This window comes from Elaeis guineensis, chromosome 4 (genome assembly GCF_000442705.2).
Source record: "Elaeis guineensis isolate ETL-2024a chromosome 4, EG11, whole genome shotgun sequence".
NCBI lineage: Eukaryota > Viridiplantae > Streptophyta > Magnoliopsida > Arecales > Arecaceae > Elaeis > Elaeis guineensis.
This window is the reverse complement of record NC_025996.2, coordinates 39230895-39300705: the sequence shown is the minus strand read 5'-3', so window position 1 is coordinate 39300705 and position 69811 is coordinate 39230895. Positions and strand designations below refer to the sequence as shown.

The window sequence follows — 69811 nt, the reverse complement described above, 5'->3', positions numbered from 1 at the left end:
CTTCCGCCAGCTCAACGCCCTCGCCGTCGTCATCGTCCTCTCGGCCTCCGGCATGGTCGCAGCCGCCGACCTCGCCTTCGCCCTCTTCTCCCTCGTCTACCTCCACCTCCTCTCCTCCGCCGCCTTCCCCCCCTCCTCCTCCTCCCCCGTCCCCGACCCCCCGGTCTTCGGCTTCCGCAACCCCCTCCTCGCCGCCTACGTCTCCGTCGGCGCCCTCCTCGGCCTTCTCCTCCCCATCGCCTACATCCTCGATGGTGTCCTCGCCGGCGACAAGGAGGGCATCAAGGCCGCCACCCCCCACGTCTTCCTCCTGGCCGCCCAGGTCTTCCTCGAGCACGTCACCTTCTCCGGCTGCTTCTCCCTCCCCATTCGCGCCTTCGTCCCCATCTGCTACAACACGAAGCGCCTGTTCACCCTCGCCGACTGGGTCCGCCACGAGATCGGCAAGGTCGAGGACGATCACGGCTCGCCGAGAAGGTTGTTCGTCGGCCGGGCGCTCGCTGTCGCCAATCTGGGATTCTGGGCCTTTAACCTGTTTGGATTTTTGCTCCCCGTCTATCTCCCCAGGGTCTTCAAGAGATACTACGGCGGTGGTTATGATAACGAGGCTAATAATAAAAAGGTCGAGGACCTCAAGGCTAAATAGTTATCTGTTATCTACCTCTCTGCCTATTTATCTATCTATTGTTACCGTATGATCTTGGATGTTCCTATTTCTTCATCTTTTTTCTTTCTTCTACGTGTAAACAGTTGGGGTGTATTTTATCTTTTCTGAGTCTTGGTTTTGTGTAATTTGAATCAAAGGCAATTAATAAGAATTATATGTATTGGATTCTTTTTTCTTTTTTTTTTTTCTTTTTTTTTTTTTGTGTGTGTGTGTGTGTCAAGGTGATTTGGAAAAAAGAAATGCAACTTACCTAGTTTAATGTTATATATGCTTCTATTGTATCATAATTGTAGTCGAGTGCAATATCTAGTTGGTGTTAGGAGCAAGAAGGCTGATCTGAGTTAGGATCCCTTGCAAAGTAATTGGTGCAAATGGTTCCATCTCATTGGTCAAAAATTTCTTCTAGTTTTCCCATTTCATCTAAAGAGGGAACTTGGATACATTATCTCTTCTATAATTTCTTTTCTTTCTCCTTTATTACATATCCAATAGCATCTGTAGTAGATTTAGATAATTTTGAGAATTCATCAGTAATGTATCCTACATGCTACCTTTTAATCAGAAACTAAAATTAAAAGTGCCGTTGAACTGAACAAACTAGGAAACTACAAAAACAAAGAGAGAGTTTATATGTTTCACCAAAACTCGAAACTACTCTGGATGCGCATAAATGAATAGTACCTCTTGAAGGAGGAAGACTCATCTTCCTTGTTCTCTTCATCAATTGGGCTTCATCAAGGTTGTCCATTGTCATCTCTTCTGTTTATCCTTCATTGTGGTATATTATCTAGATTCTTACAAGCACTTGTTTGGCACGGGCAATTAAGTGTATATCGGCCTTGATGATTTTGATCTCATGCTTCACACCTTATGTTCATGGGTGATCTTCTGCATATTGCTAAAGCCATAATAAATAATACAGTTAGAGAGTTTTTGGTTCGCAACCAGAATCAAATGGGAATGAAAATCGGAATAGCTTGGAATCGGAATCGAAATGGTCAAATCTTCTAAAGTATTTGATTTGTAATCGGAATCAGAATTGGAATTGGAATGAAAAATTGAATCCATAAAGAAGAGTAGGGATTGAGTTATATATAGATTGAGCCATTCCCATTCTACCTCGGAATTGGAATCGAAATTAGAATCAAATGAAACTCCTCCCAACCAAACGGTTGGAATGAAAATCATCCATTCTAATTTCGATTTCAGACCCCACTCCTCCCAACCAAATACCTCTTTACTGTTAAAAAGATTATTTGGCACAATACAGTATGCAGTCAGGACAGAGTGGGAACTTATCCAAGTCCAATATACTTTGTCCCAAACAAGAACCAACATTAAGCAGCAAATCAAAAGCAAAATATAATTATTTCTCCTATTTGCTGGAGAAGGTGAATAATTGGCCATGGGAGCATCTCTCAGGCTGGCCAAGCGGTAATTACTTGGTCTGTACTTGAGTCCACTTTATGTGACTGCTAATTGTTCTATATCAACTACTATGCTCAACGGCCTTCAAAGACTGTTAAGCTTTCTTTGGGGTCATGAATCCCAAAGAAAGCAAATTAGTGATGGATCAAGGACATCTACCTATATGTCCAAATTGGGAGAGGGTCAATCTAATCTACTTGCAGTCTTGTACATAGACAAGCTTGGGAGATTAGAAGAAATTACGTCCTATACAGCATGCACTATATGATGATACATGCCGTCAATCATAGTTGCTTGCTTCTGCATCAGTGCATCAAGATGAGTGCTTGATGGATGAGACTCATAAAAATGGATGGTTGTGATTGAGGGCGTGCATAGCCATTTGATGTGCACCTTGTAGGATATTATTTCTTGAGGGCCAGGTCTGGCTATAATTGTAGGTGGTCCTTTCTCCCACAAAATAGTAATTTAGCATCAGGGCGAGCTAATGCTCATACATCAAATATTAAACAAAGAAGACAAGCCAGGTTAATACAATCTACATTATAAATTTATATAAATTTAATACAACTCACCTCCAAATCTGGGAAAGAAGTAACATTAACTCATTTGGCAGGTATTTTTTTGGTCCTTTTCGGACTTCAGGTTTGTAAAATAGCTAAAGAGGAACATTAGGACTGGGCTTGATCAAAGAGTCAAATCTAAATGAAAGAGTGCGTAAGTGGGTGGAAGCCATATGAACTCACATGGTTGGCATCTCTTCACACTTAAAGGATAGAGAGTGGACAATTTCTTTGAAGCACTCAAACCGTTGGTGACTTAAAAGCCTTTTGCATCTATATAGATCTGACTCACAAGAACTTCGGCCACGGAAAGTTAGCCCAGAAAAGAGAAAAAATAAGATGAGAACATCTCCACTTATTCTTCTAAAAAGCCGTTATAATCTTTGGTTTTGAGTTGCTGTAGCTTCTGGTGCATTGAGTTTAGTTGATTTTCCTGACTGGGTCTTCAAGTTTACCTCTTCCTTTTTTTTTTCTTAATGCAACTTCTTGTGGTTATTTACCTTTAGAACAGTACCTGAAGTTCACTTGATTTTTTCCTCCCAGTTGGCTCCTCTGTTAGCTTTATTGCATGGTTCTTGCCTTCTTGGTAGTGATGGCTTTGCTGCCTGCATCCCTGTGGAATGACTCCGTGTTTTCATTTGCATTTATTCACCTTTTCCTGTCTGCCTTTTTTCCCTCTGTGGATGATGATGATGTGCATGAAAATTCTAGATCTTGATATTTTTAAGAATTTTATTTAGCTAATTTTTCTTTCCTTTTCTTTTCTCTGTTTTCCTTTTTGTGTTGTGCTATGTCACATATTTTTCATATTTTTTTTCCCTTGATTGCTTTTTGATAGGTAGAACAAAAAGGAGATGATCTGATATAGAATTGACTGCATTTACTCAAAAAGATATAGCATTGACTGCAATAAACAAGACACAAGATAAACAAATATACATAGTAACTCAACAATGCTGTCATGGCTAAGCAAAACAAAACGTAAGCCAACACTCCTCCCTAAGACTGCACAAACGACTCCAACGAACAATTTGTTAGATATCTTTAAAATAATGTAAGTTTTAGTGCTTTATTTTATATCTCAATCAACCAATTGATGTGGTGGCTAGTTAGTTGGCGTCTTTTCCAAAACATCGTGAGTTTAAAAACTTTAGACACTGGTGAAGGCAGTTGGCTTGACCTGTTAGTGCAAAACAGATCAAACATTGGACTTCATTATATCGTAAAGGTTTATCGCATATTCTCCTTGTATACCGATTGGTGAGGGGAATAAAGTCTTAGAGAGGTAATAGTACTACACATCTTGGAGCCATCTTTTTTTTTTTTTTCAAACTTCCCATCTTTCCCCCCCCCCCCAGTTCCAACACAATTCCCTTGGATTCATCCGCTTAGGAATGATCCACCTTCTTCACAAGAGACTCTATAAAGTTCTAAACTATGACAAACATTTAATATAATCCCGAAGATATGAGGTTTACCGGAATGTATGCAGCCATCTTAAAGTTTCTAAGTGTGTATTTCAGCCAGCTAGAGTAATAATTACAATAGGCCTATAATGGACCTTAATAGTTGAGGAATGACCTGCCACCGATGACAGTTTTTAAGTAAGCTCCCTCGAGTTATTGTAGAGGCCATCGATGGTGATGCCACCAAGGTCGACCCTCTCTCTTACTCTCTTCTTTTTCTCCTTCTCCTTTCTATGATTCATGTGGTTGATGCTTTGATGCTATGATGGGGGAGATGTGCCTATTGCAGTTCCATTCTTGTTATTCCTATACTGTCTGCCTCAAAATTCTATTGCAGTTGAATTTTATTTTTATTCAGGTTTTCTCTAGCACAACTCCACAAGCTTGCTTGTTTCAACCTGTGTTTTATTCAAAGTTCTTGAAGCTAACTTTTATTTGACACCATCACACCTAAAAAGAAAAGATTGACAGAAGAACTTAACTGATGTGTATAGAAGTACAAGCATTGCTGATCAATATACTTTGTGTGTACTTCTAATTATGTCTAATTGTAACTTTAGATAAGGATATAATGCTTTCGATACAGAATTTTACTTCTTCTAGTGTTGAGATTGGCAGATGATCCAAAACACATGGCTGGGGATTCTTCTTCCAAGTATATTGACATATTGTAAATCACCTTCTAGATATAGCTTCTCCATATAGAGATTGGAGACTCTACTTCCACCTAATCAACTATCATGCTTGCAATGTATACCTATGCTCTTGCACGCGCAAACATATAAAGTTAAAAATTTCCCTTCCTTATGAGAGGAACGAATCTTTCCGGGAAGAATCTTGGAATGATTGATTGCATATTATTGTATGCTGGAACCAAGAGTCGCTTCCATTGAGATGTTTTATAGGCTGCAAAAGTGAGCAGATACATTGTGATTGTTTGCTTTCAGAGATGTGTGAAACCATGGCCATTTTTACACCATCCTCTATAGAATCCATAAAGATTTTATTGAATTTCCTTACAATGCTATTTTTCTCTACAAAATTTCATATTTATGTTTTCCATATTTATAAGATAAGTCTTTTTATTGCTTCTCATGTTAACTGCTTGTTAGTCATGATTCTGATCAATGTCATGCATGCAAACTTTTTTTTTTTTTTTGGTATAGAAGACATCAAACTACCTCGAGAAAAAAGGACCTAAAAATGAAAGTAAGAAACATGTGCCAAGTCTGCCGTAGCTAGCAGACTGGTGGTGCAGGGGAGAGAATAGGGGGAAGAGAAGGATCCATCAGTAGGTCTCCCGGCCAAGCTATCCGCCGGCTAGTTGGCCTCCCGGAGCACGTGTGACACCTTGAATAGGTCCAAAGATGTCGCACAAAGAGTGATATCAGCGAGCAGAGGATGGAAAGAGGATAGGATGTTGGTATGCTCGAAATCCCAAAGAGGTGCTTTGAGATCCAGTTGACGACTGTTAGAGAGCCACCTTCCAACCAAACTCTTGTGAGATCCAGATGATACATAGCCGTGGTAAGAGCGCACCACGCAGCCATAAGCTCTTCTTCTGGAACAGAGTGCGTCAAAGTTCTGATTGTTTCAGCATAAACAATAATACCGGTGTAATCTCTGATTAGGAATCCCAGATCTCTGCTTTCCATTAGACCAGGAGGCATCGAAATTCACGTTGACACGATCACAGGGAGGGGGCACCCAAACTACAATAGTAGGGAGAGAAGATGCACTCACTGAGCCGCCGACATCCCATCGTTGTAAATCATTGGCCAAAGATGAGATAACTCCTGTTTGGATATATTCCCTTGCGCACCTGAGAGCCAAGAGATGGATTTTACTTACACACTGTTCTTTTTGGTTGAAGATAACATCGTTTCTCGCATTTCAAATCATCCACGCTGTGTAACATATTATTGACCTTTGAAGTTGAGGAATGCTTGGATCGACAGTAAGGTGGACGAGGTCTTCCAGAAAGGTAGTGAGATAGATGATCATTCTGAAGAGCCTCCCAGATCCTAGCAACATAGGGACAGCAACCAAATACTGTTGAATCTCTTTTGCAGCAAACCCCATTATTCCAACAGAGCATTACACGATAGGCGCCCCCAGCATACCTTCCACCAAAACAGCTGAACCCAAGGGGCAACCTGCAGCTTCTAAATCCAAGCTAGATTGGCTCTCGAGAATTGATTTTCATATTGGATAATATGATTATAAATATCAGATACCCTAAGTTTAGGGCCCGTTGCATTTTTCCAAACCAGACAGTCACTACAGGCATGCTTGGGAATAGGAATAGATTGGATCGTTGAGCTCAACTCGATGGTAAATAGTCTGGTGAGTTTGTCAGAGTCCCATTGCCCATCTCTGGACAATAAGTCTGCCACCTTCCAGTCCTCTTGAATCTCCTGGGTATCCATTGGAATGGCGCACAAGTTGAGTGGTTTGTCAAATAACCATGTGTCATACAGCAAATGAATGGATTGGCCATTACCAACCTGCCACCGAAATCTTTCCTGAACCCATTTTGCAGACCTCACCATAGATCGCCACAGTGGGGAAGCACCTCTCACCAGCTTATAATCAATCCAATTGGAGAAGCTGTATTTTGAGGATACCAACTGCGACCAAAGTGAGTTTCTATTAACAACCAGGTTCCCGCCGCCTTTGCAAAGAGGGCTTGTTGTCTGGTCTTGAGGTTGTGAAGTCCTAAACCACCCTCACTTTTAGGAGTGCAGAGCACATCCCATGATATGAGATGAAGCTTTTTAGTGCCGGTTTCATGTCCCCAAAAGAAAGCCCTGAAGATTTTTTCAGATTGGCAACAACATTTTAAGGGACAAGAACATTTGTGAGTAGAAAAACAGGGGCAGCATTTCGAACTGGTTCTAGAAGAATGAGACGCTTGGCCTGAGACAATTGTTTCCATTTCCATCATTCCAGCCGTTTGTTCATCCGATCAAGTAAAGGATTGAAATCTGTCGGAGACAAAGCAATTGTAGATAGAAGAACACCTAAATAATACCACACGTCTTCATTTAAAGGCACTCCAAAGAGATTGAGAATGTATTGCTTGGAGGTTTGTCTGACTTTATTGCTAAATCGGATTTGAGATTTGTTGATGTTGACTTGCTGGTCCGATTAATTACGGTAAGTCTTCACCACTTTCTTCAAAATTCGGGCATCTTTCTTGGTGGCTCTACACATAAGGAGGATGTCATCTGCAAACATTAAGTGGGAAATATTGGGTTCTCCTTGCTGAGGCTAATAATCTTTGATACATCCCAAACGAACTTGATTCTGCAGAGATCTAGAGAGCATATCAGTTTGGCGTAAGCCATCAAAGGACTGGAACCAAGGGGTCGGAATACCATTGGCCAATATTAAGAAGCTTGGTTGGGAAACATAACACGTTATCCAGTTTATGAAAGTGGGATGAAATCCATAGTGGATCAAGACTATCTCCAGATATCTCCAATGTATTCGGTCGTATGCCTTCTCCATATCGGCCTTGATTACCATCAAAGACTAGCGCATCGATCCGGAATTGAGGGAGTGAAAAACTTCTTAAGTCATCATGATATTGTTAGAGATATTTCTATCAGGGACAAAGGCGCCTTGTTCAGGCACAATCAAACCAAACAATAGGGGTTTAAGACGATTTGCGATAATCTTGGCCACCAGCTTATAAACAATGTTACATAAGCTTATGGGACGGTAATCAGTAACATTCCTGGGGTTTGTCTTCTTGGGTATCAAAACCACAAAAGTGTGCTTCCAATCCTTAGGCATCACACTGGACTCAAACAGCTCTTGGACTAGCGCCATCAAATCTGTTCTTAAAATCTGCCAAAACTGTTTAAAGAATAAAGGTTGAAAACCCGAAGGCCCTGGAGCACCCTCTAATTGCAATTGAGATAAAACTTTAGTTATCTCGTTTTCAGATATCTGGGTTATCAACTTACTATTCGAGAAATCAGTAATTTCATTGTGGATCGAAGGGAGCGCTATGTTGTGCCCAGGGTCCTGGCGCTGCCACAAAGACTGAAAATGGTTGATAAAAGCCTTTGTAATCCCATCGTCGTCGTAGATTTCCTGACCCTGATCATTGGTGATAGATGAGATTTTGTTACGTCTACACCGGATAATTGTTGATTGATGAAAAAAGGTAGTATTTTGGTCCCTTTCTTTCAGCCATCTGATCTGAGACTCCTGACGCTAGAAAATTCAAGTTGTTTCATCATCTGAGCATGCTCGCTCAGCCAATTTTCGTGATAGGTGGATCTGAAGCTGGGAGTTTTGACCATCGGAATTCACATCGTCTTCTTGCATAGCTTGGATCTACTCCTCGAGCCTTTTGACCTTCTCATATAGATTACCTACAACATCCTTGTTCCACCAAGACAATGTGATTCTCGTTTTTCTTAATAGCTTGAAGATCTTCTTAGCCTTAGAGCCATCATAATTTCCTCTCCAAGCCTGCTCCACCACCACACTTCAAATATTATCACACGTTAACCAAAATTTAAAAAATCTGAACGAAGATTTTATCTACTGGTTGGCTTTATCTTGGACTCGAAAGAGAAGAGGATAGTGATCCGACCCAATTCTGGGTAAATGAAAGACCTTAGATTCCTAAAATTGGTTAAGCCAACCGCCATTAACCAGGGCTCCATCCGGGCATTCCCACACTCTGGCCATTCCAAGTCTATTATTAAACCATGTATATGATAGACCATTGAACCCCAGGTCAATTAGAGAATTATTGTTGATAAACTTCATGAATTCATGAGACTCGATATTGGACCTGAAAACTTTGCCACCCAATTTCTCATTGCTGGAACATATAGTGTTAAAATCTCCAATGGTGATCACCGGATAACCAGAGGAAATGCAAGAATTGAGGACATCCCATTCCTGCCTCCTCTCTCTGTAGCAAGTGCTGGCATAAATGACCGCAATGATCCAAGGGACCATCCCGACCGCCACTTGACTATCCGTAGATAGAAAATTGATGTTCGATCCAGTCGCACACCACTGGGTGATGATGCCCCTGAATTTTTCCACTGCAGGGATGAAGAAAATCCACCAATGCAGACCAATAGCACGATGGAGCTTCTGAATCGAATCCCCAGAAATCCGCATTTTGAGAATGCAAAACATATCATGACTAAACTTTCGAACCAAAGCATGAAAATTATTGAGAAAGGAGGACTTTAGCGCACCTCGACAATTCCACACTATTACATTTATAGACAAATTAAAATTGTGAGTGGGAGTTCGCAGTCTTGGATGGATCCCCAACCCCCGATCCATCAACAGAATGATCATCTCCTATTTTCATCAAACCAAGCTCCGCCGAATCTTCCAGGACCGATGACGACGCCAACGGAGCTGGAGCAGACACAGTTTCGAAGTGAACAACCGCTGAAGAGAGAGAGAGACCTGGGCCAGATGAACAGCATTCTTAGAATGATGCATGGTTTTCGGATCCTGTTGACTCGCTGTGAAGTCAGTGTCGCCTGCCTTCGTCTTTAACATATTCTGTTACGCCCTCGGTCCAAATTATGAATTAAGGATCATGACAACCATCGCATATTCATAAAAAAAAATTATCATAACATACAAGACATCTTATCATACTATTTAAAATAACAGCAGAATAATTAGATAATAATTTAAATCTAAAATATAACGATCTAAATTTTTCTTTAATATCTCAATAAATTCAACAACGATTCATATGCTATACATCAAATTCAATAAGCTTTCAACCTAAAATAAAAGTATGAAGATTCTACTTCTGATCTCTTTTCCATTCATATCTTGTATCATTTAATTCCTCAACATCTGTAAAAACAGTAAAATAAGAGGTAATGAGCTAGACAGTCCAGTAAGCAATTATCACTTTTCAACAGATTTCATCAGGTATTTAAGTAAATAATCATTTATAGAAAATAAGTATATAGAGTTCATCAATTCGAAATCAATTTCAATTATGCAACATAATTCATGCCAAATTCATTTCTTTTTCAAAATTCAATTTCTTTTCGATTTCAATTTCTTTCGTTCTTAAATTCTTTTCGTCAACCATGAGCTATGACCACATTTTTCTGTGGCAGGTCATAACACTGCATATCTTCTTGCGGTGAGCTGCGAATCATCTGGCAGCAAAATCCTTCGGAACCGCTGGTCTCTTTGGCGGTTTGTCGCTGGTCTCTCTGGCGACGTAAATCCTCAGGACAAATCAATTGCCAACGTATATGCCCCCATTGGCGGGATCCTTTACATAGTCAGATTGTCAATTCATATTGTTCTTATATCAGAATTCTTCATAAATCATATTTCATATTCTAATTTCGATAATAAAATATATAATCATATAGTATCGAAATCAATCAATATAATGCATCATGGAATCAATATGTTCAATCATGCTTCATCATAAATTTCAAATAAGATATTTTCATAACAAAATATTATTCATTCAATTCATGCATCGTTTCACAAATTATGTCAGAAAAATACATTATAATTTATCGATAAATCTAGAAAAAGTGAAATATTACTTACCTCGAACGCATTTCAATAAATCCACATAATTCTATAAATTTTTTTCCAAAAATTCTGTTCGTAGATCATATCGTGATATCCCATGATCAAACATCCACAATCTTATACAAAATCAATTTCAATAATTAGAAAGAATACGAATACCATATTTCAACGGTTTAGATTGGGTCCGATTATCTAATTTTATCTAATCAAAAATCTAATTAGGACCTAAACGATCCAAAATTTGACTATCAGATCAAATCGGATAAGAAGTGATAGGACCGAGGTTTCTTCATCGATTTCATAAAATCAAATAGAGAGAGACAATTAGAGGAGAGAGAATTCATGAGGTATAATTTGAATTGATCAGGTGACAAAATCCAACATTATGATTGGTCCAATATCTCAATTGGTGAAATCAACATGATCAAATCAAGTCATGGCTAGATCGAAATCATGGATGATCAAATCTAAAGATTCATGGTCTGATTAAGATGGGTGCCAGTACGCTGTCTGACAACCATGGATCAGGGTTCTTCATTAGAATCAGATCAGAATTATTAAAAAAAATTTCTTCATTCATTAATTTTTTAGAGAGAGAATCAATCAAGAGAGAGAATATTTTAGAGAGAGAAAATTTTAGAGAGAGAAAATTCTAGAGAGAGAAAACTCATCTTGAATTCTTCAGTCAATATGATTCAACAAATCTGATCGATCGGATCAAATCATGCTGAAATTATTATGTGGATAATTCAATAAAATCATGAGAAATAAAATCTAAAAATACTGATCTGATCAAAGTGGATGTCAGTGTACCGTCCGATGATCACAGATCAAAAATCCATCACGAGGATCATTTAAATTCATCATCATTCTTCTCAAAATTCTAAAAATCTTAGGAGAGAGAAATAACTTAGAGAGAGAAAGGAGAGAGAAAGTCCAATTCTAGAGAGAGAAAATACTAGTTCAGGCTAAAAAAGAGAGGAAAAGAGAGAAACTCTCTTTCTCATATTTTATTATTTATATCATTATTTATTAATTAATTTATTTTATTTTTTTCTTCTTTTTTTCTTTTTTTTCTTTTTCTTCACGAAAAAGAGAGAGAGAAAATCTTATTTATTATATTATATTATTATTATTATATTTTTCTTCTTTTTTTTTTTTTTCTTTTCTTTCTTTTTTTTTCTTTTTCTTTTCTTTTTTCCTTCTTTTCTTTTTTTTCTTTTCTTTCTTCTTCTTTTTTTTTCTTTTCTTTTTTTTTCTTTTTCTTTTCTTTTCTTTTCCTCCTTCTTTTCTTCTTCTCAGTTTTAACTTGGGCCGAAACAGGGGACGAGGTGGTCCCCTCCTTTGCTCGACCGACCAAGGGCCGTAGCCGGCATGGCGGTGGCCGGTGATAAGGGCCGACGATCCCATGGCCCGGAGGGACCAAACGATGGTCGCGGTGACCACCGGCGTCGGAAAATTGAAGAAAAATGGCAAAAATAAAGGTTTCTTCCGCAATAAAATCGACGACTCCGGTCACCGACGAACGTGCCACAGGCATGGGAAGGAAAGGGGAGAAGAGAGGAAGGGGAGGAGGCTTACCTCCGACACCGGCGAGGCTTTTCCGACGAGCAATTGGACGGGCACAAGGACGGATCTCCGCGGTGTTTTCCGGCGATTGCTGCCGACTGGGCTTAGATCTTCGGTGAGAGGGAGAGAGGAGGGTTCTCCTCCTTAAATAGAGCCGGAGGGGGGCTCTTTCCGACTCCGATTGGGAGCCGGCGAGAGGAGGAAGAAGACTCCCTTCGGGAGTCTTCTCCTCTATTTTTTTTTTTTTGGACTTTGGTAGGCTGGGATTCTTTACTCGGGTCGGGCCATCACATTCTTCCCCTCTAAAAAAATTTCGTCCTCGAAATTTTTCTTGCTTGAGTCTTCATAGTTTCTTACTTGAATCTCATTCACAAATATTTCAATATTCTAATTCTTAATATAAATTCATTCTTAAATCATTTTATAAGAAAAAAGTTAATACATCAAATATTGAACTGAAACGGAACCATTCATTTTCTTATTTATCAAGATCAACATCTCAAAGATTTTCAATATTTAAAAATTTTGAAATTATGATTTATTTTCTGTAAAAATTAATATTCAATATCTCATGACTCAAATTAAAATCAAATCTATCTCTTGTGAATAGAAGAAGATCAATATCTCTATTCTTGTATAAGAACTTCATTCATCATCATTCATTTATTTATTTATTTATTTTTTAAATATTAACCACTCTTAATTTCAACCCATTATAAGATAGAAAAAATACTTCTATGAATCATTTGATGATATCCTAATCAATCAAAATTCAAAAATATTTTTCTTATTCGTACTTTCAAAGGTTGAAGATTTATCATTTCAATCTCATTCTCGAATTTTTGATATTTTAATTCTCGATACAACTTCATCATTAAGTCATTTCATAAAGATCAATATCACCATTGTTGATTGAATCAATATCACTATTTCTAATCATCGAAATTTTCTTACTCAAACCCTCAAACTCTTAAATATCCTAATTCTTGAAGCAAATTTTATCATTAAATCATTCTATAATAAAATCCATAACTCAAAAATTGATCTAAATAAAAACTATATTTTTCTTATAATCAAAATCAATGTTTCTATTCTAAGTAAGTATATCAATTTGCTTTATCTAAATATTAACTACTCTTAATTAATTGATTCATTATCAAATTAAATTATAAATAATTCAATCCATTTTTGTAGAACAATCGTCAATATCAATAGATAACCTCAATCTTTTTCATTTAGTCAGAGAAATAATAATAATCAAAAGAGTTCAAACTTCAAATTTTATTATATCTGAAGCTAAATATTTGAGTATAATAATTTAAGATCAAAATCATCATTCGATAAACGATCTCAAATTCTTTCTAATAAATAGAGAATTATAAAATTCAATTTTAGGATAGAGAAAACTTATCTCTAAATATTCTAAATCTAGAATCAAAAATCAAAGGTCCACTCATCCTAGAATTAGAATGCTAATTATTTTTGTAGCATAATAGGTGGAAGCACTACTTTTAAAAATCACATTAGGATATCTAAAATAATTAAAAATTTTAAAATATTATTTTTTCTAATATCAATATTTTTCTTGTATCAAACTATATTATCTATCATAATTCTTTGACTCAAAGAATCAACATTCCTGACTTACTCAAAGTAATCCAGATTACCATGCTTGCGCTGCACACTCTGATCAACAATCAAAATTTCTTAGGTTCACCAAAAAAAATTTGATCAAATTATTTCTTTATCTTATCAATAGAAAAGATCTAAAATTTTAAATTTCAATTGAAGTCAAAGATTAACTTTCGATTCTCATTCATACTTTTACTAGTGTACAGTAATCTTGATTAACCCTTGAGTCCAATATCATATTTAAACCATCATATAGATTTACTATAATCAATATGAATCAAATCTTAATTCTCATATCAATTCAATTCGATTATTTTCAAATCAAATCTTTATAAGTTAAATCAATGAGAAAATCCTTCGATGCTCCACCAAATTTGGACATAATCAGAATATATAAGAATTTTAAATCATCATTATTATTATTATTTTTCTAAAATTTCTATTATCAGAATCTTCAATATCTATCAAATATCCTTTCATAACAATCATACAAGTTTAAAAAAATCAAATCTTCATTTAATAGTAGATTCAATTAGGACCTCGTTAACAAAAGCAAAGAACTCTATATCAATTTCTAAATTCAAAATTTTTAAATTATAAATTCACATGGATCCCTTAGTCTGAAATAAATATAAATCAGATCTTTTATCTTAATCTGAAGATATCAATTTTTCATTAACAACCTCAACAATAATATCAGAAAATCTCTTGATCAACTTAGATACGAAATCTTTAAATTGAAATTTCATACACATCATGTAGTCTCCAAGAGACATAATAAGATCTATTATCTAGATCTAAGGATGATGATTAAAGATTCCAGTACGATGAATATTCTACAACCTCATAATCGATTTCATCATAAGAAATAGTTTCTTTGTAATATCCTCAAATATGCATTCATCCTAATATGTCACTTTATATATGATCCGCATACCAAGTTCAATTTCGAAAATATTCCAATCAAGCATCATAAAAGATTTTTCTTAATCTATCCTGGAATAATATTTTATCATCAAATCTTTATCTTGCCAATAATAGTCAACTTCTCAACTAGAAGTAATATCATAGTATTATTCTCACATCGAATTTGAACTTACGATTCACTTGAATAACCAATGATCAAATTAATAACCATAATGCACAATAAAATTTTATGTCAATCCTTTTGTGATTATTTCGATCAAGATCTAACTAATCATATCATGATCTATAGATTATCCATCATATTTCAAACTCCATATGTCATAATCTCTTGCGATCCTTTTATACATAATCTCAATGTTAAATCAAAAATTATAAAGATTTCTCCCACCATAATGTCCTTAGTGTCTATCCACTAACACTCCTTCTATACACATCTTAGTTCATCTACTAACGCTCTGATACCATATTAATTGTCACGCCCCCGACCGAGATTGTGAATCGAGGTCATGGCAACCGCCGCATACTCATAGAAAACTCTTCCCATAAGCATGCAAGGCATCTTATCATGCTATCCTAAAACAACAGCGGAATAATTAGATAATAATTTAAATCTAAAATATAACGATCTAAATTTTTCTTTAATATCTCAATAAATTCAACAACGATTCATAGCTTTACATCAAATTCAATAAGCCTTTCAACCTAAAATAAAAGTATGAAGATTCTGCTTCTGATCTCTCTTCCATTCATATCTTGTATCATCTTAATTCCTCAACATCTGTAAAAACAGTAAAATAGGAGGTAATGAGCTAGACAGCCCAGTAAACAATGATCACTTTTCAACAAATTTCATCAGGTATTTAAGTAAATAATCATTTATAAAAATAAGCATATAGAGTTCATCAATTCAAAATCAATTTCAATTATGCAACATAATTCATGCCAAATTCATTTTTTTTCAAAAATTCAAGTTTCTTTCTAGATTTCAATTTCTTTCGTTCTTAAATTCTTTTCGTCAACCATGAGCTATGACCAATTTTTTCTGTGGCAGGATCATAATACACGTATCTTCTTGCGGTGATCTGCGAATCATCTGGCAGCAAAGTCCTTCGGAACCGCTGGTCTCTCTGGCGGTTTGTCACTGGTCTCTCTGGCGACGTAAACCCTCAGGACAAATCAATTGCCAATGTATATGCCCCATTGGCGGGGTCTTTACATAGTCAGGTTGTCGATTCATATTGTTCTTATATCAAATTCTTTATAAATCATATTTCATATTCTAATTTCGATAATAAAATATATAATTATGTAGTATCGAAATCAATCAATATAATGCATCATGGAATCAATATGTTCAATCATGCTTCATCATAACATTTCAAATAAGATATTTTCATAACAAAATATCATTCATCCAATTCATGCATCGTTTCACAAATCATGTCAAAAAATATATTATAATTTATCGATAAATTTAGAAAAAATGAAACATTACTTACCTCGAAGCATTCAATAAATCCACATAATTCTATAAATTTTCTTCCAAAAATTCTATTCGTAGATCATATCGTGATATCCCATGATCAAACATCCACAATCTATACAGAATCAATTTCAATAATTAGAAAGAATACGAATACCATATTTCAACGGTTTAGATTGGGTCCGATCATCTAATTTTATCTAATCAAAAATCTAATTAGATCTAAATGATCCAAAGTTTGACTATCAGATCAAATCGGATAAGAAGTGATAGGACCGAGGTTTCTTCATCGATTTATAAAATCAAGTAGAGAGAGACATTAGAGGAGAGAGAATTCATAGGTACAATTCGAATTGATCAGGTGACAAAATCCAACATTACGATTGGTCCAATATCTCGATTGGTGAAATCAACATGATCAAATCAAGTCATGCTAGATCGTAATCATGGATGATCAAATCTAAAGATTCATGGTCTGATTAAGGTGGTGCCAGTACGCTGTCTAACAACCATGGATCAGGTTCTTCATTAGAATCAGATCAGGACTATTAAAAAAATTTTTCATTCATAGTCTTTTTAGAGAGAGAATCAATCAAGAGAGAGAATATTTTAGAGAGAAAAAATTTTAGAGAGAGAAAATTCATTTTGAATTCTTCAGTCAATATGATTCAAAAATCCGATCGATCGGATCAAATCATGCTGAAATTATCATGTGGACAATTCAATAAAATTATGAGAAATAAAATCTAAAAATACCTGATCTGATCAAATAGATGTCGATGTACCGTCCGACGATCACAGATAAAAATCCATCACGAGGATCATTTAAATTCATCATCATTCTTCTCAAAATTTTAAAAATTTAGGAGAGAAAAATAACTTAGAGAGAGAAAGTAGAGAGAGAAAGTCCAATTCTAGAGAGAGAAAATACTAGTTCAGCTGAAGAAAGAGAGGGAAGAGAGAAAACTCTCTTTCTCATATTTTATTATTTATATATTATTTATTAATTAATTTATTTTTTTTTCTTCTTTTCTTTTTTTTCTTTTTCTTCACGAAAGAGAGAAGAGAAAATCCTATTTATTATTATTATATTATTATTATTTTATTTTCTTCTTCTTTTTTTTTTTTCTTTTTTTCTTTTTCTTTTCTTTTTTCCTCTTTTCTTTTTTTTTCTTTCTTCTTCTTTTCTTTTCTTTTCTTTTTCTTTTCTTTTCTTTTTCTTTCCTTTTCCTTTCCTTCTTCTTCTTTTCTTCTTCTCGATTTTAACTTGGACCGAAACAGGGGACGAGGTGGTCCCCTCCTTTGCTCGACCGACCAAAGACCGCAGCCGGCATGGAGTGGCCAATGATAAGGCCGATGATCCCATGACCGGAGGACCAAACGGTGGTCGGCGGTGACCACCGGCGTCAGAAAATCGAAAAAAAATGACAAAAATAAAGGTTTCTTCCGCAACAAAATCCGGCGACTTCGTCGCCGGCGAGCGTGCACACAGGCATAGGAAGGAAAGGGGAGAAGAGAGAAAGGGGAGGAGGCTTCCCTCTGATGCCGACGAGGCTTTTCCGGCGAGCAAATGGACGGGCACAGGGACGGTCTCCGCAGTGGTTTTCCGGCGATTGCCGCCGATTGGACTTAGGATCTTCGATGAGAGGGAGAGAGGAGGATTCTCCTTCTTAAATAGAGCCGAAGGAGGCTCTTTCTAACTCGATTGGGAGCCGGTGAGAGGAGAGAGAAGACTCCCCTCCTCTATTTTTTTTTTTTTTTTTTTTAGCTTTAGTGGGCTGAGATTCTTTACTCGAGCCGGCCATCACACATTCTCCATAGGCTCAATCTACTTATTGTTAGTCGTGTGTGGGTCCATCCGTGGAACAATAGCTGCCTTTGGGTCTTTCTGCTGAGATAAAGCTCGTTCCTGCCTCTGCATTTTAGTTTTGCTGTTAGATGGTGCACCCGGTACTAATTGAACCTTTGGTTCCGGCCTGGGTGGGGATGAACTATCCTCACATGATTGGTCCGTGTAGACCGGCCTCTTTCTTTTATCCCCACAACCTGGCCTACCCCATGCACACGATACTGTCCATAGAGTCCGGTTCCTCTTCATCTTCCTGAATGACGTCCATTTGATCAGCCGCCTGGTTGTCCATTTCCTTCTCAAGGGGTTCCAACAGAGCAAAGCGGGATGAAAAGGCGGAGTGGCGAGCATATTCCCTGATAGATGGGACATTTCTGACACCTGACGTTCGAGAGGTGGAGCCGGAGCGGACCTGCTACCAACCATATTCTGATCCTGATTCGTATTTTCCGAAATGCCCTTGTCTCTTTCACCTCACCCCTGCTCCGGCCGTCGGAGTTCTGCCTGATGTCTCGGATCCTGCTACTTCCCCAAATGAACTGAAGCTTCTGCCACAGGAACCTGTGAAACAACCATCCACGAGCCATACAACCGATTTCCAGACTTTCTTTGCTTGTTGGCTTCCTTCGGATCGACATGTGAGCAATCATCCTCCAGATGTCCCACTCACCTGCACACGAAACAAATAACTGAATATTTTCATATTTAAATTGCTGCCACTGCCGCTTACCGGAGGCAATGATGTTTACACCAGGGTGAAGAGGACGAGACAGGTCGACCTGGATGCAAGCTTTAGTATACCCCCACTGATCACCTCCTCCATGCATTATTGATGAACTTAAGAACTCTTGCCGTTGAGGCTATCCGAAGAAGCATTGAACGCTCCCACATTTCCATAGGTAGATTTAGGAGATGCACCCAGAGAGTAGCAGTATTAACAGAGTCTGTACCTGTGCTGAAATTAGGCCTCCAATGTTCAAGCGCAAGAACTTGCCCAGTGATAACCCAGGGACCGTTCGTCATGACCCAATCCCTGCTGCCTTCTTCGTTGAATCGAAACACCCAGTGGTCGGCAGAGAGGGGAACCACTTTGAAGTCGCCAGCCATTCTCCATCTCACCTTTAGCTCTTTCGAGACGAATTCCAGTTGTATTCCTTTACCCCACAGCTTTCCAATCAGAGAGTAATTCCATTTCTTGCTCGCTCCTGCCACCTCTTCATCTGTAAACACAATGGACTTGGAGAACTTCTACTGTAGTCGAACTATATCTTCTTCCGTCACCGCCTGCGTTTCCCACTTATACCTCCTTTTACCTTGAAGAACATCAGCCCAGGTTCGCCCCTTGGCGACATTCGGGTTTTTTGTTAGCCCCCTGGGTGGGGAGGACCTCCCCTTATCAGCTAACGATCCGTCCCCACAGCCAGCCGACTGGGACTTCCTGTGCTCAGAAACAAGATCTCTGGTGTTTCTGATCGATCGGTTCCTTTGTGGGCAGTGAGATAACCCTATTCTCTGGAGAATCATCCCCCCGGCTCTTCGGTTGGGGCAAGTAATGCTCAGCCACCAGGTCACTGGGATCGCTCATGCTCTCTCCCACCCACAAAGGAAGTGTATCTGTAGGGGAAGTGTAAACTATATGTATGCAAGCTTTTGAAGATTTTTATATATTTGTCCAATGGTCTAGTTTAGATCAACTACAGGATAGTTTCAGCAAGGTTGGTTGATATATTGCGTTTGTGCTGAACCGACACCAGCTATTCTCTATAGCTCAGTCCATAGTTTTTTTCTAATGAAGGTGGCTTGTTTCAAAGAACATAGAGCACTTCTAATGCTTATAACAGAAATTTATGACCAGAAGCTCTCAGAGTTGAATTTGCTTATGCAAAGTTCACAGCTGTAAAAAAATTGAAAACAAAGATAACGCCAGCTGGGAATTATGTCATGATTTTCAAAAGTTAGAATAACTTGCTATTATTGAGCAAGCATCTTTCAAATGTTTCAAGGTCAGAAATTTCGGTAACAATGGGAGTTTGGGAAGCAAGAAGGCATTGACTCTTTTTTTTCTTTTTTTTTTTTTGGTTAAGGCAGAAATATTTATACCATTCTAGTATGAATACAACAAAAAAATATCAGAGTAAAGTCTTCCTAAAGGCCAAAAGAATTTTCCTCACATCAATCCACATCATCTCGCCAGTATGCTCTACCACATAAGAGACCATCCAGTCAACAGTATTGTTGGCCTCGCGATACACGAGACGAATATTGATGGAGAGGCATCCCCTCGTCATGCGCTAAATGTCATGAAAAAGAGGGTGGGACATTGCTCCTAATGGTTGCTATCGAAGCCAAGCAATCACAGTGGCCAAATCTCACTCAATCATCAACCTTCCTGCTCCAAGTCTCAATCTAACAAAGTGATGCCAGCTCAAGCCGCATGCAGCTCGACTGTCAGAATAGTGCTTTTGATAAGATGATACCCACCCACAACCATGAATCTGAAATCGGACCTACAAATCACGAAGCCCGCGCCTCCTCTGCTTCCTGTCATGCTACTGTCGAAATTGACCTTAAAAAATCTGAATGGTAGGGGCTCCCAAGTAATAAACACTAATCGAGATGCTGTCAGAGCAATCAAGGATTTTCAGATGTCCTAAGTCCTCAAGGTCAAATCGATCGATAAGCATCGCATGATCTTCACAGCCTGAATCATTGTCCTCTCCAGTGTAAATCCACCAACTGTCATGTTGCTCAAACACGCCCTTGTTCCTAGTCAACCAAATATTGTAAGCAATATAAATGACCTGAATCCTCAGGGCTTTGAAGGAGACAGACTCCACACTCCTCCGAAAAGCCTTCAAGAAAAGCTGAGCAGGCTCCACGGGGGCCACAGCAGACAAACCAGCCATCCTCCAAACCTATCCAACTCTAAGATAAGCAAAGAGGACATGATTCACATCCTCCTCATTCCTTCCCATAGCTGGGGCATGTCGGCGGTTAATCTATGCCTTTAGCATGTAAGACAACCATGATCAAGAGACGGTGCAACGCCACCTTCCAAAGAAACAAGCTAACTCTTAGATGGATCTATAACCTCCAAAGCCATGCTCCATCAATCCTCCTAGTCGAGGGACCTCTGAATAACTCATACAAATCCCTGGTCACTACTTCAGCTTGCAAGCCGATCCCTACATTCTCACATTCGAACCAGCATACATAGGCACGACAATAGACAACACCCTCACTGCTAGATCCTCGCCAAATAGGTGAGACACTAGGTCAGCATTCCATGCACCTCCTCCAAGCTGAAGCAAGTCACGAACACACATCGGCTCCACATCCTCTATATTCACAAAGGTAGGCCATCTACTCAAAGGAAGCTCGATAATCCATAGATCCCAAAGAAGATCAATAGACTGCCTATCTCCCACCAACCATCTGATCCAGCCCAAAAGCATATAAGTCCTAGAGCAAATCTCCTTCCACATAAAGGAACTCCGCTTAGCGGGCCGAATCTCGGGACAATATTTCATGGGCCATATCTGGCTCTCATATCACACTCCAAAGGCAGCTTGGTTGTAATAAGAATCTGCCTATATGTCTAGCAATCAACACCTTGCATCGTGCCCCTATGGACTGGATTCCAAGACCTCCCTCCATTATCGACCGACAAACCACATTCCAGGTCAAAAGACGGACACCACCTCCTCCTTGATGAGACCCCTAGATAAATCTCCTAAATAGCTACTCGAGCTTAAGCAGAAGGATCTTCGACAAAATAATGTATGACATCATATAGATTGAGATCGAGCTGAACACACTCTACATATCATGGATAGGCATCTAGCCTACCAGCTTTCAATCCGACCCCCAACCACCTCCTCCATCCGGCACACTCCGTCCTTGGAAGTCTGCAACCATTCAAGTTTTGGTGCTGAACCGATCCTTAAGAAACTGAAACAAATATCAGATTTGATGTTAGCTAAATCTGAAAAGAACGATGAGAGTAGGTCTTCAAAATTCTTAAAAAGAAAGCGTTGAAAATATCAACAAAGTCAATATCATGAAATATAAGAAAGAAGCTGAATGTGCATGTAATAGAAAGAATGGTGAGATTAGGTCTTCAAAATTCTTAAAAAGAAAGAGTTGAGAATGTCAACAAAATCAATATCATAAAACATAAGAAAGAAGCTGTATGCGCATGTAATAGAACTTATGAAGACAATTACATAGGTCATGAAGAATCATCATGTAAAGATAATATAAGGAACAAAAAGGGTAGGTCTGAACTAGACAGTAATTTCATACACATGCAGAATATACCGGAAGAACTTAAGAGTTGCTGGAGAAGATATATGGATGAAAGGGGAGATCCAGAGATTGCTGAGTGACACAACTTCAAAGCAAATAGCAGAAGATCACAGTGCTAAGTGGAAAATTCAACATCATACTAGGGAAAGTCCATTTTAAATGTTCAGAACTGCAAGAGAAGGTCTTGGGCTATCTTCTCCAGTCTGTTGTTAGGAAAGAAACAGTCAGTGGAAATTTGGCCGAATTTACTAAAGATGTTATCTTCTCGACAAATCAAAGTCACAATGTACGTAGTTCCAACATCAAGTGCTTACTTATCTTTTACTTGTATGTGACCAAAAAAAAAAAAAGGAAGATTCTGTAAAACATAAATGAATTTACAAGCAAGCACTTCAAAGCTCTTATACAGATCAACTGGAAGAGATTGCAATATTGACAAGATGGCTTCCCATGGTCTAATTTGTAGCGGTTCAAATAACTATACTCAGTTTCATATGTTATCCATGCCTAAAGTGACAAACCGTGCAGGCCAGTGAAAGGATCTAGACTGAGATTGCAATTCTGCTGTCGATTCGTAACAATTTTATAGCTTTAGAAAGTGCAGAGCCAATTGGAAGGGCCAGTTTCTACATACAAGAAGTACCGACTATTTGTACCAAATGATGGGTTCAAGGCAACAAACTATTGTGTATCAAATGCTTGTATTAAGAGAGCCCTAGCGCATAGCTTAGATAAGTCAACCTCCGTAGCTTCTTTATTTACAACTTTTCCTTTCGACTGTGCCTTCTTTGGATCATTTTAATACATATCTGTGAAGTTTGAGGGACTAAAGTCGTTGAATAGGTTGGGAACAGAAAATGGTTGCTTGAGTAAGACTCACATCAGCATGTTATCTAGATTATAGCTTTCACATGCAATTATCTCATTCTTTCTTTCATAACCAATAAATTCGGAACACTTCTTTTAGACCTGTCGGAGTATGAAATTCCAAATCCTATTTTCCGATCCTGCAACAAAAGTAGGTGCGCTAATTCTGAGGGCTTTTATCATAAGTAATATTATTAACGAAAACCATTTGTACACATACTGTAATTCTGGTGACAGGTATACTAAGGGGTACTAATTTCATCAGTACCTTCATTCTACATTTCAAATGCTGTCCCTATGTCAATCATTTTTTTCCATAAAATTTCCAGAGTGGCTTTCATTATTTTTGATGAAGTACCATATATTTAAGGTTTGTTGAGAGAAGTCCTACCCCTCAACATTATTTCAGAGTTCAACGCTTGATGCATGTTGCAGTCCAGTTGTATAAACTTTTCAATCATGGATTATATCCTAACTGATATCGTCACTATTTTAGGGTAAATCTAGCATCCAACCAGTTTATCCGTGCAATGTATTTCCTGCAAGAGGGAAGTTTTTCTCTCTTTTTTTGTGTGAAAAGAAAACGGTGGGAGGACAATGAAATCCGAGGATTGGAGGAATCTGTAGATTTTAATATCTCAAATTCTTTGGGATAGTGAAAAATCATCTTATCGTATGGATTTTAGTGTCCTAAGAACTTGAAACTGAGTGCAATGGCCTTTGTATATACCTCACATTTTCTCTTCTTTCCCTTTCCCTATTCATCAACTCACACTCATGTGGGTGATATTTGAAGAGCGCAGTGTCTGACATCCAAAGAGGCCTTTCAGAAGAGTAAGAAAGGGAAAAATTAGTGCTCCAAACAGAACATGACGTCTCATTATTAAACAACTTCCCAAAGATGGTTACCGTTGAATGATGCACTTGGTAACTGGAGTGCAGGCCATTTCAAATGTATAAACACATGACATTTAAATCTAGAACCTTGTTCGCATATTGGTACCCTTTAGAGTGGCTAGATAGAAGTGTAGCAGATGGAAAGTCTCTCCCTAGTTCACAAAACTAGCTTCTAGTTCCATTTTAGGGAGTGCTCTTTTCAGTCATACTGATGTTGTTGGACAAGTTTTAGCTATTTTTCTTGTAATGGTGCTCAGGGATCAAAGGTCAGACAACAAACTTGAGATGTGGATAAACATTCTGGATTTTGAAGAGGCTGTAGTACTTGTTGTCTGGACTTAATTGATCTTCCATATTAGGGTTATTTTAAGAATTATTCTGGTGAGTTTACATACAAGAGTAGTCATACCAACCAACTTACAATTATTCTTTTTGAGCACTATGAATAACAATAGTTACATCATGAGAACTAGTAGTAAATTTTTGTTTACTCATGGTAAATTCATGGTTTCTGGAGAGGGCTCATAACATCATTCCCTTCTTCTCCATAATCCATGTATTGCATACTCTGTCAACCAACAATCCTTATTGTCTCCATATAGAGTAAGATACATGGTATCCTCCATTGGTCTAGTACATATTTGGAACTACAACTCCTCTTGTACATGGCTTTTTCCAGCTATCTTAAAGTGCATAGAAAAACATATGTTTGTCCTACCAAACCAAAAAAAAAAAAAAAAACCACAGGCATACTATGTGTGCAGGGATCTTAATATCTCATAGAGAGCTCATCACTGTATGTTCGTTGACAGGTTACCAGAGCTTACCATGTAATGCTTGATAATTCTCTCAACTCATAATAGAGTATTTTTCTTCTCCTCCTTGGGTTTTCATTAAGGCAAAGCATTAAAGTACCTCATGCATTATGCTACATGTGAAGATTAAGGTCGTTCAAATTCAGCTTTTTGCTGCCACCAGGCATATACAGAGACAATGGCCAGGAGCAAATAAAATAGAAAGCAGAAAAAAAAAAGGTAGTGCAGGCTTACTTTGTGCATGGAGAGTTCTCAGCTCATGTTGTTTCTCTCTGTCAATGGTATTCTCCAAGCCGTTGGCCTTGGCAATGACTGTTTAGCTCAGTTCTCCTTTCAAATTTCAACCAGCTGGCTGCTGAATGCTTCCTCAGTATACAGCATACTGTTCTCTTTGTTCTGAAAGACAGCAAATGACAGAATATTCTCCATTTTCCAAATAGCTATTCATTTTATCATCCCCTGATATCTGTGCGCAAATAAAAGATGATTTCAAATGCTTAAAGTGTCCTTGGCAACAGGCTTAACCCACATATAATTGTCCGACGAAGAATTCATCTCCAACCTCTATGCATCGTTCTTAACTTTCACTGCAAAATTGGTGATTTGTGTGATCATCATGATGACTATCATGAAAAGAAACATGTCATCGAATCACTAGTTTTGAAATCGTGGAGCACGGCTGATAGGATCCAAGATGAAGACGACCAAAATAGAGAAGCATACCAACCACTCAGCCAAGATCCTACCACTAATTCTGCAAACAAGTCTTGCATGTATGATTAATCCATGTCTTGACATACAGCACATTAGTCAAATTGCTACCAGTGTACTCGAATCACTTTTACTATCACAACAAAATGATATGTGCTCTCTCCATGCTGACCTTAGCTCCTACCAGGGTGATCAACTACTACCTGAAGCCTTGGAGCAATAATTGAAGGAATGCTCCCTTGAGCAGTTGGAACCACCATCATCAACATATTGAGTCTTCAAAATAAAGTTGGATCCGGACACAGTTGTTTACAACCCAAAGCATGGATTGCAGAAAAGGCTAACTCACCTCTGACAACAGGGCACATGAAAACTACCGGATGATTCAGATCCATCCATGCAGATCTCACACAGACCACTTCATCTTATAGGCATCCACTAGAATATTTAAACCCCGCATCTCCCAGCAACAAGCAAGGTTCAAGTCATCCACATATTTGATGGTCCATTAATAACTAGAATACCTAATAATGTTTTCAAGCAAAAACAAATCAAAAAGAAGCCCGAGGACCAACAGGAGCCTCCAATTCTCAGGGATAAAACACTAACATTTCAAGTCCCCACCCAAGATTCCAATAGATCTCCAACTATTTTGATCAAATATATCCCTAGTTGGTTAAATAATAGATGGAGTAAATTACACATTTTTTATTTTTTAAGAAAAGGATAACATTGCCACAGAAGTATCCTTTCAACATGATACCGAGCAGAATGGAACTACCTTAAATAACCCGAGTTAATCATTCGTCATAACATATTTTCCTACCCCTTAGCATTCACTATCAAATGTTTCGACTAGAGGTGTCACAGTTTAAGTTTCAATGTTTAAACAAGCTAAACTTAAAAAACAAAGGCAGGCTTCACATAGCAATAAGTAGCGGACATATAGAAAACGAAGCACAGAGGCGACAATCAGTTATTTCCAGATGTAAGCAAGAAGCACCATATTGAATTTTCTAACCTTTTATTCCCTACTGATAATTTTAATTACCCATGAAAATTGGCCACACAGGAGTGCGAATGAAGTGAAAAAAACACAGATTCTCCAAATGGAGAGCCAGCCCCTTGCAATGGTTGGGGCAAGGGCTCATCCAGCTCAAAGAGCTCTCACATGAACACTGGCATATCACTATGTTACATGCTCCGACTCGAGATGGCATTTCAGCAACCAACCAAAAAATTCTGCCAATGGCATTCTCAGGACCCCACCAAATCAGATGCATCCACGTATGAATCATGTGAAATCCATGGTGCCAAATTCAGCCTAACAATTTATCCCCTGTCCAACCCTGCATATGAATGAAATCTGCATTGAGGCTTCAAGAAATGCTGAGCCTATCATACGTCAAAGCACAAATTGGTTGTTTGGCAAAAGAAAAGGCTGTAAATTGAGGTAGTAGTAAATCCAACAGAAGCTATATGCCTGACAGGCTCATGTTCAATATCTTAAATTCCTATACAATCATGCACATTTCACGTATATGTATATGCCAACGTTAATGCTGTCTGTTCTCTAATTCATTCCATAAGATGGCATATGTCAAACTCGGGCAGATGCACTGGTATTAATATAAAGAATTGATGACTGATATTTTCCAATGTTTAATCTATAGATATTGCCCAATCTCTTTCTAAAAGGCTCAGTCATACTTTCTAGCTCATATTTATTTCCCTGACTTCTTCTGGCATTTGTAATTTCTTGCTTACCTTTAATAGATTATATTCATCAATATTTTAACTAAGATTCAGTTTCTCACTATGTATCAAGTAGAGAACGAAAAAAAAAAGGGCCAAGCCACACAAAACAAAATGTAACATAAATTGAGCCCAAACAGAGTGAACTGAGACTGGTTTCACCAGCAAGTCCATCTCCATGTGCAATAAGGGATTTGGGGATTTGCACAACTCATCAAATGACCACATAGCCTGCACCAAAATAATTCCTAATATGCTAGGCAGCCTTTAAACTTTTTTTTTCCCCACATAAAACAAGTCCCCTGTTTCACTATGACAATAACCATTTATGTCGAATTTGGCACTGTTCTATGTTTTAAGCTTCTGAAGAGTTCCAATGCTGCACTATCGCACAAAACCACATCATTGACTAAGCCTATTTGAAGACTGATGTTAATAGGGAAAATAAAAGATAGGATATGTTTAGTACAATTTGATTAGTACCACAAGAGCTAGAATGGCTTTCCATTGAACAAGGATCTAACACTAAGAATGAATGTTTAAGACAATCACAAATATGGCATAGTTCAATGCCATATTACAAAATAAGATGTTGAGTATTAAATAATGCTATCCACATCTTCCTCTAACCAGTAGAATACATCACTTCTCCAGAAGCAGTTAACTTTATTTCACCCTCCTCCAATGAGATAACCAGGATAGCCTACTTTCTGAAGCGTTGACCGATTAAACTCATCTCGCATTTTGGGCTCTTGTTTGGATGGCAAAACTGCTAACTACTTCCTAACTTCACATAACCAGTATCCAAACAAGCACTTAATATATTATCAACAATACAATCGGATATCATGGATGGAGTTGGGAGACAAAATTCAAGAAAGTGACAAGAACCATTGGGCCCAATCATAACAAGGTTAGTGAGGAGCTCATAACAAGAAAAAGCACCTATTTGGATTGTTGTGAGAAGTATTGCTTTGAGTGATGCTAACAGAAAATTGGAAGTGTTAAAAAGAATCCATACACGATAAACAAGACACATAAACATCACATGTCTGAGTTTTAGAAGTTTTTGTTGACATGTAGAGTGAAGGTGAGGAGATAATAACAATAAAAGACACCTACTTGGACCCTTATGAAAAGTATTGCTTGGATCTGACACAATAAACAAAATACATAAACATCACTTATATGATTTTTGGAAGTTTTTATTGACATATATAGAGTGAGGTCACAGTTCTTAAACCTTTGAGAATGATAGAAGAACTGGAACAACTTTCAAATCTGGCAGTGAATCACCTCTAGTTGTCCAAGATCCAGAGGACAAGAAGTTAGAGGCAATCACAAAAACTAATGTGATACACTGAGGGAGACGGTGGAACTTTTTCGATGATAAAAAATGTACACATCATATCATTTCATACAGTGCATGAACTGATGGAAAAGATTTAGGGTGCACCATGAGTGTGTGTGTGTGTGTGTGTGTGTGTTAGCAAGTTGTCAAGACCTACAGGTGGATCTTGGACAAATATGTTTATGTTAGCAGGGGGGCTGCATGGGACAAGAAAGAATACTATTGAAAAAGAAATTAGCCAGAAATTCTCACAGATGTTATCTAGTAAAAAGAAATCAGCAAGGCAGGTCACTATTTTAATTATAATAATGTTCCATGGTACGTGATGATCCCAAAGTCAAAAGCTGTAAGCAGTATATATATACAGGGGCCAGCTTTTAACTTTTAAGCAACTCAACCACATGTGGGTAAAATAGAATGGTTTTGAGACAAACTCCATATCTTAAGCACCAAAACAATTCTCCTCCAGTATGAGGAACTCTTTTTATACGAAGGCTATGTGTGATCCCAATTCTCATGCTACAGTTTAACATAATGTAACCAATAAAAAGATGGTTTAGAAATTAATTTTAGCTACAATTCCAATTTTATTTATCATGTGGGATTATGTAACCAATAATAACTATACACAAAATAAATTTTAGCACTTAAGTAAACAGGTTTGCCAACACAGATTTGAAAAGAATAAAAGACCAGGGAATTTTTTTGAGCAGAATAAACTTTATTAGATGTAAGAATGAATAAACATGTTACACAAGAATAACCTAGCAGAGATTATAAAATATTGTCAGAAGAAGCTCCTCAAAGCACATTACTTGGTACGTGAACCTAAAATGACACCAACCCTCTAGTAGAAGTTAATTCAAAGGCTGACATATTACTAAAGGAAGATTAAGAATGTCAGGTATAAAAACTAAAATCCCATGCAATCTATCAGAAAAGAGAAAAATAAAGGAGAAAAGAACTAGACCTGTGTATCTTCGAAGGGAGCCATTCCCATTCATTAAATTTGGAACAGCCCTTCTTTCTTGGCTTAAAGATAAAATTTCTTGCATTCTCTCAGGCCAATCAGAGTTCAATCTCCTAGCAAAATCTTCCACTTCTCTGCATTAATCATGGAAAACAAAATAAAGATACATGGATTATAGATGCAAAAGAGACATGTCGTGTCATATCAGCTAAATGCCTCAACTGCCAAAAAGTAATCAGTGGGAAGTAGGTCATGAAATATAACTGTATATATATGTATATGTGTGTGTATGTATATCTATGCATATATACATATACATACATACATATGTATGTATATGTATATATAGATATACAAATATGTGTATGTCTGTGTGTGTATGTGTGTCTGTGTGTGTGTGTCTGTAGTGCATGTATGTATGTATGTACACATATATATGTGTATGTATGCATGTATGCATGAACACACATATATATGTGTATGTATGCATGAATATACATATACATATACATATATATATACATATATACATATACATATATACATACATATATATATACATATATACATACATACATACATACATATATATATACATATATACATATATATATACATATATATATATAAGGGCATATTTGGGTAAGGTCAATTGGATTTGAGCTCAGATCTGGTCAAGTCAAAACCGGACAATGGGGGTTCTACATTGATGATCTAAGCCATTGGATATGATCTACTACTCCAAAACCGCTTGCACATAAAAAATCATATGATTTGAAGACCCCTAGCCTATCACATTCAATGGCTTAGATCATTGATGTAGGACCCCTATTATAAAGTCTTGACCTAACCGGATCTAAATCCAACTCCGGTTCATCTGATTCTAGCCTAACTCTCTCTCTCTCTCCATATATAGAAAGAGAGGGGGGAGAGCTAGACTTGGCTATATTTGAGTGGATCTACACTCAGAACCAGTCAAGTCTACATTGGACAATGGAGATGCGAAGCAAGACTTGGCTACACACACACACACACACACACGATGATGATAATGTCAATAATAACAACAATAATGATAATGACATACTTGAAGCTCAATAGTAAATAGGACATTAAGAAAACATATTAGATGTTCCAAATGACTTAAATGGGTAAGAGTTGCTGGCTTACCCTATATAAAAGAATAAGTTAAAAAACCAAAAAATGGTCCAACATTCCTTTTTGTGCATTACGAGCTATCTCTTCAAGATATGTTCCTTGATAAATTTCATAAGAATTGGTTTGCATTTCATGCAACTTTTGATATGTTGTTTGTGGGTTTTTGGATAACTCTTCATGTTACATCTTCAAAATTATACTTATGAAGGATTACCCAACAATCTTATGTATGTGATGCTTCGGAATAGCATTTAAAAAATTGTAATTTTTTTTAAACATAAACAACAGAAAGAGACAAATAAAGATAATTGAAAATTATATCCTCTTAAAGAATAATATCAACGAGTATCACAAGCCCATGCCATGAACTGAATTGCATATTCACCGGCATGGACTTGATCCATCAGACAACAAATAACTCACAGAAAAGAAACTTCAAATCCAATATCAAAAGATCAACATCACATATGGTCCTTCTTTGTCAGTTTATACAAAGACTTGTAATGATACAATAGGTAAAACCGAGCTCCTGACATAAAAGCAAAGAGTTTCTGAATATAATCTACCTAGAAACATTAACCCCAGAAAAAACAAAAAGGAACATCCTGTTTAGAAATGTCAAATAAGTCACAACTTACCATGATTCCACGTGATTCCATCATCCACAACAAATTCTGTCACAAAAATGTTGGTTTCACCAAACTTTTTCTGCAGATTTATCTCCTTTATTGGCTCAAATTTGAGTCTTAAAGGGCCGTTCAGTGAATAATATCTATTTTTCGGTTCATTTTGTAAATGAGCTCATGAAGACTATTTTGGTAGCATCCCCAACTTCTAAGCTCACAATTACCCAAATTTTGTGGTAATCACTCAGATGTTTCTCGCCCTATAGCTCCACCCTCATCTCCTATCCTTATAGGCTAAATTTTTTCAACTATGAAAAAAGAACAATTGTATAGCCCAACCTTAGTATCCTAAATTCAAACATAATTCCAAGAATCTAAATGATTCTATATAAATCACAGAATGCAATGCGATTGAATTAAAATTTCCTACCTATTGGATACAAATATCATCTCTTTCTTGAACCTGATCCACTTGTATAAAAGGAAAAACGTATGTATCAGATTCTGTACTTTCATCTTACAGTATGCCTCGAATGAGAAAGAGGATGCAATTGGTAAAACCGAAGGGCACTAAACATCTAACTAAATTTTTATGAACTGTGATAATCCTCAACTACTTGACAATTGTCATAAGTCCCATCAGATCCATGTTTAAGGATTTATAAATCATAGTAAAGAAAATTGAATTTCACTTGCATGCTCATCATTGTTGTCTCAATCTTACAAATGGATCAAAATGATCCTAAACAATCGGGATCCCATCCTTGGATCAAGCCACAAGATCTAGATCCATAAGACAGACTATACATTTGCTTGGACCAAGGTTGGCCGTACTGTCCTGAACTACCTAGTTTGGGGTGTTCCATACCGAATAGACCAGGAACCGAGATGATTCACCCCATCAGCTTGGTAAACAGGCCAAACCCTCACCAAAACCCCCTCCTCAGTCTGAGAGAAGCCCTATTCAAGAGACAAGCTGAACCCAAGTCCCTTCAATCCTAACAGTTCATGTCGCAATTTCCCCCTTGCATCCTCAAAACCCTCCTCCAACCCCTTTGCCGCCTCCTGCGCCCTCTCTCTCCTTCCCCTTGTCCACATCCTCCTCTGGCCCTTCAAAACTCCAAAGGGACCTCTCTCCAGCAACTCTTCAAAATGGCCCTTCAAGTCGTAGTCACTTCTTTCTCACTCGCTGGGGCCAAGGCAAGGGCTCAGTTCTCTGCTCCCCTTGCTCCTGCTCTCCCATGAAAGAATGATGTTTTTTGATTGCGGAGGCCAGCAGCCAAGATGGTGGAGAGGGCGGTACCACCCCTGGATGCGACAGCAGTGGCGGATTGGACGAGGTTGTGGGTGAGAGAGTCGAGGTGGTGGCTTCAGCTGTGGCCTCTTGGTGGGTCCCTTCTCTCACTCCTATCTCCCTCTCTCCCCCGCTCTCTCCCCTTCCTCTCCCCCCTCTCCCTCCTTCCTCTCCAACACCCTCCCTCTTCCTCCCTGTAGTTCCAGCACACTGCAATTTGGTATGATACAAATTGGTACCAGACCATACTGATTGTCGACTGGCAGGCCTATCCAAAACAGTTCTGCCATCCTTGGTTTGGATCACATCATCCAATTTGATAATATTATTTACATGCTAAATCATGCATAGGCCCATTTTCTATAGTTTCTTTGACCGTGTGGTTCTTAAATTATCACTAATAAAGTAAAATCAGCCAGTCTGTTATTGGAGTTTATAGAGTTTTTTTTCCAAAAAAAAAGTGCAAGTGCCGTATTTTACAACCACATGCTAAAATCTTACCCTGACATTCTACGTAAAAGAATAATTAAACTGAAAATGGTATATAAATATCTTGGATAACCGAACAAAAAGTTTGTTTCACTAGAAATATAGGGGCCTAAAATGATGAAAACTAGACTGGCTGTATATATGCTTTATATTCTCCATTCATCTACTTTATAGTTGACTCATTTCAAATTCCACATTCTTTTATATTCAGGAATTTCCCAGAAAAATCAGAGGGTAAAAAACCTTACTTTCATAATCAGATTCACGATCCATTCCATCTACCACCTCCACCACCCCCCGGGGCCCGAATTTACAACTTGATCCAGATCTTGACAATGTAGGCTCAAACCAAGGATGGGTTCTCTGCCCATAAATATCTTGCATGCATTACATCAAGCAAGCACAGCAGCTAGTGCCCACAGTACATTTGCTGTACATCTTCATAATCCTTTAACAATCATGACCTCAGAAATTTTTTTTGAAGAAACCTTATAACCATGTCATCCTTTTTCATCAATAACATTGGTTGCAAGAAAGACACCTATCTTCCATATATTACTCCTTATAGAAGACATAGGAGAAATGTCCAGATCCTCTTCGAGACTTGGAGGAATTTCATAAGTAAGAGACAGGAGGTATGAACTGCAAATGAAGTGCATATCTCAAGACAAAGAATGCAGATCTCAAGACAGTCTGACAAGTAAAAAGAAAAAAAATATATTGGCTTCATAAGTACAATCTCTTGTTTTTGAGTCCAAACACTAAACTATAAGAAACAAGTAATTTGAATGATGAGACATGCATAGTTATGAAAGCATATACGATTAACACAACTAAATAAGCCCACATCATACTAGCTTCATTTGATAAGAAAAATGTCAAAACTCAAGGCCTGCAAGAACACAAAATGTGAGCTTAAATGAAGTTAACTGGTTTGCACCAAGCATGCTCAAACAGACAGCACTCACCTGTCAAGCTCTTCTTTCATTGCAGGATCCAACCCATCGTCTACATCGCCATCTTCAAAATCAACCCTCGTGGCAAAAGCATCTTCAGGATTGTGCTGTATTTCTGAAGCTCGACTTGAACTCGGAGAATAACTACCACCAGCTTCACTTATGACCAAAGAAAGAGTTGATGCATCCTAACACACAAATATATAGGAAAAATGTATTAACATCTACAACATACAGTTGAAATGAAAATGCATCATCAGAAAAGCAAAGAGTATATTGGTAACCTTCTTGTGTGATTTCTCAGAGTCAGTTCTAGAAGGATCCTTTGTTTGCTCTTTTTTTCTCCTATTTTTCTTTTTATTCTTAGAAGCTTTAGCACTCTTTGAGTCTGTCAAAAGTGAAATTGAACAAGAACCAATGTCAATCAAGCAGAATTCTGAATAGATAAAGTCACGATCCGATAGCTGGCGTTATCAATGATGTTGAATGCATAACTGATCAATTAAGTTTCAATTAACATCACAACTTCAACAAGACCATCATATTTTGAATTAAAACAAAAAATCACATTTCACAGAAATTTGCTGTATTCAACACCATACTCCAAGAAGATGCCATTGGACATCAAAATATGTAATTTTATATTACAAAAACTGAAAACTGACACACGCGCACGCACACACACAAAAAAAAAATGTAAACTACGAAATGTTGTGTTCAACATTAATTCCTCCTTAACTAGTAACTCAACCATGCAAACCTTCCATCATATATCACCATAAATCATCCACTAAGACAGCAGATTCCAGAGCAGAAACCAGGATACCTGCATGATTTAGGTGCTTTCAAGTCCTTGATTTGCATATAGGTAATCATAAATCATGCCTTTCTTCATTCTTAGTTTACAAAAGCCAAAGAATTAAAAATAAAATAAAATAAAAAACTCAGAAAAGACAGCCAATTAGGCAAACAGTCAAGGTATCAAGATATTTCAACAGAAAAGGCACACTTTCTTGATTCCCCCAGAAGACCAGTTTTCTTGGTTTCACTTGAGAAGGCCAAAAATAAGTAATGTTTGCATGATCTCCAGCCATAATGCAATTCCACATTTTCAAGATTTTGGCTTAAGCAAACAGCAGATAAGTTATTTCAGCAGACAACACAGCAAGAACTTAAATTTAGGGAAATTCCAATACAAAAGAAAGAAAAAAATTTATATTGAAAAAAAATGAAGAAGAAGAAGAAGAAGAAAAGGCAAAACATATAGGAACAAAATGCAGTATAAAAGCACGCACATAAGAGGAAAAATAAAAATTACCTGCCCAGAGAAGAAGGCAGGAAAAAACATCAAAATTAAAGAAAAAATTTAAATGAGACATTGTCATGAGTTTGGGTAATAATTTCTTATAATAGTTCACAGGTTATAATTATCATAAACCTTGACTAAGCAATTATATAAAAGGAAAGAGTACTTAATTTGTACTTCAAAGATTAGTAGAGAAAAAAACCTAAGACTCCAAATACTGTGAATTTCCTGATCAAATCATTTAAGGATACCATATCAGACATGGTCATATTGTTTTTAGCATTCAACTGAAATTTGGATCTTCTTCATATCTATACAACCAATATATATGGATAAAGATAAATTTATTCATATAAGAAATATCTAGACATATGCCCATCAACACACTTTAAATACATATAAATATCTAAGCAAGCTGACATATTATATCACCCAATGGAAGTCCCCAATATTAATGACTATATAGCTAGTTACCATGCCAAACATTTCCTATTACCAGAAACCCTCTCTTCACGAAACCCAGAATAATAATAAATATGTTTGACCACGTCCACTAGTTTGCTATAAATAAGGGTTTTATCTACACCATTTCAAGGTTTCATCACTCAAAGACTCCCATAAACCTAAAATCTAGATATCTGAATCCAGAACTCAATCTCCATTAGGTGTTCTTACTGTTCTCATTGCATATGAATATCACCTCATATGAATGTTTAGCATAGCCCAAGATATGAAAGTGTAGGGATGAATTTATGAGGTCCAGTTTAACGCAAACATGACCTAGAAACTAAGGACAGTCAAATAATAATTGAATGAGACTGCAGATAGAGCATAGTATATCCATTGGTGATTCATTTTTTCATACTAAAAAAATGTTGTTCAGCTTATATTTTAATGATATAATAAAAATTCAAATGAAAATTGCATCCCAACTCTTACTGAAAGAGTACCAGGAATAATTTATATAGTTACAATATCATTTAAAAAACAACAAAGAACATTATTTTAAAAAGAGAGATAATTGCAAATTTGAGTACATGTATGCAATGGCGAAAGGGAGGTATATTGGTAGAAGGGTGGAATGCTGCTGTACATGCACATGAGAGTGAGAGAAGACAGCGGGGGAGGGAGAGAGGGAGGGAGGGAGAGGTATAAAGAAATAAACAGTGAAGCCCCAACCCATCTATTGTGCATCTTAACACTTGGTCGGTCATATTTGTTAGGATCAATGTGGACATATGTAGTCCAACATCGACTATGTACCAAATATATCTTGGATACTTGTTCAGGACTAAAGAACCCAAATAACACCTTCCAACTAGCCTTTCCAGGTGAGGTCCTAGGTCGTTATACATAGTATCAAAGCGGACCCATCTAGAGGCCCATATAGACTGCAAGTCACCACAACACGAGCCCATATTGACCACGAGCTAATAGTGGTGTTTGTAACTGGATTTGTTGGTACTTGTCATTAGATTTCAATGGATTTGAACCCTTAAACTAGCACAAATGCCAGGGCTTAAACAGAGGAAATATGTGAAGATCTATATGAGCATGTGTTTAGTCCCACATTGACTATACACTGCATAGATCTTGGATACTTATATAGAGCCAAGGAATCCAAATAACACCTTTCAGTAGTCTTTTAAAGCGATGTCCTAGGTTGTTACAAATGGTATCAGAACAAGGCATTGAATTTTTTGATGAGCCCGGTTTAAGCTCTAGCGAGGATGCACTCCCATATGAACCTGGCAAAGATGTTAAGGCTTAAATGGGGGAAGTATATAAGGATTTTGATAGATCTTGAGTACTTATACATGATACAAAAACCCAAATAACACCTTCGGCCTAGCCTTTTTGGATGAGATCTTGGGTTGTTACAATATTATAATTTCATGAAATCTTGCACTATGACATTTAGAAGCTTTGATTAATTATTTTTTTTTTTTGGCACACAACTCATCTCTTTCATGCAAGGATTAAGTATTGTATCAATCTAGGTTGGTCATACTACACCATACCAATGATAGATTGATATTTAATAGACCCTCGATATGCTACCAAACCAACACATGAAAGCTAGTGTCACCTCTACTATGCCGATACCAACTAGATTACCAACATCCAACCAGCAATGGTACCAATACCAAGATTTTAAACCTTGTCCTTTACAAACAAATGGCACATCAATACCCTGGTTTACATGTTCCACATCATACCTCTTTTATCCCAAAAATACCCAAATAGGGCCGCAAATCAAATTTCCATCACCTATCACTAAAAATATTATATTAATGTAAATATTAAAATATAATAAATATTATAATTTAATATTAATATTATATTCATATAAATATTAGGATAGTATTAATATAATATTATATCACTATTCAGTATTTCATCCTAATCATCAATTGATATTATGCAAAATCTTAGCCGTGGATCTTAAAAGAGTATTTTGGAAAAGAAAAAAAAATATCATCACTTTCCATCCCATAGGAAGTGCCAAAACCCACATCCCCCATGGTTTCCACTTCCTATGAAATATGAAAAGTGACTTTCCATGAGAAAAGCTTTTTCCACTCTCTCTCCTCTTAAAACTCCAACCAAACAAGAAGTCTCCTCTTCACTTCTCAGGAATTGCCTCTTCCCCTCTCCACTTCCCATCAACCAAACGAGTCCTAAAAGAATCAAGAGCTACTTTAGCAACAAGATGCGATTGGCTATCCAAAATGCACTAACAGATGGTTTAACTATATATGGACTCCTAAGAACATACAATCACAAAAATTGATTTTGTGCAGACTAACAATGTGGGAGTCCCTGATTCTCATAGAAGTCATTTTTTGGTTGTACTAAAAGCCAGTGTCCAAAATAATACTAGAAAGTAACCAATCAACCGTCTTAATAAAGTTCACCAATTCTAGGTTTTGTGTGAGCATAGGTAAAATCTAACAAGCAAACAACCCCTAAGGGTTACAACTTACAAGTGAATATTTTCCTTAAATCTCTCAAAATTAAGCAACTTACATGATAAACAATATGAAGCAATAATCTAGACCTAGACAAGTATGATCTTTTATGTTTAATATCAACAGAAATTTCCATAAGAATGTTATTTTTGCTCTCCCCATAACCACTTTGCTCCAAAGTAGAGGAGTATGATAAACAAGAAATGACAGCTCAATTCAAGAGGTAATAACAAACCATATTGCTAAACAGTTTTGACAATAATAATTGGCCCGCATTCCAGAATGTTGCAACAGTCAATAATCAAGTTAAGGATCATTCCGATGTCGCAACTGTATGAGGCTTGAGGTCAATATGGACAAGCAAAGATACAAGAGCTGGATGAAAATAAGCTATTGAAATCTTCTAACAAAATAGGAAGACTAGTTATTGCCCTTACAACTAAAACAGGCATAATCAAAAAGTAGAAACAGATAACAAATGCTGGTATCAGCACACAAAAGTTGTAAATTTTCAATGGACAAAATAGATTAATGACACCTACCTCCATCTCCATTTATAAAAGATAATATTTCATCAACTGAACGCTCATCTACTCGTGGTTCTTCAACTTCCACATCCTGGAAAAAGTTTTTGTATGCCTTCAGAGATCAAATCTTAAAAGTAGTCAAAATCTAAGACATAGTAAACTTGTCATAATAAATAAAATAGTTAGATATCTAGACCTAATAGTGAAAAATACATTTGATCAAGGTTTGCAACCTTGGTACTGGACCCTGTACTGGTGATATACTGGTACAGTGTCAGTACACCCAGTATGGGAGTTGCACTGGCACCAAGAATCAATACACCCTCGGTGCCAGTCTAGGGCAGTATGCACTGATACTGCGAATCTTGCATTGGATTATACTTTCAGAAAAACAAGCAGATGGTTCTACCAAAATAATCACTAGACCATGATAATGTGACTACCTTTAGTTTCTGACGCTCCTTCAATTCTTTCCTTTTTTTAGCATATAATCGATTTAGTAGCCTGATGCGTGGGTCATCATTAGTATTTTTCAGTGGCTCTAACTTCTCTTCCTAAAATAACCAAGAGAGGAATGACATGATTGAGAAAAATCTCTAAAAAAACAAAAAGAAAAAGAAAGAGGAATTTAATGCCACAAAACCTCAGTAAGATCATCTGGCAAATGAAATGTCTCACGAATTTCCTCAGGCGTTTTTCCTTCTATCATGCGGGCAAGCGCTCGACTCGTGAGATCAACCAAAGGCTTTAGCTGCAGGCTGTCAGCTGCAGAAGTCAACTCGCATAATCTTTTGGTATCTATCCTGATGAATTTCTCATCGAAAGTCTTTCGCTCCTACACATAACAAAGAAAATATATAATACAAGAGATTGTGCACAAATAATACATAACTTTCAGTATGCCTTTATATGAAAAGATCTTACAGCAGGATAATAGCTACAATAGCAGATGGTTATTATCATCATACTAGCAAAGTAGCAGGTCACACATATTTAGTGATGGAACTGTCCAGAGATAACTCTAACATGCGATGGACTATGCTAATGAAAACCATAAATACATCGAACTTTATCAAAAGAAAAGAATGTGATACCAATAAGACAAGTATTGAACTTTATCACACCTTGTTAGAGCGGCCTGGAACCTGATGAAACCGGCAATAATCAAGAATCAAGCTTAGTATGGGTGGGTTAACGCGTTCTGGTAAAGAAATGGCATAATTCTTAGAAGATCCCGTGCCCGTCTGAAGTATTTCTCGACATATCATGGGGCAGAACATAGCAACCTCCTCCTCAACTTGCTGGATTGATCCATCAGCACATTGGAGCCATACATAAGACTTCATAGCCTGTTAGAGTATAATGAAAGAATGTTCTATCATTCAAAAACTGTATAATTGGTTTCACAGGTACACTAACATTGGAAAGCTCAATGAACAATGCAAAAGGAACACTTCTGAAAAGTTACAGAACGTGACAACATTTTTCTTATGATGATTACAGATATAAAACAAAATGCACAAAATAGACATACAAAGAATAGACAAAAATTATCTGCTACTAAATTTGAAAATGAAGCCTACAGGCAAGTATATCCAGGTACATTGCTGCACCAGTAAACAATCATTATAGCAAATATATAGTTGCACAAAATGGTCAATGTGATATACATATGAAGGTTTAAGTTAACATAAGAGAGATTATAGCAAAAGCTGACATACCTCTGGTTTGATAATTGCCATCTCACTTTCTGACATTTGATGGTAGCCTCTTAGTATGTAAGGTAAAAGAGAGTAAAAATATCGATAGAGACGAAATTACAAGATTGCTCCTCCAAGCCCAAAGTTTCGAGACTGGACAATAACTAAAGATGCTCCCAAGCATAAACACTTCTCATTATATAATAGATATTGCTTGTTAACAAACAGAGGACCAAACAATAGACATTTCAATAACATGTTGGTCCCCGTTTCTTCTTGGGATAGCCTCCTTAAGAATCATGCAGTCATAGGCATCGCTTCAATGGAATGTTAATAATACAATTGGGTTATCAAGTCACTTGCTTGACCTACCAAAAGAAAGAGAAAAATTAGAAAGATGATATAGGACCCTTCCTAGAAACATAACAATATGTGCCAATAACAAAATGCCCAACACAGAAAGATCTGCCTGCACTGCAACGAGCTCCAGCATCAAACTAGAGGCTCCATGCATGGGTTTTTCTCTGCTTGCTAATATTTACTTTTGTTCCAAATGGACTTCCTGACCTGACTCCCCTATTTCTCAAAACTAGTAATATCTTTTGTAATTCAAAAATCTGAATCAGATTGTTTACCAGTTCTGTGCCCATGGGAATATGCAAGTTACAGAAAATAAAGTACAAGCAAATATTACTGTTTATAGGAAATTCAAGGGGGAAAATCAACTTACTCAAGCAAAGGTCATATTTTTTATGCAAGATATATCCTTATTGATCTTTTAACCATTGCAAACTTACAAATTCAACATGAAATTTCACAGACCAAGATGCAAATCTCTTGCACATTCAGCAAAAAGGCACTCACCTCAGCCAAATATAAAATAATAAGACATGAATGAGCAAATAAGAAATTGTCTGATTTAAATGTGACAGAACAAAATGTAGTTGAGAAAATGCTAGATAAGCAATAATACACAATAGGCCAAACAAATAGCCTGACACAAACATCTCAAGACACACTAAACCATTTAAGATGAGCTAATTAACAAATTCAACCAAGTAATGGAACAGTCTAAAGAAAGACAGATCACAGAAAAGCATGTTCCCCATGACCCAAAACCCAATGAAAGAACATGTACAATTGGAAAAAAAAAAAAGAGCTATACCAATCACCGCATGTAAGTACAATATTAGAAACAGGGAATTTTAAGCCGATCAACTGATTGATATCACACATCTTCCAAGAAGCAAGAATTTTCCACCACAACCATCTAATATCATTCCACTTCAGCAAGAAATTTATCATAAATCACTTAATCAGAGAATGATGTTGAGGAAAGAAATCAAGCATGACATAAATATAAGCTTCTGCAAGATGTTCAGTAGAAATATTATTTCAAACCTCAAGAACAGATATCATTGTTCGGATAAATAATAGGTATTTGGTAATAGCGTCTTTTTCATGTTTTGTTTTCAAAAGCCCCAGAAAAATGAACCAGATTTTTTAAACATGTACTGTGGACTCTTTTTTTTTTTTGAATTTCTTTGTAAAATCTCTAGAAATTTTGGTAGGAAAGATTTATTGCACTAAAAAAATAGTGAAAATAAAAGCAAGAATTATCAGAAGTTTTCTCCAAATGCTATCTTCATCATCAATCTCCTTATGATATTTCGCTAAATTTGTAGAGAAACAAAAAATGAGAAAAATAACGATGCCAAACAGGGAATGATCTGGTTTCAGCATCAAGACTAAATGCATAAGACTGCATAAGCCCAGTTTTACCAAAAAATGAAAAAGAGGGAAAGAAACGAACAAAATATCAAACGGAAAAAAAAATAAAATGGATTACCAAATTAAAATCCATTTACATGTAGCTTTAGAAGACGCTACAAGAAATCTATATAAACATCTACATCCAGATTATTCTCAATATTAACCGGCAGTCCCATCCAATCATGGAATGAGGAGGACAGCAAGTCAGCAACCCCACTCCCCTCAACCTAAAACCCAAAGAATTGGATCCCATAAATATGAGCCGCAAAAGATCTAGATAGAACCAGCAGTGCCTCAACCTCCCTCCCCTCAACCTAAAACCCAAAAGTTGTAATCCACAAATATGAGCTGCAAAAGATCTTGATAGAACCAGTAGTGCCCCAAACTCCCTCCCCTCAACCAAAACTCAAAAGAGTTGTAATCCATAAATATGAGCTGGCAAAGATCTCGATAGAACCAGTAGCGCCCCAACCTCCCCTCCCCCAACCTAAAACCCAATGAAACTAGCTACTCGGCACCAACATTTAAAAGAGAAGTGCCTGAAATAATAGACATGGAAAGCAAAAAACCAAAAACCTGTCACCACATATCCAGAAAAGCCCAACGTACCTCACTCAAAATTCGTCCCAAGAACCCAGAATCCCCGCTAAAAAGCCCTCCAAAAGATTGAATCTTTCCGCACTTCACCCATCAAAAGAAGCGAAGCGCCAAAACCCAATAAACCAGTACATCCACGCCACCTCGCGGACTAAGACCCACAACCACCCGACTCCCGGCTCATTTCATCAAATCCCACAAAGGAATAGCAAAAGGAGGCCAAGATTCAAGATTCCTCTACCTGATACCGCGGCCGCCACGAACCGCTCTTTAGGGTTCCCGACCGTCTCCGATGACAGGACCAATCGAGGAAGACAAGAACACGCGAGTGAGAGAGATTTCCGTGTAGGTGAGGGGCGCGGAGGGCGGAATGGGGGAATTCTAGGGTTAAGATGGGTTTCTTCTGGATTTGGGAGCGGGCGGGCTGGCGGGGAGCCGCTTTCCGGGCCTCGGAAGAGAGAAAGAAAGGAGGTAGCTCTATCTAGTGTGCACACCGCTGGGTGGCTTACCGGCCCATTGTTTCTTACCCTCGCTGGTGCCATCCGACCCGCATGCGGCCACCATTTGGCGCGTGCAGTCGGCCCGGGACGAGTGTGCCGCTGTTCTGTGCTGTGTCCGTAGCCCTTCCAAGTACTTTCTATATCGGGATTGATCGTGGATATTGAGCGTACATTCGGTTTGACATCAGTATATTCGTCCTAATATAAAATATTTATATTTATATTCATATTAATATATTTATATTTATATTTATTTAATAAATATTAATATGGATATAGATATCAATAAAATGTAAAAATTTATAGGCTTAATTGTATAAAAAAATCTTAAATTTTTTGAGAATTTTTAAATTTATCCTGAATTTTATTTAATACAATCAGATCATCGAATTTTTATATTTTTTTAATTCGAAATCGTGACGGAGTTATGAAGTAGCTTGCCTATATATAAAAATTTATTTATATAGCAAAAAATGATGGCAGAACTGAATGGTGGTTTTTATTTTTCAAATTAACCCATCTTTAATTAGAGTTTTGACTCATTCTGATTCAAAATCTTTCAGACCTTTTTGGTGCCTGAACACCGACGACAGCTTAAAACGAGATGGTGTTTGCCTTTGGCAATAACATCAGCGACTAGTCCTCGATTCCGACGATAGTGATAATATTTTCGATTTGTATTAGATTGTACGCATAAAGATATTATGATTTTAGATATTTTTCCTATAATCTCTAATCCTTACATCATGAATCCCCAAGTTAATCTGAAAAATGATGTCAGGATTACTTTTACATCAAATATTGATGGTGATTTTGAGCAAAAAGTGATCCAAAAATTTGTTTCGGTCTATTTCTGTATAGTCCCAAAACTTTTAGATGTTTCTTCTGTAGCACAATATGGTCCCAAAATATTTTGTCCTATTTTATTTCCACCTGAAATTAGTAGGAATAAATTTTTTTTTTATAGTAGCAACTATATTTATAATACAGTTTTTTTGTCATGATAATACTTTCGAAAGAAATGCTAAATACTCATATTTTATCTAAATAAAATTTTAGGTGAGTAGTTGGGTTTACCACTACTCTCCTTCTACTCAAAAAAAGAAAAAAGAAATGCTAAACATATATTGATGTCTTGTTTAATTTCATAAGTACTTAGAAAGATTGATTAGTGAGAAATGCTAAAGTAATATAGAAAGTTATAATATCATGTATGGTATCTATACAACAATAAATATATATCGGTATCTATGCTATAGTGGTCCACATCATTTCATGATGATGACCTACCACACCAATCTACAATACCAAAAATCTGTAATATTGGACATATATGAAGGTTGTTGGGCAACTATGAGCTACTTTCTTAGCAGCGCATACCATTAATAATTTGTTGGTTATTATAATTTAAATTCATAATTTATCAGGTATTCCTCTACTTGGTAAGCTGACAAGCTAGCCAAGTAGATCTTTTGTTATTTACAGAATCTTAGAATTGATCAGCTTATAGAATAGAAATAAAATTACTATTTCTAAATTTTGTTTGCTACCCATCTTTCTGTTTGTTATTAATATTTTTGATATGGCATGCAACAAGGATATTTTAACTATTACTGTACATTATGGTGGCAAGTTTACCAATAAAAGAGAATACAGTGAACATGTTGGAGAGAGTGTGGCATATTAGAACATAAGTGATATAGAAATATTCTCTTTTGACAAATTACAAGAAGAGATGGAGTTGCTATGTGTAGATGAAGTGGTAAGACTATTTTGTGGGATTTCTATTTCTGATAGAAATTAAAAAATTATGGTTCTATACGAAGATAGCTAAAAATATTTGATAAAGGTTATTTTGGATACAAAGGAATATCTTCATGTATATATGGAGCATGAAGTAGTCTAGGTAAAAGCAAGTATGAGGTAACCAAGAAGCAGATTTAGGATTTGAAGTTATACAAAGTATATTAGTGAGAACCAAACTTAAGAAGTAGTGATTACAACTAAAAAATATGGTGAGAAACAAATATGGGGCAAAAAAATAGTGATGTGGTTAAGAAAAGAGCTCATTTGAGCTTGAGCAAAATTAACAAGGTAGTTGGAAAGAAAGGTTGGAAAGCGGTTTCAAGTAAAGAACTAAGAAGCAGGGGAAAACAAAAAATATTTGACAGACCTAGGACTCCTAAGGTTGCTATGGAAGATAGGAAGGATGAAGAATACATACTAATGCAATGAAAATAATGAGGAGAGTGATGATGGCTACTATATAAATACTAAACTATTAATTGATGATGATGAGTTGATAGCTATGAAAGACAAAGTTAGAAAAACAAGGAGTAGGAATAGAAAAAGAACTAATGAGGTGCAAAATAATCAGCCAACATCTATTGGTGAGATTGCAGGATCAATAGAAGCTGCTACTATGGAGAAAGTTGAAGAGCAGATAGCATACTATAGTGAGTATAATGATTCTTCTGATTTTAATACACATGAGTCAAGTCTTGAATATGACATTGGTGACCTTAGGAAGAGGAAGAGATAGCTTCATTTCAACTCTAAAACTGACATGCAGGATGCTTGTTTTTGTAAAGATATGATATTTAATACTATGGAGCACTTCAAAGATGCTGCGGTCAAATACAATGTAGCATAAAAGTATGATATAAAGTTTATCAAGAAATGAAGCAACTCAAGTGGAGATAAATCTATTTAGGTGGTGGTGTTCATAGGAGAAATATTTAGATAAGTTTCAAATAAAGACTTATATTGGAGAACATAAATGTAAAAAGTCATAAAAATAGTCAAATAACAGTCAAATGGATTACAAGAGAGTTTGAGGATAAGCTTAGGGTATGTCTTAGTTATAAGCCCAAAAAAATGAAGCATGATGATAGGATGAAATTTGAAGTGAATGTAATAATACAAAGTTTCTCCCTTACAGCATGCTTTGCAAGCTTCCTCTTCAATATAGATCGTTTAACTTTTAATCTTGATGTCTATTGTCTTTCTTTTTAAAACTTTTGCCTTTTCTAACAAACCTATTATCTCTCTTTTTAGTTTTGTCATATATTATTTCAAATATGAACTTTCTCCTCGGTACATTCCAATTATTGTAGATAATGTCCTCACCTGTAATTTCGGATCCTTGATTTCATCTCTTTTATCAAGCAGAGTCATTTTTGCTCGGTCTCTAATTTCAGGATCAATCCATGTAAAACATCCACAATACGAATAATTCTGCAACCCACAAATATGCATAAATAATATGACAAATATTTTTTTGATCTACAAAATTAGGTTGAAAGAGCAATCACTTTATCTTTGTTACATATTCCACTAAAGTTATAAGGGCTTAAATACTATCATAGCAGCTTAGCAAACAAACAAAATAGTCAAACAAAGATATACACTGGCATACAGATGCAAACATGTATATCAAGACATGTGAACTAACAAGATCATAAAGATGAGTTGATGAGACCCTTAGTCAACTTGTATATAATAAAATTTATGAGATGAACAACTTAATAGTCTAGACAATCGAATTAGTTGGAAACATCCATATGAGAAATCAATCACACTCACCTGATAGTTTGGACAACCCCTAAACCTTCATTCAGAGTTGTCATCGGTCTATGAAGTTCATATTTTAGGTACAAAATCATACTTATAATGATCTGCACCTTCATAGCTCCCAATCGACTCCATGTTAGAGAGTGGAGATTCATTTGAAGACCTTCCAACTCTTATATTTGCCATTTCTTTCAATGCTTCTCTTTCTTGATTATTTTTGCTTACTATCTGCAACAGTTGCCAGCATCCAATAGCTGGATGGGATGGAAAGGAGGAATAAAGATAGTGTGACAATCCTATATGAAAGATAGAAAAAATGAGGAATGAAACTTAGAAGTGTTTTTCCATATCAGCAAAAAGGAGGTCACCTAAGTAAGTCACATAATATTACATGACAACTCTGCCATAGTAGGTCGACGAAAATCATAACCAAAGTCCGAATTGAAGAAATTTAAAAATTTGATGATATGATTGCACTAAATAAAAATTCAAGATGAAATTGAAAGTCTCCCAAAAGTTTCAAATTTTTCACATAATTAAGCCAAAACTATATTTATATTTATTTTTAATAGATACGAATACAAATTGGATGCTGAAAGCATGGATATAAAATATAGATATAGGTCAGAAATAAAACTTTATGACCACAGAAATAAAGATATTACTAAATGGATGGTACATCAAGTTCATAATATATTGGCCCCAATGAAGTCAGCTTAATAAAGAAAGGTCCCCTTACAACGCAAGTTATTGTTTACCATCAACTGAATATTTTAAGCTCTCAACAATAGCATAAAATTGTCCTAAATACCATCATTCTATTAGAATGGGTCATTGACTTGTGTCTAGAGAGGGCACATGGACACCTCTTTTTTATCAGCAGCTTGTACCATATACATCTTACAACTTAATAAATAAACTATGGGAGAGTACCTTACTTTTCTCACTTATACTTTCAAAAAAAAATGTTAATAATACATTAATATAGTTACATATTTTTCTTCAATGTTTATGAATGCTATATAAAATTAAATATAGTTATAAGTAGAATCGAATATGTTATGAATCGAGCAGTTGTCTATTCATATCCATATCATTTTTTTCTTTGACAAATATGGATATTAATTAGATGCTCCAATATTTGTCCGTATCTAAATAAATTCAAATACAAAAATAGATCCTGACGAATAATATTCAGTCTACTTTTACCCCTAGTGCATATATATAAGGCTAGCAAAATATTGACTCGATCCATCAATCCAACCTCTATTCGATCTACCATAAGCAGAATTGGATTTAGGCTAAATGGATTCAAATTATAAATATGTTGATCTGTTTAATCTATTTAATATTTAGATAAAATTTAAATTTTAAATATATGATCTATTTAACCTATTTAATATATTTAATATTCAAATCAGCTTGAGTCGGATAATATGTTTAGCCTATTTAATTCATTTAAGATCTATCTAATGTGCTTGATGTCTACTTAATATGTTTCTATCATATTTAATCAGATCCATTTAATTCATTTAATCTATTAAAATTTTACTTAACCCGTTTAGTCCGTTTAATCTGACTTGACATATTTAATAAATGAGTTATATAAATTAGATTGGATTATCTATTTGATAAACAGATCGGATTCAAATCTGAATATTTGACATATTTAATAAATAAATCTAGTTCAAGTTGATGAATTTTTGACCCATATCCGATCTAACCCAACTCGATCGATTGCCACCCCTATCCATATACTCTTTCATGTAGTGTATAAGAAGGTCATTGTGTTTGTTAATACAATCTTTGTAGCACGAGGGAAGATTGTATAATTTATACTTGGATTTTTTTAAAGATAATATAGTGTTATTTGGATAATTGTATATAGGATAACATGTGGCAACGAATATATATTTGTAAATTAATTTGGCACTGCCTTCATGAAATCTTTGATGACGAAGTGCAAAACAAGAAATACTATACATATTTCACCATCTAATGGGGACCATCTTATAAATTTTGAATCATGAATAATGCAAACAATAAAAATTTGTTTTAGAATAAATAAAGAAGAAGATGAGATATACATAATCTTTCTTTCTGTTATTTTAAATGGTGATGGCAATATCATACACACTTCTTAATATAATAAAAAGTTGATATTGTATGATTTCATTTGGTATTCTTTTTAACAATAGACACTGTAATAGCTATGTTGTTATGCAAAGGGTGACATTGATGATAAGAAAATAAGTAGTATTTTTGAATATTTTTAAAAGCCAACAACAAGCATTCATAAAATAAAAAGTAAATAATTTTGTTGTATATCTCATTTACATCTTGACATGAAACTGTATAAGGAATTCATGATTAACAAAGAGTGTGATTTTTTGAGGGATTTTGGTAACTATAAATTCATGTACGACACTAGTTATATTATCATGTCTATTAACTTATGATTTAGTCAATTTGCAAAATACATTCTAGGATCTACTAAAAATTACATACATCTTTACATGCAGATATGCATGTATACATCATTAACCTTCTCTCTCATCTAAATAGAAAGAGAGGGGGGTGGAGGGAAAAGAGATGTTTATTTATATATAAATTTCATACATGATAAAGAGATGAATTACAATTACATTTTATTTTTATATATTACTATAAGAAGTCTTAAAAATCAAAATGTTATCTGTATGATTCATTGACTTTTTAACTAAAATATATTAACTTTAAAATACCTGTATGTTTTTTTAAAAATTCTACTTTGGTAACTTTTTGACTCGATAATTATTTGGTCTTTCTAAGTTCTAAAATTATTAAAATATTTACTCAAAGATATTTAAAAGTGAGTGCTATGTGTGGTACAAGCTTTTAATAGAAAATGCATAATCAAATATTATGAGATTCAATATGGTGTAGGCTATGAATATGATGTTCATAACCGTAGAATTTTGTCACTTTATACGTTTTCTTATTATAAACTTTGATTACTTTTTTGATTACTTATTATATTTATAGTTTCTATACTATTTATAATATCTTATTTCTTATATTTTTTTTTATTTTTATTTTTTAATTTATATTTATATATATTTTTAGGATATTGTCATATTCCTTAATATGTTTTCATAGTCAAAAGTTTGATGCTCGACTAATAGGAGAAAAAGCTAATGTTTAATTCACTAAAATTCCCTCGATGTGGCACCTCTAGTCCCATTAAACCTCGCTTTGAGGATTCTTTCCATCAGATCTGACAAAGCTATGGCATCTAGGCTGGAATGAACCAAATCCTACTAAGAAACAACCTACCTAATTCAAGTGGGTGGATAATGAGTCACTAGTCCAGATTGAACACTCCAACCAGTTAACCGAGCATGGTGAATGGATTGTGTGAAAATGATCCAATCTAGGAGAAGGAAAAAATAGGTCTATGGAAGACTTAACCCAATGGATGATTTGGGTCAAGGATCAAAAATGTCACCCAATTTGACCCAACTAGGTCTCTAAACATTATTTTTACCAAAAAAAGAAAAAACATGTACCTTGGTACCTTTTCTTGGATATCAATGACATAAGTTTGTATGTTTACTTTAGGGCCTATTTTTATATGGATAAATATTATAGAAAAATTGATCAATTTTTTCATTAACCAACTTATATATGTTCTTATGCTTTTCAAGATGGATAATTTACTTTTCCATGAATAGTATTTATTCATAAAATGAAAGAAAAATTTATTCACCTAGGATGCTAAATTATTTTCTCATCAACTAATAACGTAGATATTTAATTTTATTCCTAAAATGTTCGACCCTCATTTCCAAAGCCTCCAACATTCAATACCTAATAACTCAGTTGTCCACTTTCTTCAAACCTAAAAAGAGCATAAAGGATATTATAGAACATAGATAAATTTTAGCAACTTATCGAAGAAAGTAGTAATACAAAAGAACATGAATAACAGATTTCGAAGCCACTTTTTCATGCATAAAAGAATATGGATAAATTATTTTTATATCTAAATATCATCTGAAAAATATTTATCTAGGCAAATATAGATTCTTAGGTAAATTTTTTATACACAAAAGAATGGGCCTGTATAAAAAATCATGAAAAAGTTGATTAATTTTTTTATTGACCAACTTACCTATATTCTCATACTTTTCACGATAGATAAATTACTTTTCATGGATAGCATTTATCCATGAAATAAAAAAAATCTTATCCATTTAGAAGGTAACTAAATTATTTTTTCATCAGTCAGTAAAGTAGGTATTCAATTTTATTTCTAAAATATTCTATTTTTATTTTTAATGTCTCTATCATTCAATGTCCAATAACTCATATCTACTTTCCTCAAACCTAAAAAGCATAATGGGTACTACAAAAAATATGGATAAATTTTAGCCACTTATCCAAAAAAGTAATAATACAAAAAGACACGGATAATAGAATTTAAAGCCACTTTCCTCATGTGTAAAAGAGCATAGGTAAATTATTTTTATGTATAAATATTATTTAAAAAATATTTATCTAGAAAAATATAGAATCTCAAATAAATTTTTTATTCACAAAAGAATGGACCTTAAAGAGTTGTGAACCGAATGCTGAGCCATAATGCAGACCCTTGAAAATTCACTACTCTAGGTGCAACTCCTCTGGAAGAGTTGCTATCAATTCATGGTGAATGCAAATAGTTATGGAAAAAATGTGCAGTTAAAAAAATCTAAGCAAGAAGTGTTGCATACAATGATTTATAGAACCTAGGATTTATATGGGCCCTTCCAGTTGAGCTAGAAGCATGTCTAAGTCTCATTGGAGTAGTAAAGAGACATCGTATCTTCTTTTTTTTTTTTGGATAATGTAGCTCCACATATAAAGAACATGATTAGGATGTACGATTTAGTGAGCAGATAGCATCTTTATTGTTGGAACAATTCAACCGACCCCTGACTCCGACTATACATCGGCCATATGAATATATTACTTCGACTAATAATCAATTAACCGACTAACAGTCGGCTACTATCAACCAATAAAGGATAACTTGATTAATCTCCAATCGAAGATCATCGGCATATCAGAATTACCGATCAATGCTCATTCGGATCTCCAGGACTACCGACTTATCATTATTACCGACATATAGTCGGTCTATCTTCTCAACACACCTAACCGTTATAAACGGTTATCGATTACACATCACGGTCATTAGTAGGCATAAACAACCTATTAACTCATGATTATGGCTCGATAATTTAGCGCCATAAAAAGCAAGATCACGTGCTCGACGATTACAACAGAATCATCTATAAAAAAGAGATAAATGAACAGCACGAGTAAGATAATTCTGGACTAATACTCTACTATTTCAATTACTCATTATCTGCTATTCACCAACTCTTCGCTGACTTAAGCATTAGAGGATTTCCATCGGATACAATTTTGATCTGAAAGGACTTCATTTTGCAGGTGCTCTTTACCGACGATAGGCGACAGGAGATTGACCGCAATAGATTGGGATGCCAAGTAAAAAAAAATGATAATCAACCATGCCAAAAATTAAAGCTCAACACTCGACTAGATCGATGAGACAGTCTTTCCATCGAGATGATGTTCCTCCCCTACCTCTCATGGCAGAGCTCAATTTTTTGCATCCTGTGGTCACCACAGACGTACAGATTGCTACACTCATGCAGCAAATGAATATTTTGACGGAGGTGATTCAAAGCCTCTAGCAGCAGCAGCCATCGATGGAGCAGCCGGTGGCTCAATCAGTGCCATCTAGGCACAGCCGCCATCCTCCACGGTGCTCACCCTCATCTCCTGAGCGACAACCATCTCGACACTTCCATCGAGATGGGCAACCACATTCTCGACACTCCCATCGTGCCACCCATCATTCACGACGTTCTCCCTCTCCTTTCCATCTACACAGTATCAGGAAGGAAAAATGATTGCGGACAACTTCTGTTTCTCTCTCTTTGAGCTCTTCAGAAAGTTCTACCCCTGGAGTTTTTCAGCAACGGTGGCTTGACGACTACGAATGCAAGTTTAAAGAGATCGATCGCTGACTCGTCTGACTTCAGGTAAAAGGTCAGAAGTCTTCTAATGACTACGACTTCCACACTGCCCAGCCTCTCTCTCGATACATCCTGGATGAACCGTTTCTCTCTCGTTCAAGATACCGCAGATAGAGCCATACGATGGCTCCACCGATTCGATCGATCACTTGGAGAGCTATAAGGCTCTCATGATGATCCAGGAGATAACTGACGTCTTCTTATGCATTGGCTTTCCGACAACTCTTCGGAAGACTGCTGGAGCCTAATATTCTAGACTTCAGTTGGAAAGCATTAACTCTTTCAAGCAGCAGAGCATTCCTTCGTGGCTTACTTCAGCACTAGCGAATGATGCCACAGACATCAGACAGTCTCTTTTTTATCAAGCAAAGTAAGACAGAGACGTTGCGAGACTTTGTAGCTCGTTTCAATGCAACCATATTTGAGGTCAGGGACCTCAATGAAGACATGCTATATTGGCCATGAAGAGGAATTTGAGGAGATCGAGATTCACCTACTCTCTTGATAAGACTCTCTCTCGGACCTATATTGAATTTCTGAAATCCGCATACAAGTACATTTGCACGGATGAAGCTGCTTCTGACCGACACTAGACAGACGAAAAAGGTTAGAAGAAGAAACAAAAGAAAAATGAAGCTCTGATCGAATCAAGTAGGTCGACTATCAATAAGTGAGTTTCACTTCGATGACGAAGTCCGAAGCCAAGCAGCTACGGTAGGTATGACTCCTATACTCTTTTTTCTGCTCTCTGTATGCAGATCTTGATGGAGATCGAAGAAAAGAGTACTTACGATATTCTCCATCAATGAAAGCACCATCGAGGAGCCGTGACAGGAAGAAGTACTGTCAGTTCTATCATGATCACAATCACGATACCGAATAGTACATCCAGCTCAGAGACGAGATAGAGGTCCTGAATCGACGAGGCTACTTCGAAAAATTTTGACGTGATCGTCCAACTCAATCTCCCACCGACCAACAACCTCAGTCATAAATTGAGGAGACACTCAACAATCGACCAACGGTGGAAGTAATCAACATGATCTTCGGATGATAGAAGAACTGGGGTGCAACTTTCGAAGAAGAATCGGGAAAGAAACGACGACTCGACAATGTAATTACCTTTTTAGAAGATGATGTTCGGAGAATATAAACTCTCCATGATGATGCTGTCATTGTCTCGGTAATGATAGCAAATTATGATGTAAAAAATATTTTAGTGGATAATGAAAGCTCAATGGATGTTTTATTTTACTCGACTTTCTCTCGAATGCGACTACCGACTGATCGACTCAGGAGATTCTCGACGTCATTAGTCAGCTTCACTAGAGATGCAGTTACTGTGAAAGGAGAAATCATTCTTCCATTAATTGTAGGAACTGAACCACAACAGAGTACTATTCTCATGACATGCACGGTTGTCCGAGTTTTCTCGATTTATAATACCATGCTCGGACGATCAGGGCTTAATGCTCTGAGAGTAATAGTCTCGACATATCATCTGCTTGTTCGATTCTCAATAAAAAATAAAGTCGAAGAAATGTGTGGAGATCAATAACTTGCTCGGCGCTGCTTCCTAATTTTCACACAACATAATCAACTGGAAGACTCTTTGTCCGTCGATAAATTGGATCAAAAAAAAATAAAGAAAGGGGTGAACCAGCTGAACAACTGGTTTCCATCCCACTAAAATAAGAAGATCCTGAGAAGACAGTCCAAATTGGATCGCAGTTTTCTAATCCGGAGCAGTAACAACTAATAAATCTATCAAGAGTAAACGTCAATATTTTTACTTAGTCGGCTACTGACATGTCAGGCATTCCACCAGAGGTAATAAACCATTGACTAAATATTGATCCAAAAGTTAAGTCGGTGAGATAAAAAAAAGACCTTTTGCATATGAAAAAGTAGAAGGTCATCGATGAAGAAGTCGATAAACTCCTCGCAGCTGGCTTCATCAAGGAAGCTAATTTTTCTGATTGGCTTGTCAAGGTAGTAATAGTGAGAAAAGCCAATGAAAAGTGAAGAATCTGCATTGACTATACAAATTTAAATGAAGCCTGTCCGAAAGATAGTTTTCTATTATCAAAAATTGATCAACTAGTTGATGTGACTTCAAAACACCGACTCTTAAGTTTCATAGATACCTTTGCAGGTTACAATCAGATTCATATGGTATCCGAAGATGATGATGAGTATACAACCTTCGTAACCGACAAAGGCATCTACTGTTAAAAAGTAATGCCTTTCGATTTAAAAAAATGTCAGAGCCATATATCAACGGCTAGTTAATAAAATCTTCAAGGCATAGATCGGATAAAATATGAAAGTTTATGTGGATGATATATTGGTAAAAGCCATTAAACTACTGATCATATTCGAGATCTCGAAAAAGCCTTCAGTACACTTCGACGATATCAGATAAAGTTGAATCCGACTAAGTATGGATTCGAAGTAACTTCTGAAAAGTTTCTTAGATTTTTTGTATCATAACAAAGAATCGAGGCCAATCTAAAGAAAATAAAAGCTATCATCAACATGAAGCATCCAAGATCTAAAAAAGAGATATAGCAGCTTAACGGAAGGATCGCCGTACTCAGCCGATTCATATCAAGATCGACAGAAAGATGCCTATCCTTCTTCAAGACTTGAGACAATCAAACAACTTCATATGGTCAGATGAGTATCGATAATCTTTGAAGATCTCAAAAAATATCTGGCGTCTCCACTATTGCTTACAAAACTAAAGGTCAGAGAAATTTTGTATCTCTACTTGACGATTTCGATGGAGGCAGTTAGCTCGGTACTTGTCCAAAAGGATGAGAACCGAATCCAACGACCTATTTACTACACTAGCAAGGTGTTTCACAATACCGAAGTAAGATATTCAAGAGCGGAGAAGATGATCTATGCTCTAATCATATCGTCACAACGATTTTGTCCATACTTCTAAGCACATTCTATCATCATCTTGATAGATCTGCCGTTGAAGGCAATCTTACACTGACCTGATACATCAGATCGAATGACAAAGTGGACAATAAAACTTGACAAGTTTGATATTCAATATCGTCCACGCCCATCGATGAAGGCACAAATTCTGACTGACTTTATCGTCGAGTGTATAATATTTGATAACAATCCTGAGGATGAATGTAACAACAAAATAAAGCAAGCTGTAACTCCCGAGCCCGACTTAATGTCGGCATCGGTGCTATATATTGATGGAGCATCTAATACACAAGATAGTGGAGCTAAACTCATCCTCACCAATTCCAAAGGCATTATAACTGAATATGTTCTTCGATTTAATTTTAAAGCTTCGAATAACTAAGCCAAATATCAAGTACTCTTAGTTGGCTTAAAGATTGCTAAGGTACTCAACATCGACAATCTGAAGGTGTTCACTGACTCATAATTGATTACTGGATATGTTAGGGTGAATTTAAAGCTCGAGCCGACATTATGATAAAGTATCTTTAGAAGGTGAAAGATCTAACGTCTATTTTAAAGTATTTTGAGATTTTTTACATCTCAAGAGCAAAAAATGCTCGAGCCGATGCACTTTCGCGACTCGCAACCATTTCTTTAAACTCAATGGATTGGACATTCGTCGAATGCCTTGAACAGCCGAGTATTGATAAAGTCAAAGAAGTGCAACAAATCATTGATGAACCTAGCTGAATGGATTCGATTATCTAGTACTTGATTGATAGAACTCTACCTACGAATCCCTTAGAAGTCAAACAACTCAGATAGACGATCTCGCAATACATTTTGATGAATGATCAACTATATAAGAGATCGTTCTCTCTTCTCTTACTGAAGTATTTGGAACCGATAGATACCGACTATGCACTCAGAAAAGTTCACGAAGAAATTTGTGAAAATCACTTGGAGGGCAAATTTTTGGCTTACAAAATCTTACGACGATGATATTATTGGCCTACCATGAAGAAAGATGCAGCTGAACTTGTCCGAAGATGTGAATCATGTCAGAAATATGTAAATATACAACACCAACGGTTAGTCAGTTGACATCAATTGTTGCACCATAGCCCTTTGTACAATGGAGAATGGACATACTTGATTCTTTTCCTCCAATATCTGGTCAGAAAAAATTCATAGTGGTCGTCATTGATTATTTCACCAAATAGGTGGAAGCTGAACCTCTGGCACAAATCACTAAGAGTAAGATAAAAGATTTCATTCAAAAATCAATCATATGCAGATTCGGTGTATCACACACCATCATCACTGACAATAGTCGATAATTCTACAATCAAAACTTCAAAGAGTTCTGTGCGTAATTGCATATTACGTACAAACTCACATCAATTGACCATCCATAATCCAACGATGAAGTAAAAGTGACAAACCGAGTAATCCTGTATGGACTCAAAACTAGGCTGAATGAAGCTAAAGGTCTCTGGATGGAAGAGCTATATCCGATTTTATGGGCAAATCGAGCGATTCCTCGCATACCAATGGGAGAATCGCCATTAAATCTGACTTATGGAATGAAAGCAATGATCCCACTTGAGATCGGATTACCATCAACAAGGGCGGAACAATACAATGAGCCAAGCAATTCAGAATGTCAAAGAGCCGATTTAGATCTACTTTCAAGAATCTGACAACAAGCTCAAGTTTAGATGGCAGCATATCGACAAAGGATAGTCCGGTACTATAATGCAAAAGTTAGATCGAAGGTCTTCCATCCAGAAGGTCTGATCCTAAGAAAGGCAGAAGTCTCAAAGCCTTTGGACCAGAAGAAATTGTTTCCAAATTGGGAAGGATCCTACAGAATAATTGAAATACTTAGACCGGGTGCATATTGGTTGGAAATTCTTGAAGGAATAGTTTTTCCACGAATGTGGAATGCTGATAACTTAAAGATGTATCATCAATAAAGTGTTCATATGTATAATATTCAGAATGAAATATTGAATTTCAGAATCATAAAAGTTTCAACCAACTACGAAGTGATATTCAACCAACAAATGGACAGTTAACTCCTATCGATTATGTTTTGATTTTTCACTATAAAAATTGATACACCGACTACATTTCAATTTTCACTGTAAAAGTTGATATGTCGATTGTATCTCGGTACCGACTATATCTCGACTTTTTATTGTAAAAATCGATTGAACGGTTATTTTTGCCGACTTAGTTTTAACTAAGCAGAACATTATGCCAATACAACCCAGGTCGATTAAAATTATACCGACTCGACTACGATCAATCGAAGAATATTCGGCTTGCCACCGATTATCAAATGACTAGACATACTAACCCGACTACGATTGATCGAAGGATATTCGACTTATTATCGTTTATCCTGATACCTAAAAGGTAAAGTATGTCAATAGATATTCGACTATTCGACTAGACTAACAAATAATTCTATAAGTACTACTGAACGTTCAGCTTCTTGATCGATATTCAGTAGTCAAATGATCATTCTACGATATTGCAAATACACAGAAAAAAAAGAGTTGGTACTTAATTTTTTTTTTCATTCATTGAAAAGAAAATTACAAAATTAGACCGAAGTCCGATTACAAAAGTTTCTGATTACAAAAAGAAAACAAAAATATTACACCGATCACCAGACGTCGTCTCCATCTCCTTGCTCCGGCACAGCATCAGCGACTGGAACATCTTCTGGTGCAGTCGGTGCAACATCTTCTTCGGCAGCTTCATCTTTCAGTGCAGAAGGGATGATGCTGCTCAAGTCTATATTTGAGTATAATTTTTCGATCGTATCTCAACCATCCTCGTATCCGATGCAGTAAGAGGCAACCCACCTTCGACGATTTCTTCCTTGAACTCTTCCGAGTTCTTGAAGTTCTTAATGGTTTGGTTCAAAGCTTCTCTTGCCGACTCTGCTTCAATTTTTGCCAACTCCGCGTCAGCTCTTGTGGAGGCCGACTCAGCATCGGCCAGTGCCAACCTTTCTAGGGTGGTCCGATCCTTCCACTTCAGCTTCAAGTTCATCAATCCAGCCATCCTTTTCTCATCGAAGCCGATGGATAGAGTGCTTTTTGCTCTTGATCCGCAACTCAAGAGATGAAATATTTTGGCGAGTCGACTCAAGTTCGATTTTAGAAGATTGTAGAACGGTGGTCAAATGGGAGACTTCTTCCTGAAGCTTTGCTTCCCGCTCAGTCGCCGTCTGGAGTTGTTCAAGGGCAGCCATCTTCTCAGCATTGGCGGCCGCCACTTTGTCCATCCATGACCGACGAAAGTCGGCAATCTTCCGATAGCCAACCTCTAGGTTATGCATATCGTGCGCCCACTAAAAACAGAAAATAAGTCAGATCAGATCAAAAAAAAAAAAATGAGTTGGAAAACTTACCTCGAGCATCATCGGATAAAAGGAAGAAAACATCTCGGCCACTGTCCGATTCTTCCCATTCTCCCGATCAGTCGGGAGTAGAGTAGCTTGGATTAGCCGCTTAGCCAATGCCGGATTGGCCAAGGCCGACTCACCCTTGAAAATTTTGATGTCGAAAAGAACGAGATGGCCCACCGATGATCCATCGTCAGTCGAAGTCGCCGGCGCTTTCTCCCGATCTTCTGTCGGCAACCCCGCGCTTGAAAATGTAGGGAAGTCGGTGCTCGACTGCACCCGAGAATGTTTTGCTGCCGGAATAGCTGGAGTAGCTGTGGATCGTTCTGGCTCGACTGCGACTTCCGCCTCGGTTCGAGCTTCAGCAAATGTTGGTCCAGCAATTATACATTATATAATGTCAAAGTTTGAGAGAATCTATATCTGCATCTAATCCATGTTATTCTTCAAGAGCCAACTATTTGGCATTCATATTCACTTTAAGTAAGTCATGTTGGATCAAAGCAAACTATCTTTTTGTTGATACACTGTCATATTTGATGATTCTCTTGGGTCAAAATTGCTGGATCTTGTATAAGTATTATCTACCTCTTTATTGATACTGAAGTGCAAAACAAAGGCATGTTATTTGCTTGAACACGAAGTCTTTCTTCTCTAAAATAATCTTTTAGGATGTTTTTCTTTTATAAGTTTGAAGAACAAAGAGCAGAATATGTGAGCAACTCTTTCTCAACATAGAAAGATCAACAGAAGTCTATGTTTTAGATTTCCAATTGATCATTTTCTTGGAAGCAGGCAGATGTCAACCCTATTTGTCTACTATCTTCCAATCTTTTTTTATTTAAGGCTGAGTTCCTCTTAACCTACATTACAAGGTTTGCATCGAAAAAGTTCCATCCTCTCGAGAGTTTGGATGTTGCCTAACTTAGCTCCAAAGAAGATTACAGAAAGCGACTCCATTGTTAGACTATTAGACATGTTTTGGTGCTTGAATTGGTTGAGGCATGGAACACAGTTTTTTTTCCTTGCAGGACATTTTTTTTTTTTTACAGTATTCAGTCATGAAATGTTATAGCAAGATTGGAGTTGTGTTTCCTGTCAAAGTTTATAATTCAAGTGAAATTCTTACAATTTACTCTTTTTCTTGTATTATCAATTATAGTATGTAAGATAATTAACAAGTTCAGATCCGAAAGATTAAAAAAACAAAAATAGGCCCAGCAAGAGATTATATCAAGTTAATAAAAATTTCAGCTGAAGTCACTGTACATAAAAGATTTTCAGCACTATGAACAGGGTACGAACCTAGTTTTTGATCCAAAAAGATCACCACACTCAGTGACACAGCTAGGATTTTCACGTTGGGGGTTCAATACATAAATTAAAATAAATAAATAAATACAAAAGAAGAGTTCCAGACTGGTGGCTGCAAAAAGAAAAAAAAGAAGAGGCGAGGCATGGGTCTAGCGTTTTGTGAGAGATAAAGACAAAAGAAAAAATACGGCCTAATTTTTGATCCAAGAAGATCACCACATTCAGTGGCGTAGCTAGAATTTTAACGTTAGTGGTTCAATATATAAATTAAAATATATAAATAAATAAATAAGAGGAGTTGCAACTCGTGGCTACAAAATAAAAAAAAAAGAAGGAGATCACTAAGCTAACTAAAATTCATTATTCTATAGAAATTTAAATATATATATATATATATATATATATATATATAATATATATATATATATATATATATAATTTTTTAGGTTATATTTATATACTCTTAAGGTATTGTACCAAAACTAAACGTGGCTCCGCCCCTGGCCAAACTCATCGTGAACTGGCTACGACATAGAGTAAGGAAGGAAGATCCACCGCATTCAAGCTCCAAGCACACTAAATTTCAAGAAATCATAAACTTCTAATATGATTGTTTCCTTTTCGGCAATCCAGACGTCAAAAAGGTTAGCTCAACGTGGCAATTAAGGATGAAAACAAGTCAGATCAGATCAGGCTTTAGCTTAAACAGACCAGACCTGTATTGTAAAATATTAGCCTGAGCCTGTCCTGTTAGACTGGTTCAGGCTTAAAATGAGGCTCGGTCTGATCTGTTTTGCAAAATAAAAAAGCCTGACTTAGCCTGAAAGTCTATTTAAAAAGACTCTTCCGTCTTCTTGATTCTCGAAAGGACTAAGATAATTGAATATTGATGGATAAGATCAATAATTAATTAATTATATATATTAATAAAATAATAATTTTTATTAAATTATATATATATATATATATATATATATATATATATATATATAATATATATATATATATAATTTATACAGATCAATCTGCAGACTTTCAGGTCAGGCTTTGAAATTTTAGGTCTGATCTATTTATTTAAACAGATCTTTTTAAAAGTCTATACTTAGCTTATTTAGATAAATAGGTTAGGCCAGACCAGGCCGACAGCAGACCAGGCCGTAGGCCCCTGACAGGCCACCTGGCCTATTTCCATCTCTAGTGGCAATCCATCGAAAGCCCGTTCGAGGTCACTGTTAAATGTTATTCGGGTTCATTTTTCACCCCAAAACACTTGGTCGAATTCATTTTTACCAATTTTAATGGCTGTTTGAATGGGCATATTCTCAATCCATGAAGAATTTGGCGAAAACAAAAAGCAACACTAATGTAGATAGGGATGTAAACTGGGTCAGGCCATTCCATGGGCCCACTTTTTCTACTGGCTGGGCTGAGCTGGGGTCACAAATTTGTCGTCGCATTTAAGACACAGCTCGAAAGACCCAATATGGACTGGCCCAGTGCATACATAGCTTGTAAATATGGTAAGAATATAATACTAAAATTAGCTTAGAACCCCATTTGATGCAAACTTGTGTTTATTTTTTTTAATAATATTTTTATAAATTAAAAATTTAATATAATATAAAAAATATCATGGATGATATCAAATATTCTAAATAAAAATATAAATATTTAAAATATTTAAAAAAATATAATATTTAAAAAATATTTTATTTTATTTAACTATTCTATTCTATTTATTTTATATATATTTTAAATTCATGTCAATTTTAAGACATAAAAAGGTTATGTTTCCTAAAGTTATATTTCCTAAGTCATCTGCCGTAACTTTCATCAGGGTACTTTCATCTTCAGCAGAAAGGCAAGGCATAGAACAGGTTGTATAAATGTGTTTTTAAAATTTTTTCACCCACATGAAATGCCTTCGTTGTAAATTTTTCATTGAAACTCATCATCCTTTTAATATTTGTTGGAGCTTCATTAGATGTAATATTCTTGTTAGTTACAGTGACTTTTTGGATTGGAGACGGGATGTCCTTCTTGTAGCATTCCAACTAAAATCAATTTATCTCATCACCACATCTCATAAAATCAATTTACTTTACCATCCGATTTTCAACTCCAAATGTTCAAGATTTTCTTTAAAGAATTTTTCTAATGCATAGGCCATCCAATCTAAATGAATTTGCAGTGTATAAACTTAATTTAAATAAATTATAATAAATATCCTTAGCAAACTAAAAAAAAAGAAAGAAAGAATGGAAATACGCAACACAAAACCCCAGCCATTGTCTACGCTTCCCCTTCGAGACTTCTGAGGATGGAAAAATTAGAGAAAAATTGAGTGAAAATGCTTCTACCAAGAAACCAACCGGAACTTGAGAAATCACTTCGATCTCTGTCAGGTGCTCTCCTTCCCCATAGATCTTCAGAGAAGAAAATAAAATGAAATAAAAAAAAAAATCAATAGAAAAGGTCTTACCTTTCACTTTTTCCTCTATTTTTTTCCTTAGAAGTCTCAATCGGGGATCTACTCACACTGCCACAACTCGCCAATTGGGACCTACTCACACTGCCACAACTCATCCAAAATCCCATATGTTGAGAAAAAACCCAACTGTAACCTAAGAAACCCCTTCGATCTCCCTCAGGTGCTCTCCTTCCCCACATATCTCCGAAGGCTCTACGGTTCCACTCAAGGTGGGGTGGGGGCGGGGAGGCTGTTGTCGGGCTGCTCGGAGAGATCTCGACTGGGTGGCATTGGAGGGCTCCATGGTTCCATTCGAGTGAGACTCAGAACGGAAAAAAATTCTGCGATTTCACTCCCTCTCCTGATCGAACTAACTCCACGTGTTTTTCCTTTTTTTTTCTAATAATCCATATGGAGGCTTCTCCATTGAGAGGCCTCCGTTTTATATTATATATATTAGATTTTGAAATGGTATAGATAAAGATACTGGTTGTTTAAAGAACTATTACTTGTTTAGCAAAAAAAAAAAAAATATTCTTATAAATAAGTGTCACATATTAATTACTGATGTAAATTTAGAATTATAAACATGACCATATGAGGGGAATGAGAGTGTTCTTTTTTTGAATTTTGATTTGTTGCTAATTCTACTGGCCTAGTTTAACTCATTGGACTGAGCTCGGGCTCATGCATGTTGGGTTGAATACGGGCTAGAATAAGATTGAGTTAGTTGACTAGTAACCCATCCCGAGCCCAAGGTCACCTTTGACCTGGCCCAATCTACCCAATGTGCATCCCTCGATGCAAGGGTAGAGAACTAATTCCCCATCTTAATATTTCATTTTAAAATTTGAAATTATTCATTTTTTCTCAAAAAAATTCAAATCAAATTTGTAGATTTGAACCTCAATTGTCATCAGTATTATAGTTCTTGTATACTGGTTTTTTATATTATTTTTCACGAAGGAAAAATGGCAAAAATCTTATTTCCAATTTTATTATTATTATTTTTTGTTTTGTTATAATGTATTGTTGCTAAATGCAACAAGTCAATTTATGGCTTAGCGAGCCAAAGACTAAGTCTACCAAGTCAAAATCAACAAAATCAGATAGTTTTAATTTAATGCATCCAATTTATCAGGAAAAAAAAAAAAAAAAGAGAGGGTAAGACTCAATCGGGCCCTCCCGAGCTTTTCATGTTGAATTGCCAAGCTTGAAAAGATGGCGTCGTTGAACCAGGCTGAAGTTTAGAATATGACTTAAGCTCTAAAATATGGTTGATCTTGGCTCCTTTCTTAGCCAAATAGGCTGGAACCTGAGTAGCATCAGTCGAGCCCTGCTGTTACATACATCGCGTTTTGTCTGCAACCTTGGATCTGTGCCGGTGAATTAGAAAGTGTATTTCTTCCAAAGGTAAAAGCTATCATGGAGCATATCCATTTGTTGGTACAAAAATCCGCTTGCGTCGGAGAAGTTGGAGTCGGAGAAGTCGCGGTCGCCGCCGGGACCTGCAAGGGAAGTCTAAACCGGAGGTGGGGTTGCTCCGACAAGACCCTCCGACGCTCAAGTCAGTTTTCTGCCTCAACAAGAATGGAGTGCTCGAACGGAGAATTTAGCAGAGTTTTGAAATAAGAAATGAGCTTATCGAATAACGTATCTGGGTCTCCCTTTTATAGGCGGAGGAAGCAACGGATTGATGGCGACGTTTGTAACCGTCTGGCAGTGGATTGCCCAGGGTCAGGCGGAGTTTGCTGCGAAGTGTAGTGGAACGGACCCGTGGCTATCGCTGGGGCGTGCCACGTGGAGTCTGCCGCGTGAAGTGGGGCGGCGTTTGTCGTCGTGACTTGCCAGTGGATGGGAGAATCGCGCAGTATCCGTTGCAGGAGGTGGAGCAGGATCGTGGCCGTTTATCGTGGCTGGTCAGGTAGTAATGGAGCCGCGTGGGATCCGTCATAGGGAGTGGAGCAGTGCTGCGATCGTTACTGCGGCCTGTCAGGTAGTGGTGGAGCTGCGCGGAATCCACCGCGGGAAATGTAGCAGAATCGTGGCCGTGATTGTGGCCTGGGAGTGCTGATCTGTCGGCTGAAGTTCGGCAGTGGTCGGAGTCCGACCACCGTAGAGGTCCGGACGAAGACTGTCTGCAGCCGTTGGAATCGAGGACGGAGCCCGGCTCCCACAGGAGTCCGGGCGAAGTCTTCCTGCAATCAAGGTTAAAGGCGAAGTCCGGCTCCCGTCGGAGTCTGGACAAGGCTTACCAGCAGTTAACGTTGAGGACGGAGCCCGGCTCCCGTGGGAGTCCGGGCGAAGTCTGCTCGCTGCTGAAGTTATCGACGGAGTCTGGCTCCCGTAGGAGTCCGTCCGGCTCCCGTAGGAGTCCGGATGCAGTCTGTCTTGCAACCGTTGGAGTCGAGGATGAAGCTCGGCTCCCGTAGGAGTCCGGGAGAAGTTTTCCTGCAGTCAAGGTTAAAGGCGAAGTCCGGCTCCCGTAGGGGTCCGGACGGGGCTTACCAGCAGTTGACGCTGATGACGGAGCCCGGCTCCCGTAGGAGTCCGGGCGGAGCTGTCCTGTAGTTGATGTCGGCGGCGGAGCCCGGCTCCCGTAGGAGTCCGGGCGGAGTCTTCTTGCGGCTGAAGTTGTTGGCGTCGAGGATGAAGCCCGGCTCCCATAAGAGTCCGGACGGAGTCTCCCTGTAATTAAAGTCAGAGGGGAGGTCCGGCTCCCGTAGGATCCGGACGAGGTCTACCGGCAGTTGATGCTGAGGACGGAGCCCGGCTCCCGTAGGAGTCCGGGCGGAGCTGTCCTGTAGTCGATGTCGGCGGCGGAGTCCGGCTCCCGTAGGAGTCCGGGCGGAGTCTGCTTGCGGCTGAAGTTGTTGGCGTCGAGGATGAAGCCCGGCTCCCATAAGAGTCCTGCAATCAAGGTTAAAGGCGAAGTCCGGCTCCCGTAGGGGTCGGACGGGCTTACCAGCAGTTGACGCTGAGGACGGAGCCCGGCTCCCATAGGAGTCCAGGCGGAGCTATCCTGTAGTCGATTTCGGCGGCGGAGCCCGGCTCCCGTAGGAGTCCGGGCGGAGCTGTCCTGTAGTCGATGTCGGCGGCGGAGCCCGGCTCCCGTAGGAGTCCGGGCGGAGTCTGCTTGCGGTTGAAGTTGTTGGCATCGGAGCCCGGCTCCCGTAGGAGTTCGGGCGGAATTGTCATGTAGTCGATTCCACTGAGGACTTCGGCTGTGGATATTTTATACCCAACAGCAGTCCCCCTACTTCCGAGTTTGAATTTCAAACGAAGGAAGTACAGAGAGAGAGATGGGCACAGCCGAAACCGTCCCTTCGAATCCTGCGCACTGCCGCCTCCAGATATTTTGGCATTAAATGTGCGCGTGCCGGAGTCTTTTCGAATTGGAGCGGTACAAGGGGACGCTTCGAAATTTCGCAGGTACACTGGCCTAGGTACGGCGCAATTATGATCCTGCCAACCGTCAGCCGCTTTTAGCCATCTGTCAGGAGGAGTGGGACACGTGTCGGATGTGGACTGGCCTGGGGGATTCGTGATCATTATGGTGCCGGATCCCAGGGTCTATTTAAACCCGTCCTCCCACCTTTAGGCGTCCTACTCCATTCCTGAGTTCTCACTAGTGTCTGTCTTCTCTTGAGAGCCCTGCTTCAGTGAGCGTCTTCTCGAGCCGTAGGCGCCTCCCGTTTTTCGTCCCTCAGGTCCCTCAGAGTAATATAGGTTAGTGCCAACCTTCCTCTCACTGCCTAGGGGCTTCTTTTCTCGTCATTACTTTTGTGCATCCCTCCGAGTTAGTCTTCGGCCTCTCGTTCTCCTTTCGGTCCGTCTTTTTAGGATCCTTTAGATCCCCCCTTCGAAACTACTCAAAATGTCCTCTGGCTCTTCTGCTCCCAGCAGTTCCGAGAGTTCTTCTGCTTCAAACCCCCATGTCCCTGTCTCTGTGGACGAACCCGCGTCTGGGGCTGGGCTTCGCCCGATTTCGCACCGGGTGTTATTCCATGTTCCTTGACTTCGGAGGAACTCCTTCTGATAAGGGTTCAGTATGGAGTTCCTCCGGAGTACGACCTGGAGCTACCAGGCCCCTCTGACCGGGCCAGCACTCCCCCTCCCGATCGCTTTTGTTTGTACCAGGAAGCGTTCCGTGCGGACTCCGGCTTCCGCTTCCTTCCTTTGTCGCTGCCTCTTCCGCTTCTTGGACATCTCCTCGCTTCCGTGGCCCCGAATTCCTTTAGGTTTTTGATAGGGTTTCTCTCCCTCTGCCACGTAGTCGAGGTTCAGCCGTCTCTCTCCTTGTTTAGGCATTTTTATACCTTCAAACGCCATCCTTCGGTGAAGACTGGTGGTACTTCTCCCCCAGTTCGGTAAGAAGGGGTTGCTGAAAGGCGCCCCTTCTTCGATCCACAATTGGAAGGAGAAATACCTCTTCGTCCACTGCCCGACCCTGGAACTGGGCCTGCCCCTTGGGGCTCTCTGAGGGATTCTGTCCGTCGGGCTCCCAGCCTGGGGGAGGACGACCTCCAGGCCGCCCAGAAGCTTCTAACTTATCCCGCTCCTTCCCTTCCTAATCTTCTGAGGGAGCAGCTTCTTTTCAACATCGGCCTGAGCCCCAGGATCCAGCGAGTATTCATCTTATCTTTCTTTTCTTGCCTTTCTCCTCTTCTTCTCTTTACTCTTTTTCCTTCCCCTCTCTTCTTTTTTTTTTTTTTTTTTTTTTTTTTTTTTTGACTCTTGATTGATCGGTGTTGCTTCTTTTTCCCCTTTTTCTTCTTTCTTTTTTTTTTTTTTTTTTTAGCAATGGACGCGAAGCCACGCGGATGCTCGCCAGGGGCATGAGAGCTCAGAAGAGAAAGGGCGCGGCGGCCTCCGGATCGGCGAAGAGGGCCAGGGCGGAGGAGACGAGCTTGGCTGCGCCCGTCCAGGCGGCCCCGCCATCGACATTCCCTCAGATGCCGAGCCAGTGGCTCCCGGGCCTCCTCGAGGAGCCGCCGACTGGGGCCCCCGCTCTGGGGGTTCGCTCCATGGAGGCGCCGCCGCGGGGAGGAGGAGGAAATCGGTGGCTCGCAGGCGAGTAGCCACGAGCTGCTGTAGATGAGTCCGTCTGCTCCGAGGAGGGATCGGAGAATCCCTTCAACGATAGGGACTTGATCAGGCGGTTGATCGACGGCTGCATCCTGTCCGACGTCGTGGGGAGGATCGACCGCACCGATCCTGAGCAGCGGGCTTGGGACTCTTTGGGATCCTTCCTCGAGGTAAACGGATCTTTATTTACACGGTCACTCGGCCTCTGTCGTAATTCTCTATCCGTCCTTGCAGATTGGGCACCAGCTCTTCGCCTATATCGAGGCAGTGAGCCGCATGAGGAGGGACATCCTCCAGGCGGAGGAACGCTGCCAAGCTGAGGTTGCCCGCCTCCAAGCGAAGTCGGCTGAAGTAGCCGCCCTCCAGGAGGTCCTGGAAAGAGAGAAGCAGGCTCGGGAGGAGGAGAGGCAGATCTTGGAGGAGTCGGCGAGGAAGGCGGAGGCCGAGGTCGCCCATTTGGTCGAGCAAACTCCGGTCCTGGTCTCGAAGGCCAGGGCCCTTGCGGTGGAGGAATTCAAGGCCTCCACGAGATGAGGGACCTGAATGTCCAGTTCGGCCAGGAGGCGTTCACCAAGGGTTCGAGCTCTGCCAAGAGAAGGTGGCCAGCAAATTCTCCGAGCTCGACCTCGGCTTCCTTGAGGAGTCTGAAGACGAGGCCGGCCCTCGTCTGCCGCCACTGCGGTCGCACCCCCCGCGCTGGGTTCTCCACCTCCTGCCCCTGAGGTCTGAGACCTCTGATCTTGTGCCCTTATTTTGTCGCAACATTTTCTTTCTGTTTGTCTTCACAATTATTCAATCAATAAAGTCAAATTTCTTGTTGTGGATGGCTTCTCCTTCCCCCTCCTCCTTCTTTCTGCTTTTCTCCTTGCAATGAGTTGTTCCCTGATGCTTTTGCCTTCCGATGGCAGTGCCCTGCAGAAGCACTCCCCTTGCCCCTGGAGGTCCCGCTGAAATCGATAATCCAGCGGTTGAAAAAGGAGGTCCTTCACCTGACGAAGAAGTTGAAGAAGACGGAAGGCGAACTCCGCAAATCGAGAGAAGGCCATTCTGAAGCCGCCGCTGAGGCCACCCACTTTCGGAGTCTCCATGTGAAGGCGATCATGGATTACAGCCGGAGGAAGGCGAACTTCGCAAAGGAACTCAAAGAGTACAAGAAGAGCACCAGCGACCGTATTTGGGCTCAAGAAGCCAGGATC

The 69811-nt window shown here is 37.8% G+C and overlaps 2 protein-coding genes across 4 annotated transcripts in view; one reads left to right on the top strand and one right to left on the bottom strand.

The window, feature by feature from the left end:
- The window catches only part of LOC105042906 (uncharacterized), a 1334-nt gene extending 499 nt beyond the window's left edge, over nt 1–835 (top strand). The window contains exon 1 of the mRNA XM_010920272.4: nt 1–835. This exon is cut by the window's left edge and continues 499 nt beyond it. Coding sequence (XP_010918574.2) covers nt 1–646 — 646 coding nt within the window. The 3' untranslated portion in view covers nt 647–835.
- Nucleotides 836–24693: 23858 nt separating this feature from the next.
- On the bottom strand, nt 24694–43759 carry LOC105042907 (SKP1-like protein 21). 3 transcript variants are annotated; one of them, XM_029263924.2, is made up of 10 exons: nt 43465–43757; nt 40875–41221; nt 40278–40502; nt 39797–39988; nt 39597–39707; nt 39169–39244; nt 34633–34736; nt 34361–34536; nt 29826–29959; nt 24694–25625 (listed from the first exon to the last, which is right to left on the bottom strand). In XM_029263924.2, the coding sequence occupies exons 2-10, from the start codon at nt 40908–40910 to the stop codon at nt 25603–25605; spliced, it is 1077 nt and encodes a 358-aa protein (XP_029119757.1). In that variant the 5' UTR covers nt 40911–41221; nt 43465–43757; the 3' UTR covers nt 24694–25602. The 3 variants fall into 3 exon arrangements, with proteins under 3 accessions (XP_029119757.1, XP_029119756.1, XP_010918576.1); XM_029263923.2 differs by lacking the exon at nt 24694–25625 and adding an exon at nt 25632–26273 and having other exon boundaries at nt 43465–43759; XM_010920274.4 differs by lacking the exon at nt 24694–25625 and adding an exon at nt 26755–27098 and having other exon boundaries at nt 43465–43750.
- Nucleotides 43760–69811: the final 26052 nt, after the last annotated feature.

Excerpts from the sequence above, each read along its gene's own strand:
- LOC105042907 (XM_029263923.2), bottom strand. The coding sequence starts at position 40,910 with ATGTCAGAAAGTGAGATGGCAATTATCAAACCAGAG. Across the intron at positions 39,989-40,277 it reads TTCCAGGCCGCTCTAACAAG|GAGCGAAAGACTTTCGATGA; the intron begins GTGTGATAAAGT and ends TGTTATGTGTAG. Across the intron at positions 39,245-39,596 it reads AGGAGCGTCAGAAACTAAAG|GATGTGGAAGTTGAAGAACC; the intron begins GTAGTCACATTA and ends AACTTTTTCCAG.